Source organism: Cajanus cajan, chromosome 9, assembly GCF_000230855.2.
Source record: "Cajanus cajan strain Asha chromosome 9, NIPB_CcT2T_4, whole genome shotgun sequence".
In the NCBI taxonomy this organism is placed as follows: Eukaryota; Viridiplantae; Streptophyta; class Magnoliopsida; order Fabales; family Fabaceae; genus Cajanus; species Cajanus cajan.
In genome coordinates, this window is record NC_138525.1 from 46566593 (window position 1) to 46638681 (window position 72089).

Below are 72089 nucleotides of genomic sequence, written 5' to 3' on the forward strand. Positions count from 1 at the left end.
CGCAAGAGTTCTTCATCTCTACGTGTTCATCAAGTGTGTCTTAATCTCCATTGAAGAAGATCCGAGCCTAGGAGGAGCTTAGAAGGAGTTTGTGTTTCACTTCTTCTACTCACCTCCATCATGAATAATAGTCTTTGGGTGATTAGTTTAGTAAAAAGTTCATAATTATAGAATAAGTATATACTAGTGTTATGATTAATAGCCTCTAGCTCTCAAAACATGTATCACGTATTGTTAGTCAAAGAAAAAGTTTGAATTTCCTTTTCTATAATCCAGTTTGTCTGTGTTAATATATGTTTTCTTATTTGTAGTTGATATATATTTCTCTTGACTAGTGAAATTTATGCATACAAACCAAATTTAGTATTTTTAAAGAAAAAAAAACTTATTAAAAATTTTTTTATGTGTTTTCTCATTGTTTGTACCTAAGGAAAAGAAGATTTTTTTTTATTCTCAACAAGTTTCCAATCCAACAAAGATGACTTCAAATCTTTTACCTTTGGATCTTGAAAAATGTTTTTCCAAGAGCTATAAATTTTTAAAATTAAAGTAACTGATTTCAAATAACACATTAACAATTAAAGATTGATGTTTTTCAGTTCTTTAATATTAGGCAATGACCGTAAATTTGTGGAAGAATTTAAAAGAGTTTAGAGAGATAAAAGAGAACACAAAACTTATATGCTTCACTCAGTCTCAGTCTTATACAGTACCTTCATTATCGAACAATTTATTGAGATTTTCATTATAATTACTAAAAATATTACAATCAATTTTACATTAAAATTGACTAAATCGTATAGACACAACGGTGTGCTTGATTAAACAAGCATGAAAAATGATGAATATCATGCATAAACCCTTCCACCGAAAGAAAAGATATGATGTTACGTCAACATAAAAGGTATTTATAATTTCTAAACTTACAAAAAGTAATGGATGAGAATTTTCTATACCTTGTTGCTTTTTAAACCTTAAAAATCTATATCAAAATAAAGAAAAGCCTCTGTAATTCTTTTTTCGTTTTCCTTTATGAAAAGTTTGGTACGACTCGATGTTTATGAACCCAAACATGTGGCTCACCATTGTTGGCTAAACGTGGCATAACCAAAACTATCAATTCATTAGAATTATTACTCAACAACCATATGATATTTTTCTATTTTGAAAAGTTGTTATTTATTGTTAAGTAAATAGATCACATCATAAGGATAGTTGGATCAGTTAATAAAGATTGTTTTAGTTTAATTAATAATTTTAAATTTAAATATTTGGTGTGAGAATTTTGTTCTCCAAAATAATTTTATTTAATATTAAAAAGAAATTATTAACAGAAAATATTTTGTAACATATAATTCAAAGTTCTTAAAATACATAATCATCATTAAATATTTTCTATTTAGTGTCTTTAAAATTAAAAAAATAATATTCATTTGTTAAATTACCGTTGATACGAAATTTATTTCTTAAATCTGCTAAAATTTGATTAGGGAAGAAATTGTCTTTATATATATATATATATATATATATATATATATATATATATATATATATATATATATATATATATATATATATATATATATATATATATATATATATATATTGATAGACTATGGCCAAGGCCAAGAAATCCAAGAGGTGATACATTGAATGAATCAAGAGGAATGGGATGATGGACCATGAGCCAAGGGCCCAATCACTAGAGCTATGACCACCTTGAAAACCAGTGGACACCTTGAAGACCAGTGGGCTTTCCAAGCCCAAGGTATTCTTCAATTTGGACCACTCTATCATGAAGAGAATGCATAGTTCTAGTTATAAATATCTTGTACATAGTTCTCTTGTATAAGCTTATTTTTGCTTTTGTATTTGTGAGGCACTTTAGTTTCTTTTATTAGTCATTGTATATTGATTCTAGGGTGGGTTACTTGGAGAGTTTGACTCCATTTAACCTCTTTTGTTGATACACTCATTTTCTATTTTTTTCAGTAGGAAAAGAGGGGTAGCATTTAGCAATGCTTGAGGGTGTAACTAGTAATTGGGCCAGAATTAGGCCTAGGCAAAGTTTTACATATTAGACTCATTTTGCTCCTAATTTTTCATAGATTTGATTTAGCTAGGTTTCATCATCATTTGATGAACCTAACTAAACCAAATCAAACATTTTTGAAATAATCAAAGTGAGCAAAATGACACATGGCCACCCACCTTGCCTAGCTCCTCCTTTGGCCAAAATTACTTCTCTACTTCTCAAGGAGTTGAGAAGCTTGTGCTACAAGCTTCTCCTTAGCTTGCTTCCCAAGCAAGCTAAGGAGAAGCTTGCTCCACAAGTTTCTAAACTCACCTAGAAGGTCAACTAACCTTACCATGGTTACTAGTAAACCATGGTTAAGGTTAGCTTGCTCCTTAAGCTACTTACCTCTATATATTTGTAATTTCTACTCTTGTAATCACTTTTGACATATTTTGAGAAATAAAATTCAAAATTCTCTCTCATTTTCAAGAGTCTAATTTCGTGGAGAATCTCCTTCTCCTAGAAGTTTCACAAAGGAACTCCTTTGTGCTTGGTTCCTCAAGTTTCTCTCCTTCTAGAGAAACCGAACCACCATTGTTGCTTCTTCAAGCTTTATGAAGCTTGAAACTCCTTCATTCTTACCTTGTCGTGAAGAATCTCAAGAGAAGAAGGGATTTATTTAGTTCAACTTGAAGAAACAACAACCATCTCCAAGTAGTTTCATCATATATATATATATATATATATATATATATATATATATATATATATATATATATATATATATATATATAACTACTATCTTAATATGTATAATACATGTGTTAAATGTTTTAAAGTTTAATATAAATTTATATACAAATAAATATTATGTTTGACATATAAATTATATTTAAAATTTATATATATAAATTATATTTTATATTTATGATATATTATTTATATTATAGCACAAGATTATTTTTATTTAATGGTAATTTATTTTATAAGTATTAAAATTTTAATTTATAAATAATAATAATAAATAAAAGTTAAATTAGATAAGAAATTAAAATAATTTTTAAAAATTTTCTCATTTAAAAAAATTTCTAAAAATACTTTCTCGTTAGATAGTGATTCACATTTGATATATAAAGTTAATTTCTTTTATAAATATAGTAATTAAAATACAAACTAAAACATGTGGTCTAAAAGAATAAAAACATTAAAATGGATAATTTTTTAGGTTAAATTACACTTTTAGTCCTCTTATAATATCAAATTCATAATTTTTGTTCTTTCAATTTTTAATTTCATAATTTTACAAAATTACCTCCTTAAATATTCATCAGTTAATTATTAAAATTATAATTTTCAACATAATCTAATATTAGATAAATGACATAATAATTATATTTAATAATATTTAAATTAAATTATAGTTTTAGTTCTCATTTTCATAACATTGTATCACTTTATGAGATAAAAATGATAATTAAAAATAAAATTTAACTTAAATATTAATTATTACATCATCTAATCTCAAATCAGACAAACATTATAACTTTATTAATCAATAATGAAGAAACTGTGTAACGACCTTCCATAGCCGTCACACTGCAGAACAACACCACACACCACTAGAATATATATATACACATTGCTAAGAAAATGCTACTCCAAGGTAGCCTACACAAAAAATCAGCTCCAAGCACCACCTGTGACTCTACTGCTACTCTCTAGTCTATCCTTACTCTACTCGCATACCACGTATGATCATCGCAGTCCACACCACATGGAAATAAAAGCGTAAGCTAGTGAAAAGAATCAACATATACATATGTATCAACAACTTAGAACACATAACATTGTCATCATCCTAAATAGTTCAACATACAACACATAACAACACACAACTCAACCACAGCTTCACAACTCAACAACATATATTCAGCTTACATCAACACAAAATCTACTCATCCACAACTTATGCATCGTCACGCATTTTAAGTTGGAGATCTCCTACAATATGCGTGAGTAGTCTAAGTGGCTAGGTCCTACAAAACCAACGACATAGACCTTTTTGGGCTTGCTAGGTAAACAGTAATTTGGATAACAATCCAAAACACGATAACGGTTTCTTAGACTTTGCCACTTAAACAAGGAAGTATAGTATTATGTCAGGACAAGACAGCTAGGTTTAGGCCTACCACGACATTAGCTAGCTTAACTAAGCCACTTATGGGATTAGCCTACTAACTATCCTCCAAATACTACAACCCTCCGATACTCAGTTAGGAACTAAGTTCCCGACTTCATACTTTACTCAAATTGGTCGCTTGTAATCGGTATAGCTCGACCTGGCCCCTATACCATAGTCGCTTCATACACGTACGCCTCGACCTTGCCCACACACGTGATCAACTAAATCCTGGAGGAGAACCACACATCATCCACTCCAAGGGACAACTTCCCAAGGAGGTTTTTCAACAAACTAGGCTCTCAGAGCACCACAACTATCTCAAGCCGCACAATGGGATGAGTAACTTCGAAAATATATCCTCTAGTCCTAGTGATCAACAACTTATCATCACAGCACAATTCAACACAGGTTTCAACTCATCATCTCAATCAACTTTCAACTTAAACAACACAGTCAACTTACAACTTTAACAACACATTTTATCAACACAACAACTCATTCAAATCATAAATCTCTACACGACTACACAACTACACAACTAAATTTGAGCATGCAACTCTCAACTCGCAACTATATCTCCTCATCTTACTACAACATTCATCATTTTTTCATCATAAACCCAAACAGATTCACGCCCAGTGCAAGTAAACTTGCGCCCAGCCAGAACCAACACCAGAACTCTAAAGCTCTCTCACGCCTGACATCCTTGTAGGCAGAGACTCCCAAGGTCTCCACGCTTGGTGCACCCGTCCTGCGCCCGGTGCCAATCTAGATAGAGACCCCTAAGGGTCTCGACGCCCGGTGCGCCCACCCTACACTCGGTGCCACATCAGTAACACAAACTCCAGGGCCATTATCTAATATCACGCCTGGCGTGGTTCTCTTCACGCCTAGCGTGGTTCTCTTCATGCCTGGCGTGGTTCTCTTCACGCCTGGCGTGATTCATTCAGAGACTCCTATTTCAAATCGCGCCCGGCGTGATTAACCTTGCACCCGGCGTGATCTGGAAATGGTGATCCTTGATGAATTCATGCCCGATGCCAAGAACATGCACCCGACACAAATTCAAACAGCAGCCTCCAAAAACTTTGCAAATTCCTTCAAAACCTGAAAATCAGCAAATCCAAGCACATGCAATCCATGAAATGGAGTACATAGGCTCCATACAACTCAAAAACAAGCTCAGATTCGACATGCAACCACTTAATGCATCAAAATCACCCAAAAACCCCATTGTTTCCATAAACCCCGAAAATGTGGAATCATCCAATTCAACTATTTCTTCTCAAAATTCCTACACCAATTGAGTTCCTAAACTCACATGTAATCAAACAATCTACATTCTAGCTTCCCTCACCTGAAGATTGGCTCAAAATGGCCAAGAATAGGAAGAAGAATAAGATTTTCCCCCAAAGCTCAACCTATGGACTTCAATCCTCCACAACAAGCTTCCTAGCCTGAATTTCAAGAAAAGATAGAAGAAATTAGTGAGCTAGAGGAGAAGAAGAATCAAATAGAGAAATTTAGGAGAAAAAGAAGCTCACAGACCAGAGTTTTTCTCTCTAAAATCTCTCTCTAGGTTTCTTTGAGAATGAGCTTATGAGACTCTATTATTAGAGAAAGCCTTAAATACTCTTCCCTCTAGCATTCACTAACCTTGAACCAACTTACTTCATTACAAACTGAATTTACATTTTTTTTTGTTCGTCCCTAGAGTATCCACCGCCAATAGCAGTGACTAATCTCCTCGCTACTGAATTTATATATTTTATAAAATTAAAAAATTAAATTATAAAAATAAAAGATTTTGCTAATTAGTTATAGACTCATAAACAGAACATAAGTGTAATTTTTCTTTTCCTTACCGGAAAGAGCCCGTCCTAACCAACCTGCATCTAAGTAGAAGTTTATAACTCCAACAACCAACTATATACTATATATTCTAACTTTTTATTAATGGGAGTTTATTCACTTAATTAGGTACAAGAAGCACAATATACAATATTTTTTTAAAAAAAAAATAAGAACAGAATAAAAGTAGAGAATATAATGAGAATTTTAAAGATTAATTAAAGAGTAAAATAGTGAATAATTTAGAGGCCAATTAAAGAATAAAATAATTTAATAAAAAAATAAAAGCATATATTTTTTATTATAATTATAAAATATAAATTAAATAACATAATATTGCTTCAATGTTTTTTTTATTACTCTCTCAAAAAATGAAAATATTCATGTGTATATTACACATCCTACATCAGCTAACACAACAGTATATACTACTAATTAAATGAGAAAAACTAAAGTCCTAAAATTGATAATAAGACCTTAGGAAAGGGTCAACAAATAAGTTTACTTCTCTAAACACATGGTGCCAAATGAAATATAACAGCTTCAAGGTTAAGAAAAAAAATGGATCACATTATTTTCAGTTTAATCTTTTCTTGGTCAATTATATTAATTTTCAGCCGTAAATTCTGTACGGTGTTTAAATTTGGAGTGCAAAGTTTCAAAAGTTTAAAACACTTTTTTATTGGAATAATATATTTTACCACTGAGAAGATATTTTCGGATTGTCTAAAGAGAATATCAACCACACGTATTTGACCCTTCCTTGTTTCAGTTTCATTCATTGTTCTTTTATTTTAACAAAAATGTAATAAAAAAAAAATCCTTTTTGGAGTATTAAACTTAATAATTATAACTAATATTTTAATTATATACATAGCGTAAATGATTTATATTTATTTTTTTATAAAACTAAAATTTATAATAAATAAACATTTTAAATATATAAATTATATCATCATTATAATTATGACACATAAATATTTTTAAACAAATAAATTATATTTTAAATTTATAATAAATAATTTATATATGAGTAAGTTTATATATAAAGAGAAAGGATAATAGGAGAGTAGTTTAAGGGGGGTGTATTGGTTTAGGATTTCGTAGGATTTTAAAAGATTTTTTTTGAGTAAAAAAGTCCATTAGTATTCAATCAGGATTTTATATCACTTAAAAACAATCCAGTGGTATTCAATTTGGATTTCCAAGATTTTTTAAAGAGTCCATTAAAATCCACTGATATTTATTTGAGATTTTTTACAACTTAAAAACAATCCATTGGTATTCAAAAATATAAGGATTTTAAAGGATTGTTGTGCGAGAGGGATTTTGAAGGACTTTCTAGTGTTATCTATAAATACTAGATTCATAAAACAATCTCATTCAAACCCATCAGATTTTGAAGGATTGTTTGAAGTGATTTTTTAAGTGTTTCAAGAATTTTCAAGTGAGTTTTTCATCTTTTTTTTCTATGCTCCTGCCTTCTCCATTATTTCTCTACTAATAATACTATGTAACATCCCAATTTTTATTTCACTTTTTATTTATTTATTTTTAATTAAGGGTATTTTGGTAATTTTACAAAGGTAATAGGGGTGATTTAGTAGCTTGGAACGGGCTGTTCCGGAATTGGAACGGGCCGTTCCAAACTACCAAAAAACATGTGATTTAGTAGCTCGGAATGGGCCGTTCCGGAATTTGAACGGGCCGTTCCAAACTACCAGGTTGTGTGTGAGTTAATAGCCCAGAACGGGCCGTTCTCAAGGTAGAACGGGCCGTTCCAGACGATTAAATATGCCTTTAACCCTAAATGAGAACGGGCCTGGAACGGGGCGTTCCCAAAATTATGGTCGTTGGGGGTAATTAATGCACACCAGAACGGGCCGTTCTGGTTTTGGAACGGGCCGTTCTGGATGTATTTTTTAGCCACGTTTTAAGGGTCCGGAACGGGCCTGTTCCGGATTTGGAACGGGCCGTTCCGGCGTAAAAAGCCTATAAATAGAGCTGTTTGCCACTCCCAAAAAGGCACACCTCTCATTTCTGACTTCTTTTCTTCTGCTCTCTCTTCTTTCCTCTACTTTCTGCTTCAGACCGAGGGGAACCCAGCGAGGGAGATCAACCAGATCTAGTCTAGATTCAGCTTCTTCATATCCAGGTACGGGGGAAAAGGGAATTATTTATATATAGAGTTACATGAGGGAATTAGGTAGAGGAAGAACCCCTTAGAATTATGAGCAATTTTAGAAATATTTATGTTTGAAGAATTATTGGCATTATTTGATTCTGTATATATTTAGGACAATAAATATATAATTTGTTTGTAAAAATGATGCTCTAGGAGGGAGAACGAAATTATAGAAAAGTGCCTGTAGGTTAGGTTTTGGAAAAATTGGATTATTTCTGTTTAAGGAATTAATTATACCATTAGATTCCGTATGTGTTGAGGATTAGAAATATATATTTAAATCGTAAGAATGATGATCTGGGAGAGAGAACGAAATTGTAGAAAAGTGTCTGTGAGCTAGGTTTTGGAACAATTAGGGGTTTTACTGTTTATGTTGAAATTATATTAAATTGGTAATTCCGTTGTTTATTATATTAATTTATGAATATCATTGTTATATTATTTGATAAAAATTGATGATTTAAATGTGAATTACTTGATACGTGTGAAACCCATTATTTTGGACATATCTGATATATGTATGAAATTAAATTATGAGATGTTGTGTGGAATGTGAATGAAATGTGGTTGTGGTTCTTCACACCTATGACCAGGGGTGAGCACGGTCCGAGATTGTTACATGAGTATCGTGACCTTGGTTAACATGTCAGGGGTGAGCACGGCCCTAGATTAGGGGTAACGTGACCTTGGCACAGTGTTATATCAGGGGTGAGCACGGCTTTAGATTGTTACGTGGGTATCGTGACCTTGGTTAACATGTCATGGGTGAGCACGGCCCTAGGATAGGGATAACGTGACCTTGGCACAGTGTTATATCAGGGGTGAGCACGGCCCGGGATTGTTAAATGGGTAGCGTGACCTTGGCATAGTGTGAAGTGCAAGATTTGTGATGATTGGTTTGATTGAGAATTATGACGTGATGACAATGCATGATTGATTGAAATACGATATGTTGAAATATTTACGAATATTAAATAATAATTGTGTTTTCTTATGTGCTATATATATAGATGTTTTCTTTTCTCACCGTGCGATTTGTGGATATTTTAGGTGAGGAAGATCTGGCTACGAGTGGTATCTAGAATGCCAACGGTTGAATTATCGGGATGCTCTGATATTGTGACATCGGGGCAAAAAGGATTTTTAGAACATAAGTTTTTATTGTAAATGTTATTTTGAAAATAATTTGAAAACTCTTGCGTTTCATTTTTTGTTATTGTGGTTATTGAAGGATAATTTTTAAGATTCTCATGTGAACCCTTTTACCGAAATTGAAAAATTTATTTATAAGTTTTTATTATTACAATATATATGTTGGGGTAGTAAGGGTGTCACATACTACACTATTGTTCATTGCTCATATATAATATTGTAGTACTGTTTTCATCCCATTCCCCTATTTTGTGAAACTCTTATATGTAAATGATAGTGTCATTGACTTGCTCTATTTTTCTGTTCGTTCTCTTTAATTGACTTGTTTTATTTTATTGTATGTAGTTGAATTTTTTCCTTTATATAACACAAAAAAATGCTTGAAATTTTAACTTTTAAGTGGTAATTTTTTTTATAACACACGTCAAGAAAAGAAAAAGGTGAAAGATGAAATTGATATCATAATCTCTACAATATATATAAGATGAATTTGTTAGTGTTTCTGTGAGTAGAATGAGATGAAAATGGATCTTAGTTGGGGGAAGAACCCTCTCAGCATAAAAACTGCGAACTCTCTCATTCCCTTGAATTTGTTACTCTTATCTCTCCTCCTTTTATGACTTAACAATCATTTTATTTTTTTTACTATGAATTTTTCTTTTTATTTTTATATTGTGAAATTAAGATTTTTTTATATTTAAAAAAAATAAAATTAACATAAGACATTGCAGTATCTAATTTTTTAGGATTTAGGATTTATGCCTTCATTAGCTTATTTTTAAAAAAAGGAAATATTGTTAAAATATTTGTTAGAATAATTTACATTTATAAATATCGTTAAAAATTATCATATAATATATAACTAAAATAATATATATATATATATATATATATATATATATATATATTCTTTATATCTAAATACTTCCGTTTATATAAAAAAATTATATATCTAAATATTTTCTCAGTATCGAATATAATGATTTTTTTTATATAAAAAATTATCTTATGTTTCTATATTTCTGTTTTTACATGTTTTTTTTTATAATGACTGAGGTATTTGATCCATTTGGATAGCCAAAATATATTCGATCTTGTATGATTGGTGTGCTTCTAAAAATAATAATATAATTTTATTGATTTTGTCTCTTATCCATAATTATTTATATAACTAGTTTTTAACATATATTGTTTTAGTAATTCAAATGGGAGATTCACAAGGAAATAATAAAGAAAACTATGAAGCTTGGACCAAGGAGGATTTCGATGAACTGTTACAATTGATAGTGGATGCTATAAAAAGAGGATAGGATATTATGAAGAATTATTATTATTATTATTTATCTAGACATTATTGTTTTTTTTTATTATTTTTGTCTTTGACTCTTTTTAAATTTGAATGTATGATTTTTTTTTTATAAATCTTATCAAATATTAAAACTCCACAAAATCCCACTGAATCCATTAAAATCCTGATTTAAAAATCTTACAGAATTTATTAAAATCCTGATTTTAAGTCTTGTAGAATCTTGCAAAATCTTAAAAATCATGAAAATCCTGCAAAGTCTTTTAAAATCCGCAGGATTTTTTTTAACTAAAAAAGTCCTTTAAAATCTTAATCCAATACACCCCCTAAGATGATCGAGAAGGAATTCTTTTAACATGCCAGCTTATAATGAATTTATATACTTTACACGAATAACATATCAATTGAGCATGAAATTATTCATTAATAGAAAAGTAAAGCATTATTGAATGTATTGATTTTTTGATACAACTATAAATTTAAATTTCACAATGTTGCATTCTTAAAGTTAAAATTTTTTTAATAGACTATAAAAAAAATCATAGACGAAAAAAATTACATAACAAAACAGGGATAAAAATAAGAAATATATTTTTATGAAAGAACTTAAATTATTCCATTAAAACGATTATTATGGACTTCATTAGCTTAACAATCTTTGGAGCTTACATAACATACAATTATAGAACATGATCAGTTTAAGTTACATTTTCTTTAAAAATATTGAAAATAAAATTAAGTGAATGAATGAATGAAAAAAGTTAATTTAAGAATGGAGTTTAATGGTAATATACTATTAGTCTAAAAAACTTTATACAATCAATTAAATAATATAATTCGCATGATTTTAAGATAATTATCGTAAAAATTAATAAACTTATCATTTATGATAGATTTTGATTACATTTTTAAATAATAAAAAATAATATTAAAATTTAATCATTTTTATATAAATAAGACTCAATTCAAGATCTTGAAGTTAAAGATCAAATGAATGAAAAATTTTAATGTTAATATATTATTAGTCTAAAAAAGTTTTACACGATCATTCAAATAATATAATTTGCATGACTTTTAAGACAATCATTGTAAAAGTCAAAATGCCCCAAAACCCATAGTATTACAATTTTTTTTTCTTTTGGTTCGTCCCTAGAGTATTCATCGTCGATAGCAATGATTAATCTCCTCGCTACGTTGGAGGCACCTCAAAGGGTGAGATATAATTCAAATTTATTAAAATTACTCTCTTTTATCTTTATTATAAGAGACTTATAATAATATAATTGTACTAATCAATATAAATAATTACTTCAACTATTTTTATTGTTTTTTTTTAAGTGTGATGTGCCAATTTTGCTTATTTAATGCTAATAATAACTAACTTATAAATTTTGTTTTTCAAAAAAAAAAACTTATAAATATTTTCTTTTCATTATTCAACAACATGAAACACCAATACTCATAATTTTAAATAGATGTAAAAAATGAGAAAAAATATTAATTTATATAAATTATAAAATATTTTTATAAAAAATTATGGTTAATTCTTTCTAAATTGTGTCTTATATATAGTAAGAATTCAAAAGAATACGAAATTATGAGAAAAATTTACTAAATAAATGTGAAATTCACAAAATTTTGAAACTTTAATCAATTTCAACTAATAAAAAAAATTCAAAATAAAGTGTGTTAAATAATATTTCAGTAACATTTTTCATATTCAAAAAGTTATAATATATCATACAAACTATAAGGACAAAATATTCGATACAGTAAATAATAGGATTACCTATATGGTACAAATTAATATAATAAAATTAAGTTTAAACATGTTTTCAATATTTTAAATATGAAATGAATTTATTTTTATTATTTAATTTAAAATTAATTTTTATAGTCTTTGAAAATTTTTAAAAAATTATTTTAATTTTTCTATTCAAATGTCATCAACAGATTTGTCGAATAAAACTCACATGTTTTATAAAATTCAATTATAATATTTTTATTAATAAAAATGTTATAAAAAATTAATTGATGTGACATAATTATTCCTATTAGTTATACATATTAAAAAATTAAAATTATAATTTTTAAAATTATTAAAACTAAAAATATCAATTTTAAATTTAAAAGAGAAAACAAATTTATTCTGATGAATTAAAAATATATTTAAATTATAATATTATTATAATTGATTTGAAAGAAAGAAATAGTCGCAAACTGTTCTTTCGAATTGAGGTTTGTGAGTTGTAACTAATTAAACCATGGTAGAATAAGAAGAGTGTTCCTTTCATACGATGACAACATCAGTTAAATTATGTAGCATGGAAAATTCATATAATTTAAACCTCAAATATAAAATCACTATAATTTTTTTTTATAACTATAGATATTCTCATAAATATTTCAAAAAAAATTTTTGTAACCATAGATATTCTTATGAATATATATATTTTAATATAACTATAGACATTCTTACAAATATAACGTCTGTGAGTAGAACTAAAAGGTATTTTTGTTTATAAATATATTTATTATAAATAAAAACTCAAATATTTGTATTTATAAAAATTTGTTATAAATAAAACAAAAATTTATTGTTATATAACTCACATAAGGAACATATATTTTATTTGTAGACGGTGGAATCTTGAGTACGGGTTAGTGGAATGACTGTTTAAGACCTACCAGCAAAAAAACTCAAGACCAAAAATAGATCAATAGATCAATATATATTAGACACTTATCTACAAATTTTTAACTTATAAGAAATCAACTTTATTATAGGAAATTCACATGATTCTACGGTCTACCTAATAACTAGGGTATTTATAATAAACCAATAATTAAAGTGATTGTATATAGGTTAAATCAATATATTTTTCCTAATATTTGATATTCTAGTGTTAGGACTACCGAAAGTTATACAATTCGAAAGTTACACTTCCGAAGCTACTTGAAAGAAAGACAAACAAATCAGTACCTACCGAGAAAGTATTAGGAGTCTCATATGTGCATACTCGAGGACTGCTCGAATAGAACAAAAATTGCTCGGGAAAAGTAGTAGTGGAAGGGGGTTACTGGAGATTTCACGAGCAGTTAAGGAGTTACACCCAGGAAGGTAGTTGGAAAACGAATCGAAGAAATAAAATACGTGGGATGAATGGTTTTGAGAAGTTACATCTTAGCCCACGTAAATGATATAGTGGATAGCAGTTATGCGCCCACAATGGAGTTAAACAAAATGAACCGTTCTCGATTATGTCTATAAATAGAAGAAGTGACCTCATGTACAAAGGTCGGAAATTTCATACTTACACTCTTACAAGCACTCACTGCCTGTGCATATGACTCCTGTGTCTGGAATTGCTGGGTATGACCATTTCTTGGCCACAATTTCTTTCTTTTTCTAGATTAGTGTTGTTTCTTTTGATTCCATAGTTGTAGGTTGCTTAATTTTAACGTTGTAACTTAATCATTATGCAAATTGGACGATGATTTGTATTGCCAACGTATGTATTGTTCATTCTGTTCGTTTAAGTATTTACATATATGCCAATTATTATCTAATCATCATTCATGAAAATCTGGAAACCAACTGTTACTAATCAATTCCGTCTCGTCTATTTTCATTCTTAATTACACAAACATTGTGAAATACCTAAATTGAAACAATTTTGTGCTAGTTCGAATAAAAAGGACTCAAACGAATTCCACCACAAACAAATTGGCACGCCCGGTGGGACACGTTTAATTAAGAACATAATTGAACTAGTTCTAGGTATGTTGTATGAGACTTAGGAGTAGAAGAACCATGTCTACGTCTAATAATAAGAGAGAAATAAACAATGAAAATCAAGTAGATGTAGAACACGGAAATCCAAACCCAAATAATGTGACTACTATGACAAGGGGGACAACATCACCCCCTGATCGAAAATGTGGCTAGGCAAACAAATGTATCACAAGATTTCGCGAACGCCACTAGAGAATATCCATGGGGTATGCCGCCAAATTGGCGAACTACTCAACCTATACATGTTGAAATGCTAGTGCCGGGACCAAATTCACAAATGCACGTATCCCCACAGGGATATAATCCCGGACCAAATAGATTGGGATTTGTTATGCAAGACCCGTATTAACATGTAGGGACAAGTCATGAAGGGTCTCTGGTTCGACAGAGTAGTTATGTCCCCACAGGTATTAGTAATCAAGCCATGATGGCCCTTCGATAACAGATGGACCATAGTAATCATGACATGGTTAATTTGTTGTCAACTCAGATGCATAATATAATGACCCCTTTGTATGAGTTAATAAATAAAATAGGAGATAAACTGGGAGATAGTCCACCTTCGAGAGCCATGAGTGCGAATTTAAACGATATGGAAAATCAAGGAGGGAATGTAGTTTTTCCCCAGAACTTAGGTCGACCCAATAGGAACCTTGATGAAAACCTAGATCAAATTGTAGAAAGGGTATTAAACAGGCACAGTTTTGAGGTAGGTCGAAATGAGCGTCCTTATTTTGTGTCTGCTTTTCCAGAATGTGTGACTCAGGTAGAATTGCCTAGGGGGGCAAAGGTACTGAAATTTTTGAAATTTGCGAGAAAAAGATATAAATTATATATTTAACAAAAAAAATGTAAATTATATGCATCGTGAAAAATTCATAACAAGACATAATACCTACAAACATAAGACGGTTCATATAAATTTAAGTGTATATAACAACTAAATAACTAAAATTACCTATAAAAAATTATGCACGCACACACATACACACACACACATATATATAGTTGTCAAAATGGGCTAGCTTAGCTCATGTGGGCCAACCTACCTTGACTCACTTTAAAAACGAGTCAACCCAACCCAGTCTACTTTTGATTTTCTCAACAAAAAAAAAATTGGCCCGGCTCGGCCCACCACGGGTTGGTGGTTATAAGGGCCAGCCCACCAGCTCACCAAAAATTTTAAAAAAATTATCAACAAAATTTTAAATTTTAAATTAATTATAAATTAACATAATAATCATAAAATTAGCATCATTAATAACCATAAGTCATAACTCATCATAGAAAATTAAATACAAATAATGATAAAAGTCCAAAATAAAAAATTTTCAATATCCCATCATACAAAATTAATTACAAATTATACTTAAATTTTTATTGCAAAAAAAATTGGTGGATTGGTGGACTACTCGGCCCACCATGGGTTCAGCCCGGGTGGGGCCGAGTGAAAGTGGGCCGGTTGAGATATATTTACCTACTATAAAACTTCAATTTTTTTTTGCCCAGCCCGGCCCGTTTTCAAGGTGGGTTGGGTTGGCCCACGGGCCCCAGCCCCACTTTGACAGCTATTTCTCTCTCTCTCTCTCTCTCTCTCTCTCCTCTCTCTCTCTCTCTCTCTCCTCTCTCTCTCTCTCTCTCTCTCTCTCTCTCTCTCTCTCTCTCTCTCTCTCTCTCTCTCTCTCTCTCTCTCTCTCTCTCTCTCTCTCTCTCTCTCTCTCTCTCTCTCTCTCCTCTCTCTCTCTCTCTCTCTCTCTCTATATATATATATATATATATATATATATATATAGATATATATATATATATATATATATATATATATATATAAAGAGATAACGTACTTCATATTTATTTTCATAATCAATAAATTTTAATTTTATTGAAATATTATGCTTGTTTGTGTAAGATAAAAATACAAGGTTAAATTGTACTAATTTGTTTCCTATATTTTTATCAATCCTTAATTTTATTCTCTCTATTTTAAAATAGAGATATGTAGTACTCTAATTTTAAAATACAAAATTTTAGTCCTCTTATCAAATTAACATCTATTAATCACTAAGATTTAATGTTTACTCATATTTCAATAATATGATATTTAATGACATGAAACTTAGAAGTAAAAAAATTAGAAAAAAAAAATACAAATAAGATATCTATTAATAAAATAAATATTAATTATTCATAAAATAAATCAAGATTTTTTTGTATGTTATTTTTAATTTTTATCTATATACATCACATCACTAAATATCATATTATTTAAGTGGTGATAAATCATCATATAACATCAAAATTTAAGATAAACAAATATTAAATTGATAAAAAGATCAAAATTTTATATTTTATAAAATAAAAAACTAAATATCTTTATTTTAAAATAAAATCAAAATTGTAGATCTACAAAAATAAAATTTAAAAAAAAAAAACAAAAAAAAACAAATTTAGAGGTTCTAAAACCTTTAAATAATTGATATAATTAATATTCATGAGCGTTAGATGTCAAAATCTATACAGCCAGTCATGGACTGCTATGAACAGAAATGAGTCTGCAAATAATCAATAAATTTTGTAACTTCTCTATCATATATTAAAAAAAAAAATTACATCACAATAGCAGCTTTAGTTTTTTTTTTTTTTTTAAAGATAAGAAAGATTACAAAGATGATTATAATGAGAATTGAACATAGGTCTTCATGCTTCTAACTACCCTAACCTCTCCCCATCCAACCACTATACTAACTCTAGTGGTTCATAGAAACTTTAGTCTAGTAGACTAAAAGCATCTCATTTATAATTCTGTAACTATTGTTAATCAGATTAATTTTCATACACAATAAAATTAAATAGAAATTTTCTATTATGTATTTTACAATGTCTAATTATATGTCGATCCATTTTAAGATAGATCAGAAATAAACATATTTTATAATCTCATAATTTATTTTCAAACGGACAACTTTTTATGTGGAAATTTGAGTCTGGCACGATGGAACCAGTGGTGGCATGTAAAAGAAAGTGGAATAGAATGATGAGTGGGGATAGGATAGGGGAGTTGAAGTCAAGATAAGTTACGTGCATGGGTTGTATTCAACTAAGTATTAGTAAATATGAATATAAATATGATTTGTCGTTTATGACTTCCAAATTCCCAGACAAATGAAATTTCAGTGTAAACAAAGACTTTTTCGTTGCGCCGCCGGTGAAAATGGAAATAATATACAGCCACTATAGTATAGTAGTGGGGACTCCAAACATCTCTATGACCACACTGTATATATACAACATTTTCTTAATCATGTCCAAACGTGTTTCATTCACAAATTAGATAACTCAATTATAGCAATATGCATATGGGATACTGTAATTTATTGACTGTATATAATTAATATTTAATCATTTAACACTTATTTTAACTATCAATCGTTTTGATACTTACGTCTTTTATATGGAAAGATTTACTTACTTTAAAGTTATAATATACTTAATTATCTTATTAATAATTCGTTTTATACTGAACTTTGGTGGGTAATCGTTAATTATAGATCTAAGTTTATAAATTTTTGTAAAATTTCAAAATTATAAATTAACTTTTCAGAGAATATCTTGATTCAACAAAAAAAAATTCATTTAAACATCTACTTGAATTAAAATAATGTTGTTCTAACTTTAAGTCTATTAATATTAGAGTCATCGTATCTGAAGTATTGTTTATTTTTATATTTGTATGATTATCACAATTCTATTTTTAGATTAAAAGTAGTTTATAAATATTTTTCTTCTTTAATTTATAAAGAAATTCTTTTTAAAGATAAAATCATAACACTCTAATAAATATTATTAAAGCGGATAATATATGAAATATGATGACACTAAAGATGGTTAAAACAAAAACAAATAAAGAAATTGGAATGAGAGAAAAATACTCTCCAAAAGAAACAAGAAGGGGTTAGTTTTAATTTTGATGGATGAAGATAGTTTATCTTAGAGAGAGAAAAACACCCTCCAAAAAAAAGAAGAAGGGGTTAGTTTTAATTTTGATGGATGAAGATAGTTTGTCTTTTCTTCTTCAATGAATTGTTAAATTATATATTGCAACAAATGATATGTGTAAATCAACCACAAATTAAAATCAAATATTCTTTGATGAGTTCATAAAAAGGGTTGAGGGGAAAATCTAATGCGCCTCATGTTCATTTTCAGCCGCAACTGTTCTTGGATTTTGTTCACATTATTCTAAGCAAATTCTAGATGACTATAAGTGTTACCATAGTCTTGAGTCGTCAAATTCGTAGACCATGCGAAATACAAACTGGTATCTAGATACTTGTATTTTACCTTTACAATAATGTTTGCTTGTTGCAAAATTATGATGATATAATTGAATGAAATAAGATGAAATGTTTTTCATATATATATATATATATATATGAGGGATTGTAATTATACTAGTGTAATTTTTACTAAATATTACATCACTTAATAACTTTTATATTAAATGTGAATTTTGTAAATTCAACCGTTAGATTGAAAGTTTTTTATTCTTAAATCATATATACAAAATTTTATATTAATCCACAATGATTTGATACTTCATTCTTATAAAACAAAATTAACGTAATATATTTATTTCAAAATATAAAATATGAACACGTTGATTACCTTCGAGCTGTAGTTCAATTTTAACAAAATTTAACATATACATATAAAGTAATATAAACTTTTAATCTAACGGTTAAATTTACAAAATTTACAATTAATATAAAATTATTAAGTGATATAATATTTAATAAAAGTTACACTAGTATTATTATAACCCTTCATATATATATATATATATATATATATATTCATTCGTGTGTACAGAATAGCGCCTAATTAATAATCAAAAGAGTTGTTGGAGTTATGTTTGTACCTTGGAACACGTTGGAGACACTATGATGAAGAGAAAACGTGATGTCATCGTGCTGACATCGAGAGGCATTACATTATAGAAACTAGAAAGAATGGCGCATCGTGAAACTGTTCAAACCAATTATTCTCGTTAAATAGATCACATCACGCTAGAATATTTCCAACACATGGAGTTGAATTGAACAATTTACTCAGAACTAAGACCCTACTTTGGCCACTTTTCTTTACATGTAGAGGAATTATTGAATAAAGTAAGGCGCCAAAGGTTGCAGAATAATATATAAATGAATTGATTTTCTTTCATTTCACTCACCCCTTCAACTACCCCTATTCAATATTCTGTATTCTATATTCCAATTCTAACGTTTTGCTTATCATCCTCTCAAGCTTTGTTGCAAGAGGATTTCTTTCACTTGTGATTGATGGTCGTTCAACTCTTCAACATACCAATCATAATGGATGAGAAGGTAATCTATTGGTCCCTCCTTTTTCTTTGCTTCTAACTCGTGTTTTTGTGTACTACAAACATTTGTGTGTGTATCATCAAATAAGAAGTAGATATGCACACACACAACTTTTTTTTTTTTTTTTTGTTTTGTTTGGGTACCTTTTAGTTTTATTTCTGAGTTCTTCTAGTTTGCTTTTTGGGTGCTCTTAACCATTCAGAAACATAGAAAATCTTTTTAACTAAGGATGAAAGCATATGTAGCTGATTCTCAAAGCTTACAACAATCTTGATTTGATGATTTTAGGTGGAAACTCTTAAAGAGGAGTTACAACGATTAAGAGAGGAGAATAACACCCTAAGATTGATGCTTGAAGTTCTGAACAGCAAGTGCACAAAGCTTGAGACCCATGTACAAGAGACAAACAAGGCAAAACACGAGGGCTTGAGTTCTTCAAATCAAATAGGGTCAGTAACAGTACCTATCCTTGATACAAACAAGAGACCGAGACTAGAGTTTCCCACAGCAAAAAAGCCATTACAAATCTTTGTCAGAACACACCCTAAGGATGATAGTTTGGTATGTGTTATGCCCCCATCAGCAATAATTTGGTTGTGTATCAATCAAATGATTTATGTTAATGGTCAAATTCTATCATGAAGTTTGTGTGTTTATTCAATGATTCCTTTGGAATATAGATAGTAAAAGATGGCTATCAGTGGAGGAAGTATGGGCAGAAGGTCACCAAAGACAATGCTTCACCTCGAGCTTACTTCAGGTGCTCTATGGCTCCTATTTGCCCAGCCAAAAAGAAGGTATATATCCTAAATTCATTTAGTACTATTTTCTTTAAGCAATAAAAATGTAATTTAATAAGAAAATAATAAATGTAGGACAAGTTAAGAACACCTATATGTACAATTAGAATACTTAGAATATGTAGACAAATAGAAAAACTTTTGATTCTCGTATCTACATATATAAAAGAATATATATCGAAAGAGATTAGTCCCTTAAATAGATCTTAATACTTTAAAGGATTAATTTATATATCTACGTATCGAAAGAGATTAGCTCCTTAAATAGATCTTAATACTTTAAAAGATTAATTTATAACTTTTGACTAAAAAATACTCCGAATCACTAAAAAAAATACAATTCAGTCATTTCTTACAATTATTTGTCAGTTACATTTATCTAATGAGGGAACTTGTCAATAAATAGCAAAAGTTTTATGATTAACTAGTTTAGTAAAGAGTAAAATCCATTTCATTTATTCACAATGTTTAACTAATTATATTATGTTTCATGTGCACATATGACTTTAAGAAATCTTAATATTGTTTTGCCTTATCATGTGGTTTTTAATGTGTTTAATTCTTTTTTGCCTTGACCATTTTAGGTGCAAAGATGCATACATGACAAGTCTATTCTTGTTGCAACTTATGATGGAGAGCACAACCATGGTGCCATTCATGAATCATCTTCATCCACACAAAAACACAACCATGGTGTCATTCATGAGTCATCTTCATCCACACCAAAAGGGTCACCAGTGGTTAATAAGTTGCCTCTGACAAGCATACCAAATGATAAAGAAGCCATGAACATTGACTTGGCTCTTTTTGGGTGGTCTCAAACAGATACGAGACATTGTGAAGATGTCATGCAACAAAAAGACCAAGGAAGCAACATCAAAATTGAAGAATATGTAAGTTCTCTAGTCAAAGATCCTGGCTTCACCTTGTCATTAGCTGAAGCAGTTGCCCGCACCATCACTGGTCAGCAAAAGCAACAAGGTCTAAACCTCAATTTGGATCTTCAGGAAGAGTGAAGTCAATCATTTTTTCCCCAACCCCACAAAACCCCCCATAGAGAAAATGCAAGTGTAAAGATGAATTTTAGTTCAGTGAATTATAGGCTTGTAGCACTGAAAGAGTGAGGAAAACTTAGTTTCCCATGCATATTGCTAGATTGGAAATTTAAGTGTAAGTTTACAGTTTTTCCTTAGTTTCTTTACTTCTAAATTTCATTTGATCTTTTGTAAGACGAAATAACGACTCAAATGAGACACAGGCGTTGGACATTACTCATTAACCTAAATTAATTATCTGTTTGGCATGGTGGAAAAAAGTGAGAAAAAGAGTAAAATTTAATATTTGAATTAAAGAAAAATGGAAAGAAATTTTTTAAGTTGTCTTCATAAATCAACCTTTTATTTTCCTTTTCTTTTCATTTTCTCCAACCAAACATGAAAGTACTGCCATACATATTTTCTTTTCTTTCATCCAAACATACAATAAGTAATCCTCTAAGGGCTATTTGATGGGATTTGATGACTATTAAAATAAAGCATTTATCAAATGAGAGCTTGAACTTCAAATAAACGGATGGCTCAGTAAAACAAACATGTATTCTAACCAATACCTCAATATTTACAACGCATTTGCCTTCATCAGTGCATGTAGAGCATAAGGGCTTTAAATGAGAACTCTCAGTGTAGGTGCCTCTAAGTAAGTTAAATTAAAACTTAAGTACTACTCTATCTTTTGTGGGAAAAAGTTGTCAATGGATCGACATTTACATTGCTAATGTGAGTACACAAAATTTTGGACTGGCTTCTTTGTACACTGAAATACTTCACTCTCACCAAAGTGAACACCATGAAACTGCTTTTCTGCTTGACATGGAACAAATTGAGAATGAAATGAATGTTAATTAGAAACTGGTGACTATGCCGCATATAGATCTTGACATAAAATGAGCTTTTGAGAAGGCTTACTACTTGAATATAATCCTCAGCCATATGCCACGAGCATAAATTTATTGCATTAGAGAACTTGAGTTATAGGGTCATCATTAATGTCTATGCAGCCAAGATGGTTTTGCATTTGTGCAAAGGGTTTTCTTTATCCAACCAGATGGCAACTTTATCACTATGTAACATCTCTTGCAGCAGCTTGAGGCCACAGAAAGATCTTATCATTTAACATTCCCACTCTTGATGGTGGTCCTTATCATCGGTTCAGACTCCTTTTTAGCAGCAGCTAACTTCGCCTTCTCATTTTCTGCTTCCTTCTCTGCTCTCTTTTTCTCTAACTCAATCTGCTTGCAATTTTCATCATGCGCTTTTACGAACATTCTCACAAAGTTGAGCAGTGTAGATACAACTAGAGAAAAGAAAAGAACAGAATCAAATCTGGGAAAAGGTTGCCATGGGAGTTTAATGAGAAGCAGTGGTTTTCTTTTTATCATAATCAAATTGTTTCAATATCCATATTGACAGAAATAACTTATGGAAATCTTGGAAAGCTTTTCACTCGAGTGTTTTTTACTAAACAAAGAATTCCATATTGATTTCTCAAAGTGATTGTCAATTTGGGATATGGTGGATAGTACTGCAGTATTTGATTTAGACTAAACTAAGATTTTGAAAATAAGATTATGTTTGCAGTATTTTTTTTTGTGTGTGAATTTCCTTTACATAAAGGGAGATATGATGCTGCACAGGATGAAAACCGTGTGTTCCTAAAGATAACAAACACAACGAAATCCATTGAGATCCACAACCATTCTAAAACTTAAATCTTTTGAAAAAGAACACAGGCAAAGTGGAAATAAATATTGATAATGTATACTGATTAAAAGTACCTAGTTACCTTGTTCAAATGGGCAACGTGCTGGATCTTCACCAAAGTATAAAGCCAATGCATCTGCATTTCTACCCTGGTACATCCAAATTCAGAATATCAAATACATCTCTTGTATATGCAATTCATTGTTTAATAAAAAATCTCTAAAAAGAACTAAATCCATACCACATTGGCATAAAGTTGAGCCAAAGACCTCACTTCAGCTTCAGCATAAGAAAGAAATTCCTTCAGAATCTGAACATTACCAAGTGGAGAACAAAAATAAAATCATTCAAGGTAAAAATATTTTATCACCGTCAAATGTATTGGCAAAATCTATGATTCAGATGTGTTGCAGATAACCCTAACAGAAGGGTAACTAAGCATCTGGGAACTTCATATCACTGATAATCCTATGTATGACGCTGCATAACTGACCCAGATTTGCATTAATATGTCGCAATTGAAGCTATGGAGTTCGATAGTCATAATACTAAAGCCAACATAAATTGAAATATGTGTATTATCATGTTCTCATTAAGGAAAGGAGGTGCTTTCAAATGCACCCTTTGCTTACAGCATTTTACATGCCATGATTTATGTTAGAGCTCCGAAGAGGACTGAGAGAGAAAGGGAATTATTCGTCCCTGGAACTTTATTGATTGTAAGGAAAAAAGTACACAAAGGAGACTACTCCTTTCACACTGGAATCTGTCCAGTTGGAAATACTACCCAAACAATATCCATCCCCTTCACCACCTAAACCAGTCCTATTTAAAGAGGGCCTCACTAACTAATTATTACCGTCCCTCACTCTAAAAGGTCAAAAGGTCAAATAAGTTTAATTCTTATTTGTACCCTTCTTCCTATAATACACTTTTAACTTCCTATCCTTCTCTAGTTGTCTAACAATACCTCCCGCCTCCAAAACAACCTTGTCCTCAAGGTGGAAATCGGGAAACTGAGTCTGAATGACAGTCACATCCTCCCAAGTGGCGTCCTCTGGCGTTCGTCCCTGCCAACAAATAAGAACCTGAGGTATGCTACTGCCATCGCGATTGATTACGCGAGTACCCACCACATCCTTAGGAAGATAGGATTCCTGTGGAACTTGTAACTCCACAGGTAAAGTTGCTTCCACCGTCTGGTTCCCAACAGCCTTCTTAAGCTGAGAAACATGAAATACAGGATGTATTCGAGCCTCTGGTGGCAGCTGTAATTGATACGCCACTGCGCCAATCCGTTTGGTAATTTGAAAAGGCCCATAATAGCGAGCACAGAGTTTAGGATGTAACTTGCTTGCCATGGATGTTTGACGATGTGGTCTGATCTTTAAATAAACAGAGTCTCCGACTTGGAACTCCACAAATTTCCTATGAACATTCGCATATTGCTTCATCTGATCCTGAGCCCGCGTCAGATGAAATTTTAATTGAGTCAGAGCTTCATCTCTGTCTAAGAGGTCTTGTGCCACTGCTTCAACCAACGTCTCCCCCGGAACAAATCGTATTAAGGAAGGAGGAGGACGACCATAAACCACTTCGAAGGGCGAACAGCGCGCTGAAGCATGATAACTAGTATTGTACCAATATTCTGCCCATGGGATAAACTCTGCCCACACCCGCGGTTGTTCAGCACTAAAACACCGGAGATAAGTCTCAAGGGTTCTATTTAAAACCTCCGTTTGGCCATCGGTTTCCGGATGATATGCCGTCGACATTTTCAACTTGGTACCCTGTCGTGCGAATAATTCTTGCCAGAAATGGCTCATAAACATAGGATCCCGATCACTAACAATTGAAATCGGAATCCCATGTAACCGAATAACCTCTTTCACAAAAATGTCAGCAATGGATTTAGCGGAGTAAGGATGTTTGACTAATATAAAATGCCCATACTTACTCAAACGATCTACAACCACCATGATCGCATCAAAACCTTTTGAACGAGGGAGTCCCACAATGAAATCCATGCTGATTTCTTCCCAAATAGCTTCCGGAATAGGCAGTGGTTGCAATAAGCCAGCTGGAGATGAGGCTAAATACTTGCTGCGTTGACACACCGGACATGCCGCAACATATTGTGTGACGGTATCCTTCATGCCAAGCCAAAACAGAGACTGAGCCACTCGTCGATACGTCCTGTAAATGCCAGAATGTCCTCCCGAAGGAGCGGCATGAAATTCATGTAGTAACTTGGGAATCCATGCAGATGTAGCAGATAACACTAATCTGCCCTTGTAATGCAGTCTATTATTTTCCAACGTGTAATGTTTATAGGAATTGGAGTCTTGAAGTAATGCGGTTTTTATTTTTGCTAAATCCGGATCACATTGAACCTCCTCATCAATGACCCCTATATCTTGCCAAAAAGGTTTTGAAATCCCCCGCAATTCCTTATCCTCCTCAAGACGAGATAGTGCATCAGCAACCTTGTTTGAGGCTCCCACTTTGTAAACGATGTCAAAATCATATCCGAGGAGCTTGGCTAACCAGTTTTGTTGGTTTTGAGTTGTAATCCGTTGTTCCAATAAGTAGCGTAGACTCCTTTGGTCAGTGAAGACTTTGAATTTCCGTCCCAAGAGATACGGTCGCCAATGTTGAATTGCTAAAACTAAAGCCATGAGTTCCTTTTCATAAATGGATTTGGTAAGGTTGGAGTCAGCGAACCCTTTGCTGAAAAAAGCAATGGGTTTTTTGTCTTGCGTTAAAACTGCCCCAACACCCTTCCCAGAAGCATCACATTCTATTTCAAATTGTTTCGAAAAATCTGGCATGACTAATACCGGGGCTTCAGTAATGGCTCGTTGTAATTTCTGGAATGCTACCGTGCTGGCCACATTCCAAATAAAGTTCCCCTTCTTTAATAGGTCTGTCAGAGGCCTCGCAATCTTGCCATAGTCACGAATGAAACGTCTATAATAGCCCGTGAGCCCCAAAAACCCTCTAAGAGCTTTGACAGATTTCGGAATAGGCCACTGTAAGATGGACTCAATCTTCTGAGGATCCATGGATACCCCGTCCCTGGTAATAATATGACCCAGGTATGCCACCCTCGACTGACCAAAACTGCATTTTTTTCTATTAGCAAACAAACAATGTTCCTGCAACTTGGTTAAAACAGCTCGCAAATGTCGTAAGTGTTCGGCCCATGTTCTACTGTAGATCAGAATGTCGTCAAAAAACACTAACACAAACTGGTGAAGAAAGATTTTGAGAGTGGAATTCATGACCTTTTGAAAAGTGGCAGGTGCGTTGGTCAAACCAAAAGGCATGACCATGGATTCATAGTGTCCGTGGTGGGTGCGGAATGCTGTCTTAGGAATGTCCGGTTCATGCATGCGAATTTGGTGATAGCCTGCACGCAGATCGATTTTAGAAAAATAGGTAGCTCCCTTAAGTTCGTCCAGCAATTCTTCAATCATAGGAATAGGAAATTTGTCTGGGATTGTAGCTTTATTCAGAGCACGATAATCCACACAAAACCGCCAGCTTCCATCCTTCTTTTTGACTAAAATAACAGGACTTGAATACGGGCTGTTACTTGGTCGGATTAAACCGGCTGTGAGCATTTCCTCCACTTGTTTTTCGATCTCGTTCTTCTATAAGTAGGGATACCTATAAGGGCGTACATTAATCGGATCTATGCCTGCTTTAATGGATATTTTATGATCAGCGTCTCGATGTGGTGGCAAGGCATGTGGTATTGAAAAAACAAGATGGAATTCCTGCAAAATTTGCTGCAGTTGTTCGTCTTGATCTTTGGTAAGCTGTTGTGGTGTATCAAGGGAGTTCTCTCCGATCCAGAGTATGGCCAGAGATTCTACAGAACGTTGGTGCAATTTTCTCAACGCCTTGGTGGTGATCAATTCTCTGGACAGACTTGGGTCCCCCTGAATGGTTATATGGTTCCCTTGGTGCAGAAAGTTCATTTGAAGGAGTCCCCAGTTCACTTTAACCTCTCCCAGGGTCATCAACCAAGCCATCCCCAGTATGACGTCCACGCCGCCCAATTCAAACAGAAAAAATTTGCCTTTCATAGTGTAGTCTCCCAGGTGGATGCGCACGTTGGTACAACTGCCCAGAGTTTGCCTACGGTTACCATCCCCCAACCTTACAAAAGATGGCGTTGTCATATCCACTGGTAAGCCTAGCCGTTCCACCAATCTGTGCGAAATGAAATTGTGGCTGGCGCCACTGTCGATTAACACCAAAATCGGGTGATCCATTAATTTGCCTTGGAGTTTCATCGTCTGCAGAGTAGTAAGTCCTCCGGCCGAGCACATGGATAAGTCTAACCAATTGCAATCGGAATGAACTAGAGCATCATCGTCAACATTGGTATCTTCGGATTCACCCTCATCATCAGCCGCCAAGATGATGACTCGTAAATTCTTGTCTGGGCAACGATGTCCCGGAGCGAACACAAGCCCACAGTGAAAGCATCTGTTCTCTTCGCGGCGCTTGATGTATTCTCGATAGGGAAGGCTGCGCGTGCCACGATTGCGAGGGGGGCCTCCTGACGTTGTGCCCACAGCGGCATTGATGGGACGATTGCCCTCTTGGAATCCCCTGGTGTTGGAGCCATTCCCGGTGGTGATGTTATTCGAGGTTTCTACCCGCGAAATGATGTTGTTGTTCCCTTGGAATCGAAAGCATGGTGCGGAAGTGCGTCCCTGTAACTTACCAGAATTGTGAACTTCCTTCATGGCTTCTTCAATATCACGCGCAATCTCCATGGCGCGATTTAACTCTTTCGGGTCATGAGGTCGGACCTGACCTCGGATGTCAGAGCGTAATCCTGCCAGAAAATATCCCAAGACTTGTTCCTCTGAACTGGGTTTGGCCTGAGCGATCAATAGTTCGAATTCTTGGACATAATCATCCACGGTGTTGGTTTGTCTAAGGGCTGCCAACCGTTCGTATACAGTACCACTACCATTGTCTCCATATCGCTTTAGCAATGCTCTCGTGAAATCCTCCCAAGATGGTTGTTTGGCCTGATTCCGCCAATATTGAAACCAATGGCAAGCCTTACCTTCCATACTGATAAAAGCGACGCGGAGCCGTTCCGATGACTGAACCTGGTGCACTTCGAAGAATTTTTCTGCGCGAGCAAGCCATCCTAAGGGGTCGCTCCCTTCAAACGCGGGAAGAACGACTTTCTTTAACCAAGAATGGGTTGTGGCAACCCCATCTTGGCCATCATCGTCGGTGAAACTTGGTTTGGTGGTGCTGGAGTGTCCATCATCATCATGGGTAGGTTTAGTAGTGAGACATTCCATAATGAGGCCACGAATTTGGCTTAGATCTGGCATGTTTTCTTTGATGTAAGCAACATCTTTCTGTAATTCTGCCAATTGAACTCCCTGATCTTTGATCTTGTTTTCTGCTATCTGCATACGTGTATCCATCGTGATCAAGGGAGAAGCGGCAGGTCGGACCAATTGTTAGAGCTCCGAAGAGGACTGAGAGAGAAAGGGAATTATTCGTCCCTGGAACTTTATTGATTGTAAGGAAAAAAGTACACAAAGGAGACTACTCCTTTCACACTGGAATCTGTCCAGTTGGAAATACTACCCAAACAATATCCATCCCCTTCCCCACCTAAACCAGTCCTATTTAAAGAGGGCCTCACTAACTAATTATTACCGTCCCTCACTCTAAAAGGTCAAAAGGTCAAATAAGTTTAATTCTTATTTGTACCCTTCTTCCTATAATACACTTTTAACTTCCTATCCTTCTCTAGTTGTCTAACAATTTACATTGATGTTTAAAGATTGTATAGCCTAGGCCAAGCTTCTACAATATTTATTTATCGAAATTTATCAGAGTTCAGAATCAGTTCAATCTGATTAAAGCATTTAGATCACCTGTTATATAACATACCTGGCAGAAGTTTTCTGACACAGCCCCATCATTCTCTGACGCAGTTAATTCCTGAACAACTTTCTCCAGTCCTTTACTAATAGCTTGCATTTCCTCTGCCAGAAACTTTAGTTGTATCTGTGTGGAATACAAGCTTACAACTCAGCATACACCAAATCCAAACAGAAAGAACTGAAACCACCTGATATAACAGTAAAACAACGAAAGAAACCTTGGTTGAAGCCTCCAAACTCAGTAGATCTTTGGGGAAATCTAGTAGTTCTGGAAGTTTTTCAGCAAGCACCTACAACTCGTCAATCATCAAAACAATTACTATCTAACTTATTTCAGAGGAAGGTGCAATGCCAACAATTTACATTGAACTGGTGCAGTAAAACACAGTTGGACCAGACAATTCTCGGGCAAACTTATGATGCATTAATCTATAATAAAAATTCTGGAAATTCTTTAGTCTGTTGAAAAAACATACATTTGCAGTTAAATCCCTACCAAAATCATGATAAAATAAGGAAATATTATGATCAGTCCTAAGAGATACTGAGGAAATAGGAAAACTAATCCTAAGAAAGATATCCTAAAAAATGAAATTTTCTAACAAATGTTTTATGTTACACTGAGTGAACCTATTTTTTTCAAGTTCATGATTCATAGTTTCTCTTAAAAATAGCAAATTACTTAATCATTCCAGATGTAGACACCTGTCTTATTTTTTCAAAATGACCTAAATGGAGCATCGTTAGAACAGTCAAACACCACGAGGGAAGGCTTCCAAAAATCCATAGTTTAGTCCTTTACCATATTTTTTCCCAGTAAGGTATAAAATCCTAGGGTGAAAAATAATAGTAGTAATTCTACCTTCAATTTGTTTAAGTATACTAGTGTACACGTCAGACTTACCACAGTCTGTTACAACTATCACTATCTGACATCTGTCAATGTAAAGTTAGTTAGGTTCAGTTATAAAGTCATTTAGTATTTTTGCACTGCACTCTGCTCTATATAAAGGGCTCTATTGTACCTTCTGAATCAATTCAATAAAGCACTTCAAATTTTTTTCCTCTCTCTCTGTCTTACCATTTTAACAAGGTATCCAGACCTATTATAGCCTAATTAATGGCTATCAATTCACTGCAGAGCCCTACTGCATTGAGCTCACTGCCAGTTCCTCCACCTCAAACTCCAGTGAATCTCTTTCTGGTGACTACTCTCCGGTCAATTTTTCATACTCGCTCAGCAAGAAACTTGACAAATTAACTTTTCTAGCGTCGAAACAGCAAGTAGAACCAATTCTAAAAGCACATCAACTCCATTGATTTTCTGGCACAGCCAGAAATGCCTGTTCAATTTCTGTCTTATGAAGATCACAATATAGGGTTAAGAACTCTGAATATCATCCTTGGGAATTGCAAGACCAGCTTCTACTTACCTGGCTGCAACCTTCTCTCTTGGCATTGATTCTGACTCGTGCGATTGGTTGCACCCACTCTTAACAGTTATAGAACAAAATTCAAAGTCATTTCATATCTCACACCAAAGCACAAGCTAGGCAACTTTGGAATGCGCTTCTAGATGTAAAGAAAGGAGGCCAAATTGTTTGGAAATTCATTCTACAAATCAAAGCTATTTCTTCTTGTCTAAAATCCATTGGTGATCTGGTTTCTGATCAGGAACAGCTTGATGTGCTGTTAATAGTAAGCTTGAACTCTTTTTTTTCACAGAAATTGAATCCTTGGTTGTGGTGCAAGAATCTCATGTAGAGAGGCTGAATCAGTCGAACAATTAGATCTCATTAATGTGATGCATATCTTGCTGAAAGCAGAATCTGAAGCATTTGCTTTCAGTGAAACACCTCAGGCTCACTAGATACATCATAATGGTGGCAGTAATGGACCTTCTCCTGAACAATCACAAGGCTATCATTCAATGCCATTGCCAAGTCTGTAACAGGATTGGGCATGCTGCAACAATGTGCTATCACCACTTCAATCCTATGTTTGACGCTCCTTATACATATCCTACTCAACCTGGACCACCATTACATTTTATGCCTCCTCAGGCATCCAACATGAACTATACACCTCAGGCTTACCTTTCCAGTGTTTTGCTCCCACAACAGTTGCAGAATTGGTACAGCTACTCTGGGGCTACACATCATGTCAGTATGTCACTGCTTTCAACACTGGATGCAGGAGACTACCCTACCAAACCATGATCATCTTCCTTGGCAACAGACAAGGTTTTCCAATTAAATCCATTGGTTCCACCTCATTTACTTCTTCGTGTTATCTTATTGTTAAATTTCATCTTAAAGATCCACTGTTAGTTCCATCCGTAACCAAAAATCTAGTTAGTGTTAGCAAATTTTACAAAGACAATAATGTCTATTTTGAGTTTTATCCTAATACTTTGTGAAATCTCAAGTTGACCACAACTTTACTCCATGTCCAAGGTTATCTAACTTCAAATGGCCTCTATCAATTTCACAATCTTTGGTAAAATAGACTATTATATCCTAATTCATGGCAATCGATCCACCTAATAGTCACAGAGTTGAACCTTCTACAGAAAATATCCCACTCTCCAAATCTGTTCGCCCCATACAAACTTGTTTGTAATCTGGAATTGTTAAACATAGGTTACATCCTACCCTTCTGCTCACCACAACCGAACCACAAATAGTTAAGCAATACCTTAATTCTTCTTAGAAGACAGCTATGCAACAAGAATATGATGTTGGAAAGTTTCACATTGTCTGCCTCAATTCTTGAGATGCAACTTATATATTTGTTAGCCAACTTCACTTAAGGCCAATTGGTTTTAAGATAGAGTATAACATGGTATTAGTGCCTATAGTGCATCTTCGTGAATTGCCTATTCTAGTAGGCATTGCCTAATCTAACAAGCATATGTGGAGGAGGGATGCTGGAAAGTCCCACATTGCTTACCTCAATTTTGGGGTTCACCTTATTTATTTGTTGGACAACTTCACTTATTTTCAATTGGTTAATATAAAAACATATGCTCTAAATGGAAAATGAACCTACACCCTTGTAACCTTGTTCCCCTTCCTCATGTAAGGACAACCATTGGATATAAATGGATTTTCAGAATTAACAAGAATCCTGACAGCACTGTTAACAAATACAAAGTGAGGCTAGTTGCCAAAGGTTTCCATCAAGCTCCTGGAACTGATTTATCTAAAACCTTTTCCTTGTAGGCCAAACCTATCACCATCAGAGTGCTACTCATTCTAGCATTGTCCAATCAGTGATATTTCCAACAAATTGACATCAATAACGCTTTTCTGATTGGTATTTTGACAGAGGAATTTTATATGACCCAACCACAGGGGTTTGGTCATCTAATCCCAATCTTCTTTGAAAGCTTAATTAGACTATCTATGGCCTTAAACAAGCACTCACGGTTTGATATGAAAGGCTAACTACAACACTATTCAGTTTTGGTTTTGTACAAAGTTGGTGTGATCCTTTTCTCCTCATTCATCATTGTTCTAACCATTGCCTCTGTACTGATTTATGTTGATGATATCATCATCACTAGCACCTTTTCACAACTGATTCAGCTTCTCATCACCAAATTACATTTGGACTTTCCTCTTAAATTAAAATTCAAATTAGGTTGTTTACCTTACAAAGATAATGCATAAACAATTCATATAAATGAGAAGAAGGATATCAGGTGGTTTACCTTACAAAGATAATGCATAAGAGTCATCTTGCTGTTTCTAGCTCGTGTATCAGTAAGTTTAAGTAGACTATCCAATCGAAACCCAACAGCCGAACCTAAATCATATAAAATAACAAGAAAGCAATCAAGACTATAGCAGTGTTTTTTTTTTTCCAATAAAATTTAATTTATCAAAAGACCAAGAATAAATGTTAAAACACAAACTATAGAATGCACATTGTTGGAAAGTCTCCTTAGTTGTGGACTTGTGGTTACCCCTAGCCCATCCTAGTTGTGCACTCTTTGCCTTAATTGCAGCCTCAAGGGTAGCATATAGTCCGATATGTATTAGAAATATGATTTAAATAGAGCTTATCAAGTTTGTACAATCTTCACCAAGTAAGTTGATTTTGTGGAGTTGAGTTAGACTCTAATCTCATTGAAATATGATATTAGTCTATCCTAGATCCATTATTAGGCCACATGCATTGCCACGATCCAAGCCAGTAGCCCTAGCCATGAGCAGGTTTGTTGCAAAGTTTGAAGCACGAACACCTCTCATGTTTGAAGTACCATGGTGTCAATACTCAATGCATTTCTAACATCGACACCTACCCAACACTTGTCCAACATCTGTCTGACACTTATCATCAAGCATCCAATTAAAAAATACTTTTTTGTTGATTCAGACACCTGAGCCAACACTTTCATATTGATGGATACACACTGATATTATTAAAAAATATTTCTTTTAATCTTTATAAAAGTCACATTAAAAATATCGAAAAATGCCTCTCGCCTTTTTGTTTTGTATGGTTTGTTATCATGGAAAAAATTTAGAAAGTTAGTTTAAGAAGGTGAATATATCTTTCTTAAAAGATATAACTTCATTGTCTTATTTTGGAATATTTTTAAAAACAAAAACATGTTTTTTTGTTGTAAAATAATCTCTCTATTTTTTTTTGTGAGGTTAATATCATAAGAAAAAGGTTGGTGGACATACAAGAATATACAAATATTGATTATCAATTCAAATCTTTTGTTATCTTACTCTTATTTTGCAATGTCTGTGTCCTAAATTTCACACATTAACTGCGTTATAGAGTTCATGTTCAGTATTCGTCTTCAAGTCCATGCTTCTGTTAGACATCGAGAACCACAGGAGATAAATAGAAGCCTAAGAGTGTATTATAGGAAGAAGGGTACAAATAGGAATTAATTAAATCTATTTGATCCTTTGACCTATTAGTTAGGTTGACGGTTACAATTAGTGAGTTTTCGGTTTTCTTTAAATAGGTCCTCTGTTTAGGGTGAGGGGGATATGGATTACGATTGTTAGTAAAAAACTGGACAGACCCCAGTGAGAAAGGAGTAGCCTCCTTTGTGTAATCATTTTTTTTCTAAAGATTCAATAAATTCAGGGACGAATAATGCCCTTTTCCTTTCGGTCATTTCCGAGAACCTAATAGCTTCATAGGTTGGAAAGCCTCCTTAATTGTGGTAACCCCTAACCCACCTTAGTTGCAACCTCTATGGGGGCTGCCTCAATTGCAGCCTCAAGGGTTGTGTGGTCCCATATTAACTAGAGATATGACTTAAATACAGCTTCTAAAGCTTGGACAGTTGTAACCATACAAGTCAATTTTGTAGGATTTAGTTAGGTTCTTAGCCACAATTCCTAAGACACATAAATTATATGACTTAAGAGTATCTGAAAAGTCCATGCTTGATTATAAACTCACTACATTATTTGTCCACAAATATATCATTTATGATGGTGAATTGGTGAATGTTAAAGCTTTAACTCACCTCTTGCAGTTCCATGGTTCAAAGCATTACCCAGAGAAAGAATGGTCTGCATGATTCTTTTCAGCTTGACTGAATTCCTTATCTGATGCACATTACAATGGCAGCTGAAGATAAAAGGGTATCTCGGGAAAGAGTATTCAAAAGAAAAAAAGATATGTATAACTTACATCTTCAGAAGCACAATTTACAATATTCAAGTCCCTTCTAAGCTCTGAAACCTACATGAATATTACATGGCAAGGTGCACCAGAGTAGCTAAATTTTTAATGGCAAGAAAACAGAATTATTTAATAACTAACAGCATTGTGTCGTTGTCTTCTGACCTGGGAGCAGAATTGCATCTTAAAAGCGAACACTCTTAGCTTGCTTTCCACTCTAGGCACTTTCATTAATTCTATGAAGAACTATTACAAAATGCAAAAGCAAATAAGAATGAAATGGAAAAGAAAGAAGAAATCTTGAAAATGATTTGCAAAAACTATATAGCAAGTTAGATTATATTTAGAGAGCTTAACCTTAAATGCTATCTCTATTCACAAACTTAACACTGGCCACAAATGAGTAGACAGGTTTACATACAAAAAAAGATTGATGAGTCTAGTTATGTTGTTAATCATTGATTAAAATTTTATTGTTCCATGAATGCTAGATGAGTCATCCTACCATAAGTTGCTTCAAGTGCAAAAATAATATTTAAAAAACAGGGAACAAATGGTAAAACTCCACTCACCTGTTCACACTTTCCCAAGTTGTCCTTATCCCCATTATAGTTCTGCATATAAAGTATCGCTATAGCTTAAATAAACATAGATTGTAGCAAAGTTGCTGATGCTCCCCCTATGACAAAAAGTTCTAGTAGAAGAAACAAGAAAAGGGCATGATACCTTGAGCAGTTCCATCTCTTCTTTGGTTGGAGAGAATTTTATGAGGTTCTCTACTTGATCAACATCTAACACTGAATCATCGATTGCAAGCACAGCACACTGAAAGACAATGATTAGCATGTGAGAATACAAGTATAAAATGACATGTTTTTCTGTGATTGGAGACATTCCTTTCTGACCAATTGAATGTTTTAAAATTTGGGATTTTCAATTAAAACTTCAAATAAGGGCATTCAATAGTCAAGTAGAAAATTATGTGATTATAAAAAAAACATTACCAAGAGCATTCAATGATAACTACTAAATTAACTTTTAAAGCAAACTAAACGTAAGATGACCATGATAGGTATTTTCATTAAATTCTTTTAGGAAGAAATGGGCATAACTAAAAGCTTTTGCAGGTTTTAAGTTATAAAATATGACCAGTAATTTTTATTTTTACTTTTTTGTTTAATAAGAAAGTATAATTCCTTTCCATTGGGTTGACTCGGCCCCTATAGAGATAAAGCGGTACCTGTAGTCACAACTTCAAGTCCAATATGACCACCTATTAAACTCAAAGTTAAATATAACAATAAAATGGCTTATGAAAATTTTACACCCAAATTTCACAATTTCAGGAATTTTGCCACCCAAGTTTCAAATATGCACATTTTGCTACCCAACTTTCAAATTTTTGCACATTTTGCCACCGTATTGTTAGTTGACTGTCTAACGATGTTAGTTAATTTCTAATGTGACAATTTGATTTGACATGGCACTTTAACTCCTTATGTGTCACATTTACTATTGAATTAAAATGATGATGTAACATATAGATGATGATGTAGTACAATGTGCACATCAACAGTCAAGATATCATGTCATAAATTCATAATAAATAGTGGTTAATAGACATCAAACATTCATAATAGGTTATGCAATCCCTTCAAAATGTCATAAATTCATAAAGCCTAATAAAATAATAACAATGTCAGTATGCAAGTTCATAATTAAAGCAAAATTATAGGTTATGCAATCCCTTCAAAATGTCATAAATTCATAATAAATGGTGGTTAATAGACCAGCTGTTCAGGTATAACTCAACAACATTGTTTCTGCCCAGGTTAGCAATATTGAATACCTAATAACCAGAATACTTGAGAAATACATTTTTTTTTTCAAATAAGGAATTAAAAGTGTAAGTTGAATTCGGTTTATAAGGATGTAAAACACTAAATTGAATAAATCAGGTTTTTTGAAATTAGCTTTGGAGATTTTAAGATAGAACAAAATATTTTAGTGTTGAGTGGAACCAAAGGCCTAACATTGCTTGTACCACCGAAGGAAGTTAGTGAAAATGGTCGGTGGTGGTTGTGCAATGTGATGAGAAAAAGTTGGAGCATAAGGAGGAGGTACAGTTTGTGCGGCATTAGCTGATCAGGGAGGACGACCATGAAGAGCACATTGATCAATCCTGGCTAATAGCAATGATCACATTGGAATTTGGAGGTGAGGATTGCTCAATTTGTGGAACCAATTGCATAAAACACTTTGAGACACCAAGGCCGAGAATTAATAGGTGTAGAGGGGGAAAAAAAGTTGCCAGAAAAAGAACAAGGCAATGACACTGCCACAAAACGGTTTTCAAGAAAAGAATATTGGCACTGACAGATAGTGGGTCAACTGGGAAGGCACAGCATAAGGTTGTCTCTTGTTAGGCTCTGGATACCATGTTAAGTTAAGAAGAAAAGAAAGCAAGAGACATATACTGAATCTGTGTGTCAATGTAATGTACACATCGGAGTGTATTATTATATAGTGTGGGTAATAATTACGAAGAAATAACTGCCTAATTACCATAATTATGTAAATCCTAGAATGTCCTAATTACAATAATTAAAGATATCTAACAGTTACTATTATCCCCTTCTCCTTACTTCCATACCTTAAAATCTCAACAAGGACTACTCATGATCATTCTGTCTGTATATCTTCTCTACCAACAATTTTCAGATAAAAACAAAAATAAAATTGCATTAAGAATGATTAGAGCCTCATCTGAACAGAAGAAAAAGTATTCTACCCATCTGATTAAGTTTATCTATATCAAGGAAGAATATAAAATCAAGCTAAATATTTAACTTAGTGAAGTCATAGCAGCAGAACATAGGCATAGTGCTTTGATGCCATAATAGATATCCTCATAATTTGAACCAGACAGTGGCTAAACTTTCAACTTGCATTCAAACATCAAGTAAGCCCAAATCTCAGTTCGCATAACAGAGAGACTACTTGGCTACTTGCTAAGTTAAGAAGTACCCAGTTGAGACAATGAATTCTTCCAGATCATCTATTCCTTAAGCAGTTATGATTTACAAAGATTTAAAACAGTGACTAACAATGAGCATTCTCTTGGACATAAATTCAAATCAAAATTCTCATAGCATTAGTGTCAATAAATAACATAATGGATAATATCTCACCATCAAATCAGGCAAAGGGATTTTGACTTTTGTAAGCATGATCTCACAGTTATATGCCCGCCTAAGCTCAATCTGCAAGGTGACATTAATCTTTTGTAAAGAGCTCAAATTCTATTAAAAAAAAAAAGTCTTGACAAGAATTAAATGAATAACTAAAGCCTTGATGAAAGGCATGAGACACAAGCCATGGGACTAAACAAAACCCACACAAATAAATCACAACCAATTCACTGGTGAAAAAGAGAAAGAAATTATCATCCAGTTCCTATAATGAAAAACTTTACACATATATGTGCACAATTAGGAGAAAATGGTGGAATAGAAGCACTTATTTAAAAGTGCCAATTTCTAATAACTTTGGTTTTAAATTTAAGAACTAGTATTTTAACAAGTTTATTTAACTTTAGTTTAGAATAAATAAAGGGTTTTTTTGGGACAAACAATGTAGATAAAAAGCTACTTATTTGTTGTCTTTACTAATATCTAAACTAATTAGATTGGTCAGATATTAACTATTAATGAATAGGCATACCAATTGAACTTTGTCAACTTTTTGTGAGGGGCGGCGTGTTGATTTTCCTTTATCATCAGGATTTGGAGCAGCTGCAGAGAACAAAGTCTCAAGTTCTGACATGTCAAACTCTGGAGCCCTAACACCAAAAAGGTTAAAAATAAATAAATAAATGGTAAGCACAATTCATATAAGCTCAGATTTTTATATCTAAATTTAGAAAAGACTTGACACATACCTACAAAATTCATCTAGTTTCTGTGTCTCAGCCCATAAGCTTCCTTGCATGGCCCTCGTTAATTTTAACCAATGGTAAGGTTTCAGATTGCTCCTTTTACTCTGTGGACCTCTTGCATTAGATCGTGATAGGCCACGTCCCTTTGCACCAAATGGAGCAGAAGGTGGTCCAGGAACAGAAGGTGGTCCAGGTACAGAAGGTGGTCCAGGAACAGAGGGTTTTGACAACCCGTTGGAAGGAGGTGGGGGTACAGGTGGAGCATTTGTGTTGGACAAAGAATTTTGGGATGCAGAAACTGGTGGAGGAGGGGGTGGTGGTGCTAATGGTGATGGAGTAAAACCAGAATGGCTAGGAGCTGGAGGAGGGGGTGGTGGTGGTGCTAATGGCGATGGAGTAGAATTGGAATGGCTACGAGCGGGAGGAGGGGGGGGAGGTGGTGCTAACGGCGATGGAGTAGAATCAAAATGGCTAGGAGGTGGAGGTGGGGGAGGAGGGCCAGATATACTCAATGATGAAGAAAGAGGGTGGGAAGCTGAAGAAGGAAACTCAGACAGTGGTGGAGGAGGAGGAGGAGGTACCAAAGATGATGAAGCCTGTCTAGTTGAAGAAGGAGGTGTAGGTGGAGGTGGTGGTGATGGAGGACCTTTAAATGAATCTTTCGGGGTGGAAATTGATGTTCCTGGAAGGGAAGAGAGTGGAGGAGGAGGGGGAGGAGGCCTCAACAATGATTTCTGACCTTCATGCATTGTGTTTTCAGGGTGTTGTATAACATTATATTGCATCAATGTTGAAGTGTGCTCACCTTGAGGAGGTGGTGGTGGTGGACGAGGATGAGGATGAGGAGGAGTGACAGTTGCGGGAGCAAAGGATCCAAAAGTCTTCTCCATTGCAGTAAGAGCATCAACTGAAGCTTTTAATGGTAAAGACGAAAGCAATGGTGGTGATGGTGATGATGTTGGAGAAAAATTTGTAGAACTAGGCTCTATAGATTTTAGCACCTTGGAGTCCGAAGGAGGCGAAGTAGAAGGTCGAGGAGATTTTGTCACAGCATGATCCTGCAACACAGATGTTATTCCAAGAGATGATGGTGCACTATGATATCTTGAGATAGCTACAGGTGAACCTTGAAAGGAGTTACAATAAGAAGCAGAAGCGGATCGAACAGCTGGGCGCACCTGCGGTGAAATTATTTTAGATTGGGTGGGAAGTTGAAGTGCAACCTGCAATTCTTGAGGTTCTATCTTCTTTTTAATTGAGTTTGCATCAATGGGAGATTCAAGTAATTGTCCCATGTTTTTTGTTGAAGTTGTATCCATCGATGGTTGAATTAAGGGAATGGATTGCTTCCCTTGAGCCATAGATGGAGGACGATTGGTATCATTTTCCGACAATGACTTTGATTCTAATGATTCAGTATCCTTTTCCTTTGACTCTAATGGTCCCATTTTCTGTTTCATTGAATTTGCATCCTTGGATGGTTCAATTAAGGGCATAGACTGCTCCCCATGAGCCATGGATGTAGAATCTTCTGAGAGACCAAGTGAGGGAATGAGCTGTTTCCCCTCACTCATGGAAGCAAGAGTCTTGGTGTTATTTTCTAGTGATGCCTTTAATTCTACAGGATCTTTGTCCTTTTCCATAGGAGCATTACCTGATGATTCAAATGAGGACATAGAAAGATTCCCTTCAACTTTAGAAGTAGCACTTTTTATATCAATTTTTGAAAGGAGTTCCGGCTCCGATTTGAATCTGCTATCACTTTCCAAATGTGCCTCTGATGCTAATGATTGAGTATTGTTCTCCTTGGATCCTAATGATCCACTCTCCTTTTTTATTGAATTTGCATCCATAGATGGCTCAATTATGGGGATAGATTGATTCTCATGAGCCATAGGTGCAGTAAACTTCATATCATTTTCCAATGATTTTTTTGCTTCTAACAGTTCAGTTTCCTTTTTAGTAGAATATGTATCTGTTGAGAGCCCAGATGAGGAAATAGGTTGGTTCCCCTGACCTAAACATTTAAGGGTCTCAAGATTATTTTTTGACAATGTCTTTGTTTCTAATGGTGTTGTCTTATTTTCCATAGGAAGATCCACAGATGATCGCAATGAGGATGTAGAAAGTTTCTCCTGATCTTCGGAAGTCAGATCCTTTGTATCACTGTGTGCATTCGAATCAAGTTTAAATATTCCTGGTGACTCCTTTTGCAAACCACTAGCTACCCCACTGTCCAATCTTTCCAGAAAGATATTTGATGCTGTGATCTGTTGGAGCACACTTGCTACCTCTGCCTTTGGATCTAGCCAGTCCACATGGCTGAAAATTTCCTTAACCTTAGCAAATGCTTCAACAGGCAGGCCTTCTTTCTCCTCAACACCCGGCAGATCAATTGAAATAACAGAAGATGAAGCATCCATATCTGAGAAAAGAACCTTCAACCAAAAATACAGTATATACCATATAAACATTAGGTTGGTTTTATCGCTAATCATTTAATAAAAACAGGAGAGAAAGAGAGAGATTAATACCTCCACTCTAAAATTTTTAGGGAAGTAATCTTTAGCATTCCATAATATGTCAATCTCATCACGGTTAAGCATCAAAATATTTGACCTTATGAATGCAGTATTAAACATCACCCGAAACATCATTTGTTCACGCTCTAAATCACTGTCCAGATGAATACACTCAAAAACAACATCACCTTGAACATGACAATGGATGTCAATCTTAACCAGCTCACAATCAGACTGTAACAAATACAAATAAAAAATACATAAGTAAATAAAGGAAAAAGGGACAAAATAAATCCTTACTTAAGAACCCTATGTAAGTACAATCTAAATAGAGGAAAATGAAGATATAAGGATGCAACATTTTGATTCTGAGTTCATGAGTGCCAACTGATCAAATCCTTGTAGTATAAAGAAGAAACAAAACATCCAATTTGTAATTCAATTTAACATAATTTTTTGTTGATTCTTACAAACTATACGCAAAGCATAATAATGTCACTGGATCAATTAATGCCAATTTTGCTAACTTCGATAAGAAATTTTTTATGTTTAACCCATATGAATGAAATGCAATAAAAAATCATCTTTGCAAAACAATTGGCATACGCTCAGTTCTATTTTAGATTGGAAACCCATTCCCTGTAGGTATTCTCCTTCAAAACTCTACTGGTTTTCTTCCATAATGTTCACAAGTAAAGATGGTCCATTTCCAGCTCACACCATCCCTCCTTAGATCGCATCAAAGCCACTAGCCCCATCACCACTTTGCAACCCTGACCCTCCCCAAATTACATAGAACATAAAACATAAAACATTTAGAAAGATCATGTTTAAAATGAATTAACATAGTTTCAATTTTATTTATGTAACTTTGGATAATCATTGACTTCAGTTGGCACACTAACTTTACATAAAAATTGCCATTTTTTTTTCAGAAAAATTGAAAGTGGCGTTCATTTGGATTACAATATGTATTCATATATGTTATGTTCCTATCTGTATGTATACATTAATTCAATAAAGGAATTCTATAGCATTGCCTATGGTTGAAATTAAGATAATTAAACATAAAATGGAAGGAACATAAAATACAAGTTGTAAGAACAAAACAAAGGGAAATAGGTTCAATATCTTGAATTATAAAATGCCATATTAAATTAGAGTAAAGTACCACCTGCTTGCAATACCGGACAAGTTTGCTCCTTTTAGGAGTTGAAAAGAGAACTTTGGGAGTCCGATCTGCAGGGATAAAAGGGTCCTGTCCATATATCCTAAATATAGGACGGCAACCACCCTCTCCACCCATGTTAGGAATGAGTCTTATAATTACACAGTCCAAAGTAAGTGCCCTATCAAGAGGAGGCCATTCTGAACCAACATTTCTTCTTGATATGTACTGAAGATACCTCAATTGTGAAGGTAATGGATTCAATGGTGACATCAACTGCAAAAGTTCTCGAGGAGCTTGCTTGTATATCATGTCTAATGTTTTCTGCTCCCCTGTAAACATCTTTCTATAAATCAAGAGTGCAGCAAGCATAAATGCTAATAGCGGCCACCCACCTCGTTCACAGTGCATCAAGACAACGTTTTGTTGCCCAAGTTGGAGCCAGTTTTCACCTGACCTCAAGAAATGGTGAATCATTTCCATGGTAAGTAACGGGCAACCTTCATACTGTCGAGGATAGTCTATCACAGTCATATCATAGTCGCACAAAATGTTTGAAATCTGGCTTTGGCTATCTCCCTCCCTCATGTTAAACACCATAAATGAAGCATCAGGGAAGTGACCACGAAGTTGCCCAATTATTCCCCCTATATACACTTTATATTCATCTTCTTCCATAACATCCGTGGTAAAGCAGTAATCAAAGACTGCACATGCAAAGACAAGATAATCAGAATCACATATATGTATGACAAATATTCTTTATGATGAACAAATGGTACCAATTACCAATTAATATGACATGCCACACATATAAGCAAGATAGAAAGTGTCTAACATCACAAGGCCCAAATTCTGAGATTATAAAGTCATCAAGCAAGTATTGTGCTAGTTTTCGGTCACCAGTCCCCAACAATGATCAATGGACAATATTTCACAATATATTTAAAAATGATTGTGCAAAGAAGAAAAGTTAGCTGAGTATTTCATGTCAACTCTTTGAGGTTCTTTCCAGTTCCCATTAATTTTACCTTCATTCCTCCCAAAAATATGTGTCTAAAAGATAAAACATCCATTAAGTCACAAACAAGATGTCAAAAGCCTATTGACTATTTGATCAACAAACATTTAGACTAGAATGACTGCATTCTGTAAAATGGAAATGTAGAGAAGTTATACAATCTCCATTGTTAACTCTAACTGCAAAATAACTCCCATACTACCACAACCCACTAGCACAAAAATGCATAAAAAGGAAATATTTGCACTCAACAGAATTGGCATTGTTCACATTATACTATTCCCATTATTCATTTTAAATCTGCAAAGCAAGCCTTACATTACATACCACAAGCCCTCCACTAACACAAAATGCATAAAGATGAAATATGTGCACTCAACAGAAGCCAACATTGTTCACATTATACCACTCCCATTATCCACTTAAATATGTGAACCAAGCCTTACATACCACAACCTCCCACTAAGGCAAAATGCATAAGGATGAAATATTTGCACTGAAAAGAAGCCAACACTGCTCAGTTCCACCACAACCAATGTATCCACAAAAAATGAGGCAACAAAAAGCGTACCATAAACCCTTTCAGTGATTTCTAAAAGCCCATCTGGGGGCTTCTTATAGAAGAACTTGCGGAACAATGCCATTGTGCAGAAGATCCAAGAGGGTCACTCTGGCATGTAGGGCACCTATAACTGCCCTAATTCAACCCACATTGCATCCAAGCTCAATTTTTTTTAGATCCCCCACCAAATAGAAATCAATTGCAATCGTAATCATGAAGATGGTATTAGTGTTGGCATTGAAGGGAGTGTGTATTCAGGAATCAGAGGCATGGATTTTTGCTGGGTCTTTAAGAAACACTTTTCTGGGAAACGTCCTTGTCTTCACATGCACACTTTATCTATCTGATGGAAAGAGAAAGAAGGGAAACTTAGTTTTCAATCAAAAAAGACAGAGTTTATCATAGGATGGGAAGAGAAAGTGGGTGGTGGGAATCTAATCTCAATCCACAGTTGCATAACATATCACATTCAAGGGGAAAGAGTTAGACAATAGATATGGTTAGTTGTTGTTAGAAAGAAGAAGTTTAGAAGAACAATTTGGATCCGAGGTTTCTCTCTCTAACGCAATCTGTGTCTCTGTGTCCGTATCTTAATATTTTGTTTTGTGAGAATGAACACATGTGTATGTGGTCAATTGTGATGTGGGTGTGCCCAATATGTTTTTATTTTTTTATTTTTTATTTTTCATTTTGTATCACTTATTCCCTTTATGGTTAAGGACAAGAAAAAACACGCAGGATAAGATCCGTACTAGGTTGTTATCATTTGAGTTTTTCTCACTTCAAATATATAAAATATTGGCACGAGCATCAAATCAAACAGATCGAGGGATTATGATGTATTTACTTTGTTATCTTATTTCACTTTCTCTAATTCCTATTCTTTTATTATCATTTTCTAAACATAAGTTTTTTTTTTCTTGAAATGAATTTTTTGGTTATATTTTAACGTCAAAAAAATATAAATGTGCATACTTACTATGTTTGGAAGAGGAGAAACGAGGAAGAAAGATGAGAAGTTATATATATATATATATATATATATATTTTAATTTAGTATGCTTATAATTAATATTATAAAAATCAAACCTAGATAATACTTTGATAGTTTGGTCTATATTAATACGTGTGTGTAAAATTTTTTAAAAAATATTTATAAAAGAGAACAATAGGAAGGAAAAATTAAAAAAGATTTTTCACAAGTTAAAATTAATTAATACTGTAAAAAAAAATTCTTACTAACTTCTTAAAAAAAATTGTTTTCACTTTTCTTTTTAATAAGATATTTTTAACTTATGCATAAGTTAGTTTAAATTTATAGAGAAATTAATTTCGATTTTTTTTTCTATCTTTTCTTATAAGTACTTATAAAAAAATTATCTAAACAAACTTAATTTCTATTTTATTATTATTTTCTAAACATAATTTATTGTTCTTGAAATGAGTTTTCTCTAGTTATATTTTAATAATATATATGCCCACATTTACTATGTTCGGAAAAGGAAAAAAAAAATGAAGAAATAAGATAGATAAAATAATATATATATATATATATATATATATATATGGAGCATATCAAGTGAGAGAGAATTTATTATGAGAGATAAGAGAGTTAAAATATAACCTTTAGATTAATTTCCTCTCACTTGATTAAACCTTAAATTTTCTCTTACTTGATTAATTTAAGGGTTATATTTTAACCCTCTCATCTCTCATAATAAATTTCCTTTCACTTGATATGCTCCCTATATATATATATATGTGTGTGTGTGTGTGTGTGTGTGTATGTGTGTGTGTGTGTGTGTTAATTTCAAGTTTTATTCTTTTATTTAGTATGTTTATAACCATAGTTTTAAAACTCAATTAAGACCTGTCAGTTCAACTCAGGCGTTCCAAGACTGCTACTTCAAGTCTACAATTAGCATGGCCTAAGAGCACCTCTAGTGGGGAGTGCTTGTTGTGTATCTTACTTGTAAACAATGGTGCTTACAAGAAATCCCCATTGGAGTAAACATACGTGGCAGCCTAAGTTCTAAAAATTTTTTCTTTGTTGCTTGTAGAAGCAATGGTGCTTAGAGCATATGTGGCCACCCGCACGATGGTGGTGGCAGAAATCATTCGCAGTGCGCACGCATCTCCAAAATCCTCCACCATGCGAAACCCCTGACTAACCTCGTCAGCCGCGCGGAACCCCCTCAGTCGCGTGCAAAACCCCTTGACCGACCAGACCCCCCCAATCGCGCGCACGCAACCCCCCGACCAGACCCCTCAACTGCGAGCACGGAAGCCCCCCACCGAACCCCTTAGCTGCGCGCAGAGCCACTGACCAGACCCCTCAGTCGCGCACGTGAAACCCCTGACCAGACCCCTCAGCCACGCACGTAGAACCCCCCGATCGAAACCCCCAGCCGCGCGCGTGCAACCCCCGACCAGACCCCTCCGTCGCGCGCGCGAAACCCCCTACCGAACCCCTCAGTTGGGCAGAACCCCCTACCGGTTAAAAGAAAGAAAGAAGGAGAAAGTGAGAGAAAGTGAGAGAGGAGACTTGAAAGAAAGAAAAAAAAACGTTGGCTTGAACCATTGATAGACGAGAGAGCCGTTGGGAGAGCCATTGGTGGTGTGTGTATAAATTGATGTTCACACTTTAGGAGAATAAATATTATTGTAATTTTAATTTACGCAAATTAGACTAGTTTTATTGTAATTGAATTTAATTTGTTGTAATTTTTAGTAATTCTTTTTATGTAATTTCTTTTATTATTGTAATTTTTTTATTATATATTTTTTTTGTTTGTTATTCATATTTATATATTATCCATAATAATTAATTTATAAAAATTTATCATAAAGTGTAATGTGAAGTGTCAAAAAGTGTAGTATGAATTGTAAAAAAATAGAGATGCTTATAAACAACTTCCATTGGCCCGCGTGCTAATTGCATGGATCGATGCGCCAATTTGTTGATTAAATAAAAAAGATAATCAACCAAAATGTGACACCAACCAAAGTTAAACCTTGTCCATGACATTAATTAAAAGCATACTCCACCACTAAAGTTCATGTGATTTGTGAAAATACTTTACATATTATATATATATATATATATATATATATATATATATATATATATATATATTTATAAAATTAAACTACTTACATAATTTAAAAGATCACTAATTTAGCATATTATGTTGTTATACTATTAACTTAAATAATTTATTTAGTATATTTTTTAATTTAAATTTATATAAATAATTTCATATTTATATTTTTAATCTGTCTATAATTTAGTTACTTTGTTAATATTATATTGACTATATTTTTTAGGGATTTTTTTTAAGATATAGTATGCATTTTATTGAAATTTATATGTATATAATATATATGCCATGAATATTTTTTTATAAAACTTGATAAAAATCGGGTCATGCAATTCAATTAGTGACCTACCGGTTTGACTTCTAACTCACTAATTTAGTACCCTAAGCGATTTAATGATCAATCTTATTTTTAAAACATTGCTTATAACATAAGAGAAAAGAAAAAAAAAATCATTTATTCAATTCAAAAGAGAAAAGAAAAAAAAGGATAGGTTACTAAAGATTCTAGAGCTAAAGTATCTATTGAGGTTGCCTCAATCTTTCATTCTAGTTGAGAAGTAGTAGAAGTTGTTGGAGCAGTTGATGGTACTTGGGCTAAGATTAGCATTTGTTGATAAATAGTCGGTTCAATGTCGATATGAGTTATGCCTTTATTTGTTGTCCTAAAAGTGGTTAGCAACAATTGTTTCTACTCTAACAACATGTCAATCTCTCCATTTAACTTCAAGGTCTATTGATAGAGCTCAACCTTTTTACATTTTTTTTCAATAAAATGAAGAATGGTTGAAGTTAATATAGATTGGAGTTAGAAAATCCCTCACTAAATTACAACTAGTTAATCTTGGAGGGTAGTCAACTTAGCTCTTGTTTCTTCCTATAGACGTTGATCAGCTAGACTTGTACTTTCAATGGCTTCATATAGTGAAGCTAAGTTGTGATAGAAGAGCATGGACCAAGGGTCCAACCACTAGAGCTATGGCCAGAAGATTACTTGAAGACTTGTCTGCTTCAGAGCTTAGTGGGCCCAATGGGCTTGGTGGGCCTAGGGTGCTTCTCACTTGGGCTTTAATTGATTAAACACCATGTTTTATTGTACATTCATAGAATAGGAAGTTACTTTGTTTTTGGTCTTGTATTTTGACCATAGATTAGGGTTTGTGAACTTTGGGCTTGTAATTGGGCTTCATGGGCTTTAGACTTTTGATACCCAATATTGGACTCATTCTTTTTCTTGTAATTTTTCCTATTCATTATTTTTCTTTGACCATTGTATTTAGGTCATTGGATTAGGATTTAAGGAGGATTATTAGTTTAATTGAATTAGGCAAAACTAGGTTTAATTTAGCATGCATTTAAGTTGCATTTTGAGTCACATGTATGGCGCCACCTTGATTGAACATGTGTGACTCAAATTCAACCCTAAATGCACACTAAATCAAACCTAAATACACCTAGCACTAATGTGAACCGGACTTGTACATGTGAGTTAAGTTTTGAATTCAAATTCAAAATTTGAATTCAAAACTTGGCGCCACATGTGAAGCCTCCACATTGGCGCCAAGTGTCCCTAATTCCGGATCCACATAAGCTCCCTCCTTCACACATTGTAATCACTTTTGAACTTCAGAAATTTGAGAGCATTTCATTGCCAAGTTTCTTCCAAAAGTCACCGAAAGAGAGAGCCATCACTTTTAGGAACCCTAGCTAGGTTTCCTACCTTTTGAAGTGAGCTTTCCTTTGATTCCTTAAGCTTGGATGCTTCCATCCATAGTCTAGGAATCCTTAGTCCGAAAACTTCTTCCATTCAAGTGTTCTTACCTACGGTTTCAATCTCCATTGAAGAGGTCCAAGCATTGGTGAATCCGAGGAGGAGAACAACTTCCACTTCTCCTGGTATTTGCCATCAATTTTGGTATCAAGAGCAAGGTTCTTCTTGGAGATAAGTGTCCTTAATTTTTTTGGTCTGTTTGTCTTGTTGTCTTTGTGTTCTTGTGTGTCTTGTTTGAGTTTCATTTCGGATCTATTTGTTTTTGAAAATTTTTCTATCCATAGATCTATTGATTGATTGTATTTTGAATTTCTTTCCACAATCAATATGTTTAGGACCTATTTGCTTGTACTTTTTTTTGTATTTGTTTGAGTCTCTCATTTCTTAGCATGTGTCCGTGACTGGACTTCATCCATTGCATTAGATTTTTGTTTTTGAATCCTTGTTTTGTCTTAGTAAGTTGTGTTTAGTTCTTATATGTTGCAAATTCCTTGAATAACTTGTTTAACCTAGTTTTCTTTTGTGTTGTGTTGTCTACTATTTGGTCTCGGTTTGCTTATAATCTTTGTGCCTACCTATATGTGCTTTTTGTTTTACCTAAGTGAGTTCATAATTTGCTATTAGTTCTAGAAAATTTCTTAGTGTTGGGTTTCCATTGTGTACTTAAGTTTTCAAATCACTTTCTATAAAATTCTTGAATCAACTTTGTGTAACTTGAAATTCTAAGTGAATCATCCTACTTCTAGTGCACTATTTCTTTTGGATTCAAATTTTAAAAGTTAGTGGCTTGAAAACAGAGAAAATACAGAGCATTATGTTTCAAAATAGTTATATAAAAAAAAAGAACAAAAGAATCCAATCAAAAACCTAAAAACTAGTGCACTAGTTCATCCATTTTCACTTGAAATTTGTCAATCTAGTAGTCTCGGTTTCTATACATTGGAATTGTGAAAAAATTGAAAACAAAAGGCAAGTGTCTTCTCTAGAATATACAATTGAATTCAAAAAAAGAAAAGAATAAATATATATATATATATATATAAAGCATTTTTAAGAGCAAAATCCGAGAAGAACAAGTTATGGAAAACACACTTGATTCCACAATTTTCTTTGGACTACTAGTTTGCTTATACTTGTTCAATTATTTCCAGATTTTTTTTGTTTTGTTAATCTACTCTAGTGCCTATCTAGGAACCTTCCTAATTGTGTGCTAGCTTTCTTTGGAGTCTTATTTTTCAGCTTTCATTGTTGGATATCTTTGAGTCTTGTCATAAACACCTTACTCATCAATTTTTTTGGTATAAGCTTTATAAATTGTGCTTTTGTTGCTTTTCTTGTTTTCTTTGATTAAAAATTATGTGCTGGAAGTGGCCTCAAATCCTTGCTTAAGGATCAAACATTGACTCAACAAAAAGTAGAAAAAGCTTTGGACACAAAAGACTTTCAAATTTGACCTAATTTAGTGACCAAAACTTTCCTAAACTACCTTCACAAGAGTGATCATTCCCTTAACCTTGTGAGCAGCCTACATTAATCATATTATTGTGTTATTTGTTCAGGGTCCAGGAGCAAGCAAAAACAAAGATTAGTGGCGGATTGAGACACTTAAACAAGTGTTAGAACAATTGGACAGCAAATCCGTCACTAATTGGTCACTAAAGCCGCCACAAATTGTTTCCTAGTGTAGTTTAATTTTTTTTTTTTTTTTGAAATTTCTCTTGTATTTTTAATCAATTTGTAAAGCTTGGAGGGATTATTAAGAAGCTGGTTAGGTATGTCTAACCCTTGGTAGCTCACTCACGTGTAGTACTAGTGGAAGTGGCTTGGAAATTTCATATGTTTCAAGCTTCCACTTAGGGCAAAACGACTAGTTGCTTAACCTTGCTTCCTTTAAGTTGTTTGATCCTTAATTTGTTTACTTTGCTGCCTTGTTTCGTCTAGCATTGTGTAGAATTTAATTTTTCATGTTTAGATACCTTCAAAAACAATTGTGAAAAGCATACAACATAAAAATATTTGTGAAAATTTTTGTGGAATTGAAAATACCACAAAGGAGTTTAGTGATTTCCACTTGAAAAGGCTTGGTTATTAAGTGGCTCTTAGTAGCTCACCTTCCTTGTTAGTGCAATTTGTACACTTAGACTTCCAAGTGCTATTTTTGTTCCTAGAAAAGACCAAAAATATTTTATCTCTTTTGCATAGCATTTAAATTCTTATTGCTTAATCATGAGTCATATTTCTCAAAGTGATAGTGACATTGAATCTCCTAAAAGTTTTAATCAAATTGTTAAGGAGGTTGAAGCACTAAAACTATGGAGACAACAAGAGGTACTTCAAAAAGAAAGAGAAAAGATTGAAAGAGAAGTACAACTTGTTGCTCTTGAGGAAGAGATAAACAAAATTAAGCAACAAAAAGCAAAACTTTTAGAAAAAATTAAAAAAAGAAAAAGTCAAAAGAGTTCCACAAAAATTTCCAATGCCTCTACTAGCCAAGAGGATATGGGTAGTTTGAATGTTGATGAATATTACCAACCCATACCTAGAAGAGTCATTAAGGAACCCAAAGTGAGGGAATCAAGGGTTGATCTCCCTTACTTTCATGGAAAAGAGGATGTTGATGCCTACTTGGATTGGGAAATGAAAGTGGAGCAAATCTTCACTTGTCACCAAGTAGGTGAAGAAAGAAAAGTTCCCTTAGCCACCTTAGCTTTCCAAGGACAAGCTATGTATTGGTGGACATCCTTGGAGAGAGAGAGAAGACTTCATAATGATCCTCATATTGTGTATTGGAATGAATTGAGGAGTGCTATGAGAAGAAGGCACATACCTTCTTATTATAGTAAGGAGCTTATGGATAAGCTCCAAAGACTCCAACAAAAGAACATGAGTGTGGAGGAGTATAGACAAAAAATGGAGTTGTATCTCATGAGGGCTGGGATAAGGGAAGAGGAAAGATTGACCATTGCTAGGTTTCTAAGTGGTCTTAATTTTGATATAAGAGATAGGGTTGAGTTACTCCCTTATAGGGACCTTGATGATTTGGTCCAACTTTGTATAAGAGTGGAACAACAAAATTTGAGGAAAAATTCTTTCAAAGGCAAAACTCAAACTAGCTCTTACATCAAGAAAGACTACAAGAGGGAGGGTCAATATGATTCTTCTAAGAAATTTACCAAGGGACTAGAAAAAGAAAAAGAAAAATATAAAAATAAAAATGTTGTCACTTGTAGTAGTAAAACTAGTGACATCAAATGCTTTAAATGTCTTGGGAGAGGTCACATAGCTTCTCAATGTCCAACTAAAAAGGTCATGATTTTGAGAGGACAAGACATTTATAGTAGTGTTGATGAATCTAGTTCTACCACTTCAAGTGATAGTGAAACTAGTGAGGAAGACCATCCAATTGAAAGAGCATATCCTCATGATGGTCAACTTTTGATGATTATAAGACTTCTAGGAAGCCAACCTAATGAGTCTCACATGTCACAAAGAGAGAATATTTTTCACACAAGGTGTAAAATTTCTGATAAAGCTTGTTCTCTCATTGTGGATAGTGGGTCTTGTTGCAATTGTTGTAGCACAAGGTTGGTGGAGAAGCTTGATCTTACTCCAATTCCCCATCCAAAACCATATCAACTTCATTGGCTAAATGAAGATGGGGATATCATTGTGGACAAGCAAGTGAAAGTCAAGTTTTCCATTGGTAACTATGAAGATCATGTGGTATGTGACATAGTTCCCATGGAAGCTTGCCATATTTTGTTGGGAAGGCCATGACAATTTGATAAGAAAACCATGCATAATGGCCTTACCAATGAAATTACTTTCACTCATAAAGAAAAAAGTTTGTACTTCATCCTTTGTCTCCTTCACAAGTGATAGAGGATCAAGTACAAATGAAACTAAAAAGAGAGGAAGAAAAAAAATTTGATAAAAAAAAAAAAGAAAAGAAGCATAAATCTTCAAAGAAGAAGAAGGGAGAGAAACCTCTTCCAATAGAAGGAATTCAACAAGAAGAAACTTTAAAACAAACTTTACTTGTTGAAAAGTCTTCTTAAATTCTTCTTTGTAGAGGCATGCTTAGTTGTCATAATTTAAGTCTTGAACCTAGTTCTTTACCCCTTGGTTTTACTCAATTATTAAAAGAATTTGATGATGTATTCCCTAGTGAGGGTCCAAAGAGCCTTCCTCCTTTAAGGGGTATAGAACATCAAATTGATTTTGTGCCTGGGGCTAGTCTACCCAATAGACCCGCCTATAAGACAAATCCACAAGAAACCAAGGAGATAGAGAACCAAGTTCAAGAATTGTTGGACAAGGGGTGGGTGCAAAAGAGTTTGAGTCCCTGTGTTGTGCCTGTATTGTTAGTGCCCTAGACTTGATGATATGCTTGATGAATTACATGGTACTACTATTTTTTCTAAAATTGATCTTAAAAGTGGTTATCACCAAATAAGAATCAAAGAGGGTGATGAGTGGAAAACTGCTTTTAAAACCAAATTTGGATTATATGAGTGGCTAGTTATGCCTTTTGGTTTAACCAATGCACCAAGTACATTCATGAGGCGTATGAATCATGTCTTGAGAGAGTGTATAGGAAAGTTTGTTGTTGTTTATTTTGATGATATTCTAATCTATAGTAGGTCTCAAGATGATCACATAGGACATCTTAGAGAAGTTTTGATGCTCCTTAGGCAAAACCACTTGTTTGCTAATGTTGAAAAATGTACTTTTTGTGTGGATCATGTGGTTTTCCTAGGGTTCATTGTGAGTAAAGAAGGAGTTCGTGTGGACCCCGAGAAAATAAAAGCTATTCAAGAGTGGCCCAAACCAAAGAATGTTAGTGAAGTTAGGAGTTTTCATGGACTTGCAAGTTTTTATAGAAGATTTGTTCCTAACTTCTCTAACATTGCGTCACCCTTGAATGAGCTTGTCAAAAAAGATGTTTCTTTTGAATGGACTTCAAAGCATGATCATGCATTTCAACTTCTTAAAGATCAACTTACAAATGCACTCATACTAGCTTTGCCAAATTTTGAAAAGACTTTTGAGCTAGAATGTGATGCATCTGGAGTTGGCATAGGAGCTGTGTTATTGCAAGGAGGACACCCCGTTGCATATTTTAGTGAAAAAATAAAAGGCGCCTCTCTCAATTACCCTACCTATGACAAGGAGTTGTATGCATTGGTTAGGGCTTTACAAACTTGGGAACACTATCTAGTGTCCAAAGAGTTTGTCATCCATGGTGACCATGAGTCACTCAAATATTTAAGAGGTCAAGGTAAGTTAAATAAAAGGCATGCCAAATGGCTAGAATTCCTTGAACAATTTCCATATATTATTAAATTCAAGAAAGGAAAAACAAATATTGTAGCTGATGCTTTATCTAGAAGGCATACATTGCTTATGTCTCTAGGTACTCAAATTCTTGGATTTGATAATATTAGGGAATTGTATGAGAAAGATCTTGACTTTGGTGTTAATTATCAAAAATGCCAACAAAAAGCTTTTGATGGTTTCTATATGGCTGAGGGGTATTTGTACAAGGAAGGAAGGTTATGTATACCCCAAGGATCCATTAGGAAACTATTAATTAAAGAGAGTCATGAAGGTGGGCTTATGGGGCACTTTGGTGTTGATAAAACCCTTAGTTTGCTTAAAGAAAAGTTTTATTGGCCTCATATGCGAAAGGATGTCCAAAAGCATTGCTTTAGATGTTTGGCTTGTTTACAAGCCAAGTCCAAAGTGATGCCTCATGGTACATACACACCTTTACCTGTTGCTTCTTCCCCTTAGGTAGATATTAGCATGGACTTTGTGCTAGGTTTACCTATAACCTAAAGGGGAATGGATTCTATCTTTGTGGTTGTGGACCGTTTCAGTAAAATGGCTCATTTCATTCCATGCGACAAAGTAGATGATGCAAGCAACATTGCAAAACTCTTTTTTAGAGATGTGGTTAAACTCCATGGACTTCCTAAGTCTATAGTTTCAGATAGAGATACTAAGTTCCTAAGCCATTTTTGGCGTGTCTTATGGTCAAGACTAGGAACTAAACTCCTCTTTTCAACTACTTGTCATCCTCAAACAGATGGCCAAACAGAGGTAGTTAATAGATCTTTGTCTACTATGCTTAGGGCAATCCTAAAGGGCAATCACAAATCTTGGGATGAGTATTTGCCACACATTGAATTTTCTTACAATAGGGTAGTTCACAAAACTACCAATATTTCTCCTTTTGAAGCTCTATACGGGTTTAATCCTTTAACTCCTTTGGATTTGATACCCCTTCCTAATGTTGAGCATTTCATTCATAAGGAAGGAGCATCTAGAGCTGAATTTGTTAAGAAAATACATGAAAGGATTAAAACTCATATTCAACTCCAAAATGAGAAATATGTTCAACAAAATAATAAAGGCAAAAGAACTATGATCTTCGAGGAAGGTGATTGGGTTTGGCTTCATCTAAGAAAAGAACGTTTTCCTAAACAAAGGAAGTCCAAACTCAGTTCTAGAGGAGATGGTCCCTTTCAGGTCTTACAGCGTATCAATGATAACGCTTATAGGTTTGATTTACCCTCTGATTATGGAGTTAGCCCTACTTTTAATGTCAGTGATTTAAAACCTTTTGTAGGTGCTAGTGATGATGAGGAGGAGTCTTTAGATTCGAGGATGAATCCTTTTCAAGAGGGAGGGAATGATGGAAGAGCATGGACCAAGAGTCCAATCACTAGAGCTATGGCTAGGAGATTACTTGAAGACTTGTCTGCTTCAGAGCTTAGTGGGCCCAATGGGCTTGGTGGGCCTAGGGTGCTTCTCACTTGGGCTTTAATTGATTAAACACCATGTTTTATTGTACATTCATAGAATAGGAAGTTACTTTGTTTTTGGTCTTGTATTTTGACCATAGATTAGGGTTTGTGAACTTTGGGCTTGTAATTGGGCTTCATGGGCTTTGGGCTTTTGATACCCAATATTGGGCTCATTCTTTTTCTTGTAATTTTTCCTATTCATTGTATTTCTTTGACCATTGTATTTAGGTCATTAGATTAGGATTTAAGGAGGATTATTAGTTTAATTGAATTAGGCAAAACTAGGTTTAATTTAGCATGCATTTAAGTTGCATTTTGAGTCACATGTATGACGCCACCTTGGCTGAACATGTGTGACTCAAATTCAACCCTAAATGCACACTAAATCAAACCTAAATACACCTAGCACTAATGTGAACCGAACTTGTACATGTGAGTTAAGTTTTGAATTCAAATTCAAAATTTGAATTCAAAACTTGGCGCCACATGTGAAGCCTCCAAATTGGCGCCAACTGTCCCTAATTCTGGATCCATATATGCTCCCTCCTTCACACATTGTAATCACTTTTGAACTTCAGAAATTTGAGAGCATTTCCTTGCCAAGTTTCTTCCAAAAGTCACCGAGAGAGAGCAATCACTTTTAGGAACCCTAGCTAGGTTTCCTACCTTTTGAAGTGAGCTTTCCTTTGATTCCTTAAGCTTGGATGCTTCAATCCATAGTCTAGGAATCCTTAGTCCGAAAACTTCTTCCATTCAAGTGTTCTTACCTACGGTTTCAATCTCCATTGAAGAGGTCCAAGCATTGGTGAATCCGAGGAGGAGAACAATTTTCACTTCTCCTAGTATTTGCCATCAAGTTGTCTTGTAAAGCTTCAAGGTTTTTAGGCACTCTAATTCACTACTTTCCAAATCCCCTAGCAATAGAGTAATTTGTCCATAAGCCACTAGAAACTACCCTCTAAGCTACACTAACAATTTGAAAATTGAAATTGGATGCAAGCTTACATAATGATAGCCAAAGAAGGTTAACACGCTTCAAGAGGTGATATACTAAAAGAACCAAGAGGAATGGGATGATCTTAAAGACCTTTTTCTTATGTTTGTACATATAGTAGCTCTTTTGTATAGGTTATTTTTGCCTTTGTATTTGTGAGGCACTTTACTTGCTTTTTTCTAGTGTTTGTATATTGACTTCAAGGTAGGTTTCTTGGAGAGTTTAACTCCATTTAACCTCCCTAGTTGATACATTCATTTTGTATTTTTTCAGTAGGGAAAAAGGGGTGGAATTTAGCAATGCTTGAGGGTGTGACTAGTAATTGGGCCAGAACTGGGCCTAGGCAAAATTTTGCATATTGGACTCATTTTGCTCCTAATTTTTCATAGATTTGATTTAGCTAGGTCTCATCATCATATGATGAACCTAACTAAACCAAATCAAATATTTTTGAAATAAATCATGGAGCATTTTTGAGCCTTGGCCGCCTAGCCCATTCCTTTGTTTTTGGCTGAAATTTCTAGCTTCTCCTACAAGCTTTGAAGCTTGCCTTGCAAGCTTCTAAACCTTAGTAGGTTTGGCTGACCTTACCATGGTTCTTAAGTGAACCATGGTCAAGGATAGCTTCTCCTACAAGTTTTAGAAACCATGGATGGTTACCTACACCTTACCATGGTTCCTAGTGAACTATGGTTAAGGTTAGCTTCTCCTAGAAGCTACCTCCCCTATATATTTGTAAAACCCTCTCTTGTAATCACTTTTGGACATTTATGAGAATTAGAAATCAGATTTCTCTCTCATTTTCAAGAGTCAATTTCGTGAGAAACCTCCTCCTAGGTTCTCTCTCAAGGTTCCTTCTCCTAGAAGCTTGGTTTCTCAAGTTTCTTCACTTCTTCAAGAGGTAACCGAACCTCTCTTAGGTGCTTCTCCACCATTGGAGAATCCTCCAAGGTGATTCTGCCACCTTCAAGGAGTTCAACCTCATGGAGCATTTCGGTCCTTGCATGGAAAGCTTGGAAGAATATCAATCCTCTCCAAGTAGTTCCATCAGTTTTGGTATCTAGAGCCTAGTGCTCTTGAGGTTTGGTGTTCTATTTTTTTTTTGTATGAATCCGTGTTGTCTCTTCCTTCTCCTATGTCTAAATATGTGTTTGCTGCATGGATCTAAATTTTCAAAAAAATTTTGATAGATCCTATATGTCACATGGGAAGTAAATTGATTCATGTTCCTGCTTGTTCCTATTAATCCGTGAATCAATTGTGTTGTGCTTTAGGTTCCTATACTTATGCGTTTTGATGTTTGTTTGAGTCTCTCCATTCCTTAACATGTGTCCGTGATTGGACAACATTCATTGAGCATAGATTTTATTTTTGAATCACTTGTTTTGTCATAGAAGTCATGTGTAGTCTTTTTCATGTTGAAAATTCCTAGACTAGCTTGTTGACCTAATATTTTTGTGTATCCGAAGATTTTTGAGTCTTTGCTTATTAAATCTGTACCTTACTATATGTGCTTTTGTTTTACATGATTTAGTTCCTAATTTGCTATTAGTTCTAGCAAATTTCCTAGAGTTAGGTTTTTATTATGTCTTAATAAAAGTTTTGTCAAGAAAAGTTCATAAACACTTTCCTATTAGGTTTCCTTGTGTCTTGTTGTGTGGCTGAAACTTTGTGCAATTTTTTTAGCCTTAAAACAGAGACAAAACAGAGGTGTGAGTGTCCTAAATGCATGATAAAAACAAAAGAATGAGTGCTTAAAAATTTTCTCAAAATAATACAAAATAGTGAAGCACTAGTTACAAAAATGCATGTGAACACCTCTTGTTTTGTGTGAAATTTTTGCTGCAGTATTTTTACACTAAATCCGAGACTTCTAAGTGTTTAAAAGGCATTGAAACTCCTGAACATCAAAAGAAAAATAAGTGAAAAATATTTTGGCAAAAGAAAAAGAAAGAAAATAGCAAAAGAAAAAGGCAAAGGAGTGAAAAATTGAGTAAACATTGCTCTCGGTTTTGGTGTATTTTTGTTACATTTTTTCGGTCCAGCCACATAATTTGTGTCTTATTTTTGTTTCTATTCTTAGCTTTTGTTTTGTAATCCATTCTAGTGCCTTTGATAGGATATCTTTTGTGAGCTAGCTTTCCAAATTAGCCTTAATTGTTGCTTGTCATTTTTGTGGAATTCTTTCTAGTCTTGTCTCATTTTCTTCCACCAATTGGTGTAGCTGTTCCTAATTGTTCCTTTTCAGTTTTTGAACTAATATTCCAGCATCTTAAGGTGTGTTGAGTGCCTCTTGAAAGGTGTTGAAGGCCAAGCTCAAGGTTAGTCAATATTGAAGGACTTTGGTGGTGACCTAGGAGCTTGTTTCTCATTGGATTGGTTTCTTGGAAATTCATACACCTAGGAGTAACCACCATCAAGGTTGCTTCTAAAGAGGAGTGAAACACATTGAGAGGCTGCAAGCTAGGTGGTTGAATTGGAGAAAGAAGGAGCAAAATTTTTGTGAAAATTTTGTGAAGAATTTAGTAACAAATTTAGTGACGGAAATTTTCTTCAAAAATTTCAATACCAAATCCGTTACTAAAGTTGTCACTAAAATAGTGGCTGATTTTTTATGCTAAAATTCTTGGTGCAGCCACTAAATTTTCTTTAAGTGAATTTACATTTCATTTGGTGTAAATTTGCATTTCATTTGAAAGTGAATTTTGCATTTCATTTGGTGTAAATTTACATTTCATCTTTGTAATCTTTTAATTTCTAAATTTTTGTACAAGACCTTTATTAAGGAGTGTCTTGGAGTGCCTTTGGTGTATCTCCATCTCTCCTTAAGTGTTCTCATAGTGATTTCGTTTAGTACTTGTGAGAGGGTCCTTGAAGGTCTTTGGTGCCTTTCAAGCTCTCACCTAGGTTTAATTGCTTTCCACGTCTAGTTTATGTTTTCTTGTCTTTAAGTTTTCATGCAATTTATGTTTTGAGCAATTTATGTTTTCAAGTTTTGATTACATTGCTTAATTGTACACATTAGGCACTTGCTTGTTATTTTTCTTTTGAAAAGAACTTTGTGAAAACATTTTGTGCAAGGCAAAGTACAAAGGGGTTTAGAGATTTTTACTTGAAGAGGCTTGGTTATTAAGTGGCTCGATAGTAGCTCACCTCCCTCCAAAGTTCAATTTGTACTCTTAGACCTCCAAGTGCCAAGTCTAGCACTTCCAAAAATATTATTTTCTTAAAATCTATTTTTGTTTGAAGAGAAAAATCTTGTTGTTTAAAATGTCTCAACAATCCAACTATAGTGGAAGTGATAGCTCTCCTAAAAGCATTTCTTACTTAACAAAAGAGCTAAAATCACTTAAACTATGGAAGAAGCAAGATGCCTTTCAAAAAGAGAAGGAGAAAATTGAAAGAGAGGCCAAACTTGCTATCCTAGATGAGAAGTTGAGAATTCTTAAATAAGAAGAAGAAAATTTGAAAGAAGACATGAGAAAACACAAAAGAAGAAGAAAAATGAAAATCAAAAGAAAAGAAGAAATAGAAAAAAAGAAAGAGCTTTGTGCAGGGAAGAGTAAAGAGGAAGAAATATCCTCTAAAGGATTTGTGACTAAAGAGAATTGTTTTAATACTAAAAATCCTATGAAAAAAATTCTCTTTATTTATAAAGATCTTAACTCTTGCCCTCATTCTGCCACTAGTCTTGAGGAGGAGATTCATAAATCCATATTAAAAAATAAATAAAGAATAAAATGATTCATGTAAAAATGAAAACCAAAAGTATTTATTGTAAAAATGATTTATTAGTTTCAAATTCTTAAATTTGATTAAAAAATAATGTTTCTAATTTTTTAAAATAAAAGGGTATAATGGTCCAGAAAAAGTAGAGATCAAGCTAGTTACTAAAAAGGATATCTCCTTTATATATTAATATAGATTAGTTTCAAGTTCTTAAATTTGATTAAAAAATATTTTTTCTAATTTTTTTAAAATAAAAGGGTATATTGATAAATAAAAAAGTGGAGACCAATATGGTTATTGAAAAGGGTATCCCCTTTATATATACTAGCGGGGCCGAGGCACTTCGTGCCTCTATATGTATATTATCTTAAAATTTAAAATAACTTATCTATGGAATGAATTCATTTGTTAACATATAATGATATAAAAATTTTTTACACAACATGATGTTTTACAATCATAAAACTTCCTTAACAGGAAGACCAAATAAAGATTCCACCTCAGGACGATTTTTAGCTTCGCTATAATTTATTATAGAAATTAAATGTCATTTTGCTATTATTTTTAGTTAACATTAACATGAACTAAAATATATATCATAATTAATAAATAATTAAATTGAATAATCTCATACCTTTCGAGAATTAATCTTAAGTCATTATAGAATACGTCATCCATAATTTCTTTGATTTTAAAAAATTACAAAAATAAATAATATAATGTCATATATAAATATGAGATATTTAACGATTCATGTAATTATTTATAGTTTATGAAAAAATAAACTCAACCTCAAAAATGGAAATATTTTGTTTTGTATGAAAGTTGTTAATATGATAGATATTACTCGATCTTACGTTTGTCCTAATCTATAACTTAAGATAAAAGGGATACAAAAAGGTTTTGGTCTCCACTTTTCTTTATTCAATTTTCACCCTTATTGGTGGTTACTCCTTTAAAAAAAATAACTACTTTCTTCTAAAACAATAACCACTTTCTTTTAAAATAATAACGATTCAACATATCTAGGCTTTTATTTATTTCTATCTTGCTGCTCTAAAAAATTTCCTCTCCCTCTTTCGTATTTTCTTTTTCATTCTCAGTCTCTACAATTTTCTCATCCCAATTGATTCTCAGTTTCCCCTATATTCCAAACTCAGACACAGTGCCACTAATCATAGAAAGCTCCACTCCACCGCATTCAAAACACCTAAAAAGTAAGGTTCAACACCAATTAATTAATAATATCAAATTTTACAGTTTATTCATGGATAATAGAGAAAAGAGAATGTGAATGCCTTGATCGATGAAGAAAGTTGGATCCCACGGCAAACTCTTGCGCAAGTTGTAACCGCCTCCTCTCTTCTTCCTCTTCATGAATATTTTACTTTATTTTTTAATCTTTACAATTATTAAAAAATAAATAAAAGATAAAATATTTCATATAAAATAAAATAAAAATAAAAATTAAATAATAAAAGTATATTAATTTAATTGGTATTATGATTAATCTATTCCAGTTTTTCATGAATGGACAAAACACATTGAACTCGACTGTCATTTTGTCCGAGAACATGTGATGTCCAAAACTATTTCCACACAACACATTCGGACTGATTCCCAACCTGCAAATATTCTAACTGAAGCTCTTGGTAGAAAGCAGTTTCAATTTTTATTGACCAAGTTGGGCATTTCCTCCCTCCATGCTCCAACTTGAGAGGGAGTATTAGAATAAGATTTATCTATTTTGATATTATTAATCTGATAACAAATAGTTTGTTAGTTAGTTTTACTGATAAGATAGATTTGTTAAATTTTATTTTATTTGATTGTAATTCTATTACGATCATTCTATATAATGACTGTTTTTACAAATAATAAAGTAAACCAGGAAATTTAAAGCAACTTCCATTATGCACGTATTATTTAAATAAAAGGAATTGAAAAATATTATGGAGCAAGTGATGAATATTAAAAAATTACAGTCTCTGTAAGTTTGAAGTTCCTACCAAATGTTTCACAGTAGGCTTGGCAAGTGATCTAGTAACTGAACATTTGTCAGCCAGGCCAACTTGATGCAACTCTATGGAAGTGCCAATGGGCTCTTCTTTATGGATAGCTTCCAAATTCAACCCTGACTTAGCAGACACAGTGCCACTAATCATAGAAAGCTCCACTCCACTGCATTCAAAACACCTAAAAAGTAAGGTTCAACACCAATTAATTAATAATATCAAATTTTACAGTTTATTCATGGATAATAGAGAGAAGAGAATGTGAATGCCTTGTTCGGTGAAGAAAGTTGGATCCCACGGCAAACTCTTGCGCAAGTTGTAACCGCCTCCTCTCTTCTTCCTCTTCATGAATATTTTACTTTAATTTTTAATCTTTACAATTATTAAAAACTAAATAAAAGATAAAATATTTCATATAAAATATAATAAAAATAAAAATTAAATAATAAAAGTATATTAATTTAATTGGTATTATGATTAATCTATTCCAGTTTTTTATGAACGGACAAAACACATTGAACTCGACTGTCATTTTGTCCGAGAACATGTGATGTCCAAAACTATTTCCACACAACACATTCGGACTGATTCCCAACCTGCAAATATTCTAACTGAAGCTCTTGGTAGAAAGCAGTTTCAATTTTTATTGTTCAAGTTGGGCATTTCCTCCCTCCATGCCCCAACTTGAGAGGGAGTATTAGGATAAGATTTATCTATTTTGATATTATTAATCTGATAACAAATAGTTTGTTAGTTAGTTTTACTGATAAGATAGGTTTGTTAAAATTTATTTTATTTGATTGTCTGTTATGGTCATTCTATATAATGACTGTTTTTACAAATAATAGAGTAAACCAGGAAATTTAAAGCAACTTCCATTATGCACATATTATTTAAATAAAAGGAATTGAAAAATTTTATGGAGCAAGTAATGAATATTAAAAAATTACAGTCTCTGTAAGTTTGAAGTTCCTACCAAATGTTTCACAGCCGGCTTGGCAAGTGATCTAGTAACTGAACATTTGTCAGCCAGGCCAACTTCCTGCAACTCTATCGAAGTGCCAATGGGCTCTTCTTTATGGATAGCTTCCAAATTCAACCCTGACTTAGCAGACACAGTGCCACTAATCATAGAAAGCTCCACTCCACTGCATTCAAAACACCTGAAAAGTAAGGTTCAACACCAATTAATTAATAATATCAAATTTTACGGTTTATTCATGGATAATAGAGAGAAGAGAATGTGAATGCCTTGTTCGGTGAAGAAAGTTGGATCCCACGGCAAACTCTTGCGCAAGTTGTAACCGCCTCCTCTCTTCTTCCTCTTCATGAATATTTTACTTTATTTTTTAATCTTTACAATTATTAAAAAATAAATAAAAGATAAAATATTTCATATAAAATAAAATAAAAATAAAAATTAAATAATAAAAGTATATTAATTTAATTGGTATTATGATTAATCTATTCCAGTTTTTCATGAACGGACAAAACACATTGAACTCGACTGTCATTTTGTCCGAGAACATGTGATGTCCAAAACTATTTCCACACAACACATTCGGACTGATTCCCAACCTGCAAATATTCTAACTGAAGCTCTTGGTAGAAAGCAGTTTCAATTTTTATTGTCTAAGTTGGGCATTTCCTCCCTCCATGCTCCAACTTGAGAAGGAGTATTAGGATAAGATTTATCTATTTTGATATTATTAATCTGATAACAAATAGATTGTTAGTTAGTTTGGACTGATTCCCAACCTGCAAATATTCTAACTGAAGCTCTTGGTAGAAAGCAGTTTCAATTTTTATTGTCTAAGTTGGGCATTTCCTCCCTCCATGCTCCAACTTGAGAAGGAGTATTAGGATAAGATTTATCTATTTTGATATTATTAATCTGATAACAAATAGTTTGTTAGTTAGTTTGGACTGATTCCCAACCTGCAAATATTCTAACTGAAGCTCTTGGTAGAAAGCAGTTTCAATTTTTATTGTCCAAGTTGGGCATTTCCTCCCTCCATGCTCCAACTTGAGAAGGAGTATTAGGATAAGATTTATCTATTTTGATATTATTAATCTGATAACAAATAGTTTGTTAGTTAGTTTTACTGATAAGATAGATTTGTTAAAATTTATTTTATTTGATTGTAGTTATGTTACGGTCATTCTATATAATGACTGTTTTTACAAATAATAAAGTAAACCAGGAAATTTAAAGCAACTTCCATTATGCACGTATTATTTAAATAAAAGGAATTGAAAAATTTTATGGAGCAAGTGATGAATATTAAAAAATTACAGTCTCTATGATAGACCATGGGCCAAGGGCCCAATAACCAGAGCTATGGCTAGGAGGATACAGGAAGAGCTGGATCTTGAGAAGACTAATGGGCTTGTCAGGCCCAAGGTAATCTTCACTTGGAATGCTCTATCATGAAGAGAAGGCCTTAGTTCTATTTGTTTATATTGTACAGTTTATGCATAGTCTTTTGTATAGGTTATTTTGCCTTTGTATTTGTGAGGCACTTTACTTGCTTTTTCCTAGTGATTGTATATTGTTTTTAAGGTAGGCTACTTGGAGAGTTTAGCTCCATTTAACCTCCCTAGTTGATACATTCATTTTGTATTTTTTCAGTAGGGAAAAGGGGGTGTCATTTAGCAAAGCTTGGGGTGTGACTAGTAATTGGGCCAGAACTGGGCTTAGGCAAAATTTTGCATATTGGACTCATTTTGCTCCTAATTTTTTATAGATTTGATTTAGCTAGGTCTCATCATCATATGATGAACCTAACTAAACCAAATCAAAGTTTTTCAAATTAATCCAAGGAGCCAAATGCATCCAAGGCCGCCTAGTTTGTTCTTTCCTTCCTTGGCTGAAATTACTTGTTCACCTTCAAAAGTTTGAAGCTTGCCTTGCAAGCTTATAAACCTTTGTAAGGTTAGCTTACCTTACCATGGTTCTTAAGTGAACCATGGTCAAGGTCAGCTTCTCCTAGAAGCTAGCTAAACCGTGGGAGTTTAAGATAACCCTACCATGGTTCCTAGTGAACCATGGTTAAGGTTAGCTTCTCCTACAAGCTACCTACCCCTATATATTTGATTTTCCTACACTTGTACTCACTTTTGTCAAATATGAGAAATGAAATCTGAATTTTCTCTCTCAAACAAGAGTCACCAAAACCGTGAGCACCTACACTCTAAGGTTTCTAGCAAAGTTCTTTAACTTTGCCTTGGTTCATCAATCTTCCTTCACAAGTTTTAGGAAGTGGCCGAACCTCTCCAAGGCTTCTCCTCCATGGAAGCTTTTGCTCATGGAGTTTCAAGCTTCTCTTGAAGTGTCAACCTCAAGAACATCTCGGTCCTTGCATGGAGACTTGAAGAATCAACATTCTTCTTCAAGTAGCTCCATAATTTTTGGTATCTAGAGCCTAGTGCTCTTGAGGTTTTTTGTTCTAACTTTTCCTACTTGATTCCGTGTTGTTCCTTCCTTATTTTGTCTTGAAATTGAGTTTGTTGTATGGATCTATGTTTTCTAAAAATTTTGATGGATCCTTATGTCACATATGAAATAATTGATTCATGATTTTTGCTTGTTCCTAATTCCTTGAATCAATTCGGTTTGTGCTTTAGGTTCATGTACTTGTGCGTTTTTAATTTTTGCTTGAGTCTCTCCATTCTATAACATGTGTCCGTGATTGGACAACATTCATATTGCATAGATTTTGTTTTTGAATCACTTGTTTTGTCCTAGAAAGTCATGTGTAGTCCTTTGTATGTTAAAACTTCCTAGACTAGCTTGTTTGACCTAATTTTGTTTTGTGTTTTTGTGTCCAAAATCTTTGAGTATTTTTCTTATTAAATCTATACCTTACCATATGTGCTTTTGATTTACATGTTTGAGTTCTTAATTTGCTATTAGTTCTAGCAAATTTCCTAGAGTTAGGTTTCTATTATGTCATATTAAAAGTTTTGTCAAGATAAGTTCATAAACACTTTCCTATTAGGTTTCTTTGTGTTTTGTTGTGTGGCTGAACCTTATTGAAATTCTTTGAACTATAAAACAGAGGCAAATCAGAGGTGTATGTGTCCTAATCGCATGAGAAAAACAAAGAAAAATAGTGCTTAAAATTTGACCTAAAATTCCTACAAAATAGTGAAAGACTAGTGAAAACATGCTTGTTGACACCTCTTGTTTTGTGTAAAAATTTTGCTGCAGTTTTTCTACCTTGAAACCGAGACTCCTAAGTGTTCAAAAGGCATTAAAACTCCTGAACATCAAAAGAAAAATAAGTGAAAAATATTTTGCTAAAAAGAAAAGAAAGAAAAAGCAAAAGAAAAAGCCAAATAGGAGTGAAAACTTGTTTGTATTGGTCTCGGTTTTGGTATTGTTTTGACATTACAATTTTGTGACCAGCCACATTATTTGAGTCTTATTTTTATTTCTAATCTTAGCTTTTAATTTTGTAATCCATTCTAGTGCCTTTCCTAGGATAATCTTTGTGTGCTAGCTTTCAAAATTTCCTTTAATTGTTGCTTGTCATTTTTATGGAACTCTTTCTAGTTTGTCACATTCTTTTCCACCATTTGGTGTAGCTATTCTAAATTGATCTTTTTCAGTTTTAGCACTAATATTCTAGTCTTGAAGGTGGTTGAGTGCTTCTTAAAAGGTGTAGGAGGCCAAGGCAAAGGACATCCACTTGAAGGCTTTGGTGGTTGCTTAGGGAGTTTGTTCTCTCTTGGTGGTTAGGCTCTTGAAAACACCTAGAAGTGACTAACATCAAAGTTGCTTCTAAAGAGAGGAGTGAAACACCTTGTGAGGCTGCAGTTGGTGGCTGAATTGGAGCAACAAGAAACTAAACCATTTGTGAAAGTTTGTGAAAATTTAGAACAAATTTTAGTGACGGAAATTTTTGATTCTAAAACTAGTTTCCTTACAAAATCCGTGACTAAAATTTGCTTCTAATTAGTGGCAAATTTGTTTCACTTAAATTAGGTGCAGTCACTAAATTCATTTGATTGTGAATTTACATTTCATTTGGAGTGTGAATTTGCATTTCATTTGAAGCAAATTTGAATTTCATTTTCCTTGTAATTTTTGTCTTCTAAATTTTTGTACAAGGCCTTTATTAAGGAGTGTCTTGGAGTGCCTTTGGTGTATCTCCATCTCTCCTTAAGAACTCTTATAGCTAATCACGTGTAGTACTTGCTTTCAACGTCTAGTTTATGTTTTCTTGTCTTTAAGTTTTCAAGCAATTTATGTTTTAAGCAATTTATGTTTTCAGTCATTTAAGTTTTCAAGCAATTTATGTTTTCTTGCTCTTTATGTTTTCAAGCATAAATTGTACACATAGGCACTTATTTGTTATTTTTCTTTGAGAAAAGATCTTGTGAAAATTGATTTGTGCAAGACAAAAGTACAAGGGGGTTTAGAGATTTTTACTTGAAGAGGCTTGGTTATTAAGTGGCTCTTTAGTAGCTCACCTCCCTCCAAAGTTCAATTTGTACTCTTAGACCTCCAAGTGCCAAGTCTAGAGCACTTCAAAACCCTATTTTCATAAAAACTATTTTTGTGTGAAAAATATTTTCTTGAATTAAAATGTCTCAAGATTCCTCCCATAGTGAAAGTGATGGCTCTCCAAAAAGTCTTTCATATATCACTAAAGAGCTCAAATCACTTAAACTATGGAAAAAGCATGAGTCCATTCAAAGAGAGAAGGAAAAGATTGAAAGAGAAGGACAACTTGCTTACTTAGAGGAAGAATTGAGGATTTTAAGGCAAGAAGAAGAAAAATTGAAAGAAGATATTAGAAAACATAGAAGAAAAAGTAGGAGCTCACATTCCCAATATACATCCCCTAATGAAAGCATGAATCAAGGGGATCACTACCATCACACCCCTAGAAGACCCACAAGACCTAGGGAAGTCAAAGTTGACCTTCCACATTTCTTTGGTAAAGATGATGTGGAAGTATATTTAGATTGGGAGATGAAGGTTGAGCAACTCTTTGCTTGCCACAAGGTGAGTGAAGAGAGAAAAGTCCCTCTGGCTACCCTTAGCTTCCAAGGGCATGCCATGTATTGGTGGACAACCCTAGAAAGAGAGAGACGCCTCCACAATGATCCTCCAATTCAATATTGGGATGATCTTAGAAGTGCAATGAGAAGGAGGCACATTCCCACCTATTATGGAAGGGAGCTTATGAATAAGCTCCAAAGGCTTCAACAAAGAGACATGTCTGTAGAACTCTATAGACAACAAATGGAGCTTTTAATGATGAGGGCTAGTATTAGGGAAGATGAAGCTACAACTGTAGCTAGATTCTTAAGCGGTCTTAATTTAGAAATAAGAGACCAAGTGGAGCTACTACCCTACAGGGACCTAAATGACTTGGTCCAACTTTGTGTAAGGGTAGAACAACAAAGAATGAGAAAATCTTATAAAAAGGATAGCTCCCACTCTTCATTTCTAAAGAAAGATTCCAAGAAGGAGGGTAAAACTTTTGAGAAGAAGAAAACTTTTGAACCCTCCAAGAATCTAGCCACAGAAAAAGATAAAGGAAAGGGAAAGGACACTACACACACTAGTTCTAGGACTAGTGACATTAAGTGCTTTAAATGTTTAGGGAGAGGCCACATTGCCTCCCAATGCCCCACAAAGAAGGTCATGATCATGAAGGGGCATGACATTTATAGTAGCCAAGATGAGGCTACTACTTCCTCTAGTAATAGTGAGGAAGAAGCAAGTGAGCAAGAGGAAGGTGTAGAGTCTACTTTTCCTTATGAAGGGGAGCTCTTAATGATTAGGAGACTCCTCAACAACCAACCTAGTGATACTCTATCACAAAGAGAGAACATCTTTCACACTAGATGCAAAGTTTTAAACAATGCATGTTCTCTCATTGTTGATAGTGGTTCTTGGTGCAACTGTTGTAGCACTAGGCTAGTTGAGAAGTTGGGTTTAACTACTAGTTCCCATCCTAAACCTTATCAACTTCATTGGATTAATGAGGATGGTGACCTAGCAGTTGACCACAAGTAAAGGTCAAGCTTTCTATTGGGAACTATGAAGATGAGGTGCTATGTGATGTAGTACCAATGGAAGCTTGTCATATCTTATTAGGAAGGCCATGGCAATTTGATAAGAAAACCATACACAATGGCCTTACTAACGAGATCACCTTTACTCATAAAGAAAAGAAATTTGTGCTTCATCCTCTTTCTCCTCAACAGGTGGCTGAGGATCAAGCACAAATGAAACTCAAAAGAGATAGAGAAAAAAGATTTAAAAAAAAAAAGGAAAATAGAGAAAAAAAAAGTCCGTGAAAACTAAGGATAGAGAGAAATCTAGGGAGAAAAGAGTTCCCTCCCTAGAGGTTGTTACTCAAGAGAATGCAATCTCCAAACAAACCCTCTTGATTCAACAACCGTCTTATATCCTTCTCTGTAAAGGAACTCTTTCTTGCACTGCCACATCTAGTGGACATGAGACTTTACCTAAAGGGGTAAAAACACTTTTAAAAGAATTTGATGACCTATTTCCTCCCGAGGGTCCAATGGGCCTTCCTCCTTCTAGAGGAATAGAGCATCAAATTGATTTGGTGCCTGGGGCTAGCCTACCTAATAGGCCTGCCTATAGGACCAACCCCCAAGAAACAAAAGAAATTGAGTCTCAAGTCCAAGAATTGTTGGAGAAGGGCTGGGTTCGAAAGAGCTTAAGTCCTTGTGTTGTTCTAGTGTTGTTGGTTCCAAAGAAAGATGGCAAGTGGAGAATGTGTTGTGATAGTAGAGCCATCAACAACATCACTGTGAAGTATAGACATCCCATCCCTAGGCTTGATGACATGTTAGATGAGCTTCATGGAGCCATTATATTTTCCAAGGTTGATCTTAAAAGTGGTTATAATCAAATAAGAATTAAAGAGGGTGATGAATGGAAAACCGCTTTCAAGACCAAGTTTGGATTGTATGAATGGTTGGTGATGCCTTTTGGGCTAACCAATGCTCCTAGTACCTTCATGCGTCTCATGAATCATGTCCTTAGGGATTGTATAGGTAGATTTGTAGTAGTTTATTTTGATGATATTCTTATATATAGTAGGAGCCTTAGTGATCACATAGGACACTTAAGGAAAGTTTTTTATATTCTTAGGAAAAATCAACTTTTTGGAAATTTAGAAAAATGTACCTTTTGTGTAGATAGTGTAGTTTTCCTAGGGTTTATAATTAGTAAAAGAGGGGTTCATGTGGACCCCGAGAAAATCAAGGTCATCCAAGAATGGCCCACTCTTAAAAGTGTTGGAGATATTAGGAGCTTCCATGGTTTGGCAAGCTTCTATAGGAGGTTTGTTCCTAATTTCTCCACACTTGCCTCCCCATTAAATGATTTAGTCAAGAAAAATGTGGAATTTATATGGGGAGAGAAACAAGAAAATGCCTTCACAACCTTAAAGCATAAGCTTACCCATGCACCACTTCTAGCTCTACCAGATTTTTCAAAAACTTTTGAGTTAAAATGTGATGCCTCTGGAGTTGGCATAGGGACGGTTTTGTTACAGGGTGGGCACCCCATTGCATATTTTAGTGAAAAACTCAAGGGTGCCTCTCTTAACTATCCTACCTATGACAAGGAGCTCTATGCTTTGGTTAGGGCCCTTCAAACTTGGGAACACTACCTTATTCCCAAAGAGTTTGTCATTCATAGTGACCATGAGTCACTTAAATATTTGAAGGGTCAAGGCAAATTAAATAAAAGGCATGCTAAGTGGGTAGAGTTCTTAGAATAATTCCCATATGTGATTAAATACAAGAAAGGGAAAAATAATGTGGTGGCTGATGCCCTATCTAGGAGACATACTTTGTTAGTCTCCCTTGGATCTCAAATCTTGGGATTTAATCACATTAAGGAGTTGTACACTAATGATCTCGAATTTAAGGAAAATTATACCCAATGCTTAGCAAAGCCTCAAGGAGGTTTCTATATTTCTGAGGGGTACTTATATAAAGAAGGAAGAATTTGTATACCCCAAGGATCTATAAGAAAACTCCTTGTTAAAGAAAGTCATGAGGGTGGTCTCATGGGGCACTTTGGAGTTGAAAAGACTCTAAGCTTTTTAAAAGGAAAATTCTTTTGGCCCCACATGAGAAGAGATGTTGAGAGGTTTTGCTCTAGATGTATAGCTTGTTTACAAGCCAAGTCTAAGGCAATGCCTCATGGCATCTACACACCCTTACCTGTTGCTAACTCTCCATGGGTTGATATTAGTATGAATTTTATTTTGGGCTTGCCCAAGACCCAGAGAGGCATGGATTCGATTTTTGTGGTAGTGGACAGATTTAGTAAAATGGCCCATTTTATATCCTGCCACAAAATAGATGATGCAAGCAACATAGCAAGACCCTTCTTCAAGGAAGTGGTTAGACTTCATGGTCTACCTAGA

At 33.9% G+C, this 72089-nt stretch overlaps 2 protein-coding genes across 6 annotated transcripts; one reads left to right on the forward strand and one right to left on the reverse strand.

Moving 5' to 3' along the window:
* Positions 1-19509: 19509 nt before the first annotated feature.
* On the forward strand, positions 19510-21955 carry LOC109791737 (putative WRKY transcription factor 40). Of its 2 annotated transcripts, XM_020351073.3 has the most exons (5): positions 19510-19657; positions 19794-19873; positions 20159-20431; positions 20551-20667; positions 21255-21955. In XM_020351073.3, the coding sequence occupies exons 2-5, from the start codon at positions 19829-19831 to the stop codon at positions 21684-21686; spliced, it is 867 nt and encodes a 288-aa protein (XP_020206662.1). In that variant the 5' UTR covers positions 19510-19657; positions 19794-19828; the 3' UTR covers positions 21687-21955. The 2 variants fall into 2 exon arrangements, with proteins under 2 accessions (XP_020206662.1, XP_020206660.1); XM_020351071.3 differs by lacking the exon at positions 19510-19657 and having other exon boundaries at positions 19673-19873.
* A 252-nt stretch (positions 21956-22207) lies between these two features.
* Positions 22208-44867, reverse strand: LOC109791736 (formin-like protein 18). 4 transcript variants are annotated; one of them, XR_002239052.3, is made up of 18 exons: positions 44246-44867; positions 42660-43360; positions 41498-41719; positions 38967-41401; positions 38750-38867; positions 38218-38289; positions 35753-35851; positions 35599-35640; positions 35192-35272; positions 35036-35086; positions 34869-34950; positions 33081-33175; positions 29584-29655; positions 29373-29489; positions 23671-23739; positions 23512-23578; positions 22638-23022; positions 22208-22529 (listed from the first exon to the last, which is right to left on the reverse strand). XR_002239052.3 is itself a non-coding variant. In XM_020351070.3 (18 exons), the coding sequence occupies exons 1-18, from the start codon at positions 44316-44318 to the stop codon at positions 22835-22837; spliced, it is 4464 nt and encodes a 1487-aa protein (XP_020206659.1). In that variant the 5' UTR covers positions 44319-44867; the 3' UTR covers positions 22208-22834. The 4 variants fall into 4 exon arrangements, 2 of the variants coding, with proteins under 2 accessions (XP_020206659.1, XP_020206658.1); XR_002239051.3 differs by having other exon boundaries at positions 22635-23022; XM_020351070.3 differs by having other exon boundaries at positions 22208-23022; positions 38967-40021; positions 40142-41401.
* Between the last annotated feature and the right edge of the window lie 27222 nt (positions 44868-72089).

What these genes read in the sequence shown, in the direction of transcription:
- LOC109791736 (XM_020351069.3), bottom strand. Translation starts at nt 44,318, where the DNA reads ATGGCATTGTTCCGCAAGTTCTTCTATAAGAAGCCCCCAGATGGGCTT. An exon ending in AAGTTGACAAAGTTCAATTG is followed by an intron (nt 38,290 to 38,749) that starts GTATGCCTATTC and finishes GTCACCTTGCAG; the next exon opens with ATTGAGCTTAGGCGGGCATA. An exon ending in TGTCAGAAAACTTCTGCCAG is followed by an intron (nt 23,740 to 29,372) that starts GTATGTTATATA and finishes GGTAATGTTCAG; the next exon opens with ATTCTGAAGGAATTTCTTTC.
- LOC109791737 (XM_020351073.3), top strand. Translation starts at nt 19,829, where the DNA reads ATGGTCGTTCAACTCTTCAACATACCAATCATAATGGATGAGAAG. An exon ending in ACCCTAAGGATGATAGTTTG is followed by an intron (nt 20,432 to 20,550) that starts GTATGTGTTATG and finishes TTTGGAATATAG; the next exon opens with ATAGTAAAAGATGGCTATCA. An exon ending in TTTGCCCAGCCAAAAAGAAG is followed by an intron (nt 20,668 to 21,254) that starts GTATATATCCTA and finishes TGACCATTTTAG; the next exon opens with GTGCAAAGATGCATACATGA.